Source organism: Python bivittatus, unplaced genomic scaffold, assembly GCF_059951505.1.
Source record: "Python bivittatus isolate LINGU-HERP-01145 unplaced genomic scaffold, Pbiv_v1 ctg000700_np1212, whole genome shotgun sequence".
In the NCBI taxonomy this organism is placed as follows: domain Eukaryota; kingdom Metazoa; phylum Chordata; class Lepidosauria; order Squamata; family Pythonidae; genus Python; species Python bivittatus.
Genome location: NW_028277098.1, coordinates 19,673,943 through 19,745,634, shown reverse-complemented (window position 1 = coordinate 19,745,634; position 71,692 = coordinate 19,673,943). Strand labels below are relative to the sequence as shown.

Genomic DNA, 71,692 nt, shown 5'->3' with positions numbered 1-71,692 from the left:
CCAGATTGTGCAAAGGGTCTGTCTGAGGCAGTGCAACCCCATTCAGTACCAAAGTTGGCATAACTCTAGCACCAAAAGGCCCCAGAACCCACAGCCACTCAGTCTTGCCAGGGTTCAGTTGAAGCCTGTTGTTCCCCATCCAGACCCTCACAGCCTCCAGGCACCGGGATAAGACATTCACAGCATTGCTTAATTCACTAGGGACAGAGATGTATAATTGGGTACCATCAGCATACTGATGATACCTCACCCCATGGCAACGGATGAGCTCACCCAGCGGCCTCATGTAGATGTTAAATAGGAGGGAGGAGAGCACCAAACCCTGAGGCACCTCACATAACAGGGGCTGAGGGTGGGATCTCTCCTCCCCAACCACCACTGACTGGAATCAGCCCTGGAGGAAGGAGGTGAACCAGCATAATACAGTGCCGCCCACCCCCAATCCTCTGAGCTGATCCAGAAGGATACCATGGTCGATGGTATTGAAAGCTGCTGAGAGGTCAAGTAGGGCAAGGATGGATGCACAACCCCCATCCCGCCTTCGCCAGAGATCATCCAAAAGCGTGACCAATGCAGTTTCCGTCCCATACCCAGGCCTGAATCCTGACTGAAAGGGATCCAGATAATCCACTTCATCCAAGATCCTCTGAAGCTGTTGCGCAACTACTTTCTCAATCACCTTCCCCAAAAAGGGGAGGTTAGATACTGGATGAAAATTGTCCAGTATAGTGGGGTCTAGCGATGGCCTCTTGAGGAGGGGGCAAGCCAAGCCTCTTTAAGAGGTGAGGGAACAACCCCCTCACTCAAAGATGCATTAACCATCACTAGAACCCACTTGCACAACACCCCCTGGGCTGCTTTCACAAGCCAGGAGGGGCATGGACCTAAAGAGCAGGTGGCTGAGCTCACAGCCCTAAGGACCCTGTCCACTTCCTCAGGTCCAGCAGGTTCAAATCTTTCCCAGATAACAGCAAGACTCCTCCCTAGGCACCTCCACTGGACCTGCAGCCTGCCTGAAATACCACCTGATAGGGAGCAACTTTGGAAAAGGGACATTGCCATCCTGTCTATACATGTGAGCTTCCAGATTAGCTATTGTAGGACAGAATGCTGGACTAAGTGGCTACTAGCTTGGCCCATCAGCTCTTTTCTAATGTTCTCATAGGCTCTTAAAAGAAAGCTTGTCAGATTGAAGTTTCAGTTTTGAATCAGTTTGGATGTAGAAACCTAAACATAACATTTGGCAGTCTTAGCCTGTTGTGCAAGATGGAAAGAGTAACTATCTTTGAGACATATCTACAAAGAGAGTAGTCTTGTGCAAAACTCAGTGAATCTTACATACTCATACTATAGGCATCCATGGGGTGAGGACAAATGACAAAGCATGTTTTGCGATGTCCCAGTGTAAACTTCATCCCTTACATACTTGTGTACAACATTACAGTGGAAGTATGAAACGGCAGAACTTCTACTGTGACATTATGACACATGTATCATCAGTTTGACAACATCAGGGGCTTGGTTTGCCCCCTCCTCAAGAGGCCATTGCTAGACCTCACTATACTGGACAATTTTCATCCAGTATCTAACCTCCCCTTTTTGGGGAAGGTGATTGAGAAAGTGGTTGTGCAACAGCTTCAGAGGACCTTGGATGAAGTGGATTATCTGGATTCCTTTCAGTCAAAATGCTTATGACTAAGATTTTGAGTTAAATGTCCACTAAGCTGGAAGAGAAGAAAAGTAGAATGTGGTGGAGGAGACCATTATGGCAGCCTTCACACACTTAGTATTTCCCATATAAAATTATGGGAATTGAAGACTAACATTTGGAAAGTACTAAATTGAAGTATGCTGCTTTATGGAACACCTGCATAATATCTCCACATATGGCAGTTACTTATCTAAAAATAAAAATATAAAGAATCCATCAAGTCAAGCTCAACTCCTGCCCTGAGGAGCACACCCATGCAACTTTTCTACAGACTAACAGAAATGGTTTCCCATCGCCTTCTTTCAGATATTTTTTTTCAATTCCCTGGGCTAGCCTACAATTTGTTAAAAGAAAAGGTCTCTTTTCTTGTATTAAACAAGACATGACCTTATGATATCTAAAATTAAATCAATTATTAAATAACAACAGCAACAAATGAATTGGATCAGGTTCACAAAACTGGAAAGGGAGAAATTTCCCTGATGAAAATCTCATTCAAGCTACAGGATGGATGTGATATTAACTGACGAAAAGGCAGAATGAAAAAGCCCTCTTCTTCAGGTGCAACACGTGATGCCTGCCTTTTGAATATTTCTGTAGCTATATCAACATTTTTTGAAATGTGCTGGAGAGCCTCTCAAAGATCTTCTGGTACAGTATATTTTGTGTTTAAAGAAGCAATACAGCCTCAAAAATAAAGATGCATATCTTGAATATCTATTATGTCTACTAAAATTCATTCATCAATCAAGTAAAGTGTTAAACTAGGTTTCCCTAGCCTGACTTTATCCAGACTGCACAGTGGCATACAGAGGTGGGAGCAAGGGGAGAGGTAAAATTGGCAAAATGGTGGATGAAGCATTGTGAATGTGTCTGTGATGTTGAGGCATGCATCAATATGGTCTGTTTCACCATCTTGCAAAATTTGACACATCCCCTGAAGATGCCACTGGGACTTCAGAGCTCAGAAAGCCTGCCTAGTATGGCTGACTGTATCAGCTGATTAAATCTTACCGCCTTACTAGATGCAGTCATCTGTCTCCTCATCGTGTGTGATATGTTATCTGATCAATAATAATGTAAATCTAGAGGCCAAATATGGAGCCATCCTTCTGCATAAGAGGATTTTAAAAAAAGAAAGCAAAGTCCAGCCTAATGAGTATAAAAATTAGAGCATTCAGCGGTACAGCTCGGCTTCTTAATCAGGAACGTTAATTTTAAGTGATGGGCTTTTATCCTAACTTGGTTTTAACTTGTTGGTTGAAGACACTCAGAAGTTGGTAACTGGTTCAGCATGGCGTTTGAACATGGCCACGGTTCCTCACGAAGTGAAACAAGTTAATGCAAATTAATGCATCTAGTCTGTTACAGCTATGTGTCAAAGATAACTCATCAACATATGAAATATACTACACACAGATGGAATCACATATCATACTAAATGCAGGTTGCTTTAATCAGGTTAGACGAAGCCACAATGACTTGGTTCACATTATACTCTCAGCCAAATGTAAACAAATCATGTTTGTATTAATGTAATGTTTGAATCCAGCTGTAATGATAGATGTGTGTTTATATTTAATGTGCACGGCTTAAAAACTGAAAAAAGCAGAGTGCTGAGACTTCAACCACCAGAAGGATGAGTTTTATTTTTATTTTTTTTCCTTCCCCACCACAGCCTGATTAAAAGAACATTCTTGAGAGAAAACCCCTCTCTGGTGCCTTGTCCCATGGAAATGGATTCTTTAGCCTAGCCCCATCCACCCTGGCGGCAGATCGTCAGTCAACTGGAGATGCCTGGCACGAAACTTCTGTATTCAGAGCACATTACCCTTGGTTGAGCTATAGCCTTTCCCTGTAAGTGCTATAAAGTATGCATGAAAACAAAATCACTAGAAACATTTAATAGATAATTTATCATCTGTTTTAAATCTTCAGAACTGAATGAAAGTGGATTGCACACTTAAATCTTTTGTCTTTTGTTTAGCTCCCCAGTTTTTTTAAAAAATGTAGATTGAGATGAAGTGTGCAAAAACAATTCCCAGGCATTCATTCATGATGCATTCAGATTATAATCACTGGCCACAAAATGTCACTTGCCTATATCCATTTATCTGTTTAATTTTAATCAGTAATCTGAATATATTTTAAAATATATGGAAAAGATGGTTCAGGGAGGAAAAGAAAGAAAGAGATTGTTCAGGTTCAGGTCCAAGAGGAAGAAGCAAGTGACAATGCACAAAATTTTATAACTATTTGACTGGATTGTTCTTTTTATGTGCATGAAGAATGATTTTCGAATGTGTGAACAATTTTAAAATATGCATTTATTTATTTGTTTTTACAGATTGCTGCACTCCAGCAAATCTCCAAGTGGTTTAAAGCAATTCCATTAAAAACAATAAAGCCAGTACATACACAACAGCAAATAAAAACCAATAGCCCTCTGAGTCCAACTGGAGGAATTATCTGTAGGTAAAAACCCCACAGAACAGCTCAGTGTTCTGACATTTCTTAAGTTTTTGCCAATAAAATATTTATTTAAGCTTCACATTCCTACCTTCAGCCACATTTTGACTCCTGATGGCTTAACGTTTTCATCAGAAATGTTTATTTCCCTATTTTGCTGATTTGGGAGCAAGCCTTTCAAGCATTTATATGTTTATAAATCCATCTATTATTATTTGCTCACAAATAATAAGTTCAACATGTTACCCTTGTCTCTGCAAATATATAGTTTTAAACTGGGAATTAAAAGAAGATTGAGGTCTACTCTGCATATTTGCAGACAATAACTTATATATTTCCATCCATCAGCCACCGGGGTTAAGCAAATCTGAGGATGAATAACTTGAAATAATTTTTAACACTCTTTGCTTCAAGCAAAACACACTGAAAGCATTATTAATAGTAGTCTGAGCCAATCTCACTCCACTTGATACTCTGTATACTATATGAGGAGTGGCACATGTGTGTGTGACTGCATACATGTAAAAGTAAGACTGAACAGAATGTAACAATAGAATCTTCACTGACATTTTGCTACTGTGAACTTTCCCACCACTTTCTCCAGTTCCCCCACAGTCTAAAAGACATATCCTCAGCATCTGAATGGAATAGCTGCTGATATATAAGAAATATTCATTGTTGTTTCTTGTTCTGATTCATAGATGAAGTTTAAGTCCACAGAAGCTGAAGTTAGAACAAAGTATGGCAACTAAACTAGTTATGTGAACCACCAGTTATGTGAAAGATCTTCACATTTCTAGGCACAAACTATAGTACTTCATCTATACAGGTAGTCCTCGAGTTACGACAGTAATTAGGAGTGGAATTTCCATCGCTAAGCAATGCAGTTGTAAAGCGCGACGTCACATGACCATATCCCCTAGTGACAGCAATCCCAGCAGTCCCTGTTGCCATTGTTAACCAAATCCCACCAGTTGTTAGCCGAGGACCCACCCCGATACAAGACATTCCTGGCTTGGTCTGTCCCAGCCCTTAGCCTCGGTAAGGTAAGGGGCTGCCTCTTCTTCAACTCTTTCCACCCGCCTATCTCCCCCAAATCACTGCCCTTTTGGCCACTTCTGCGAGCCCTGGGCTCCGTTCGCCCTGCTGGCCCTGCAGCCCCCAGCTGACCTTCGCCATCTTCTTCCTTCTGCTGCTGCTGAGGTACTCTTGGCCTTTTGTGAGGCAGCTGTTGGGCATGCCAGACCTTCTTCCTGTGGCCATGTGTGGCCTTGTCCAAATCACGTGCGGCTTTCTCTGATTCCAAATTGTGGTCATAAGTGTGGGTGAGCTGCCAAGCACCCAAAGCAAGTGCAGGAGTGCTAACTGCCAAGCACACAAACCAAACTGGATAACATCACCCTTGATTGATCCTCCATTCACACTCAAAGCAATCTCAACATGAGTTTTTCTGCTCTGCTTCCAAAATGTGGCTGTAAGTGCGGGTGGGCTGCCAAGCACCTGAATTTTGATCACATGACTGTATGGATCTGCAACAACCATAACTTCAGGGCTGCGCATAACTACCATTCATTCAGTCCTGCCGTAACTTCGAATGGTTGCTGAACAAATGGTCGTTAAGCGAGGACTACTTGTAAGACTATAAATCAGACTTCCATGATCTAGGAACTACAACTCTCACATTTTGCGCCAGGTTGGCAAGTGTTACCATAAAGGGCCTTCTTTCTTATGAATCTTGTTGGTAGCTAGAAACATAATCGAGGAAGAAATATTCTCTACATGCCTCCTCACTCAGCCATTATTGGTTTATTGTAGTTACTGGCCTTTTCCGGGGCTTTCTCCCACTAAGTCAAAGTGTTCTGCCCTGTATAAATGCTTTCACTATACAAGCCTACAGCTCTCATCTCTTTCACAGTTTGTTAAATAGAACGTGTACAGTTTCCTTTTTCAATTAAGCCCAACATAATGGTGAATGAAATGGTATATTGCTCAATATAAAAAACAGTAATTTCACCTTCATCTCATTACCATGATTTGTTTAATATATTCAAGATATGTAATGCTTTCAGCTGGGTTTCTAAATTAACTAGCACCCATGTTAGAGTTGGCAACGTTTTCAGTAATGACAGTCATAATGTGGAATTATAGCTAATTTCCATACCTTGGGTACATTATTATCAACAGTTCGTATATAGTGCTGAGCCATGCTTTGTTTTTGTTGCTGAATAAGCAATACTGGATTGGTTCACACATACGCAAAACCAAAAGCTGCAGTGGTTCATATATTGTGCTAAGCAAAACCTCAGGCATTTTAATGCTAACGTATTTAACATCCATTTTCAAAACGACACCTCGTTGGGCACTATGCAAAGATGTCAGGAGTATGTTACAGGTAGTCTTTGTGACAACTTGTAGCTCCACAAAGGAAGTGTGCACATGGCTGCTGCAACCTCTGCAGATAATGGTACTGACACATATAACCCCCATGGAAAGACACCAATTCACACACCACCATGCATTGGCATATCTCTAGGCATGACAGTACCAGCATCTCAGAAAAGTGCTTTCATTAATGCGAGTCAGCCTTAACAGACCAAAGGCAGATCTGGACTTATCACTTATCCTGTCATAGAACAAGTTGGCAACCATTTCTGGAGAACCAAACTGGATAACATCACCCTCAACTGATCCTTCATTTACGCTCAAAGCAACTTCAACGTGAATTTTTCTGCTCTGCTGCCAAATTACACCCTATGTCACCTTGAGTGCTCCTGCCCATTTGGGTTAGAACACTTCAATTTGCTGTATGCTAACCTCAGCAGTTCATTGGCTACTTGTAGAGGATTTAGAGCTAGTCTTGAGAAGGAGGAGGGAGTGACAAAACTGTTACGCAGCCCTGGGAAAACAGAATGCGTGAGAAAGAGACTCAGAACAGCCCTGTCTTGTCCTGTTGTCCTTAAAAAGGAGCAGTGAAAGTTTTGAATAGGCTTTCCAAATTCTGTTAATATTTCCTACAACAATAAAGTAGGATTCCAGGAATCCATGTGACATCTTTTTCTTGAGCTGGTCACTTTTACTTTGCATAGAAAAGGAGCACTTTTGCTTATCATACATTCTAATGTTTCTACAGATAGTCCTTGCTTAGCAACCAGAATTGGGACCATCAACTTGGTTATTAAGTGAAGTGGTTGCTAAGTGAAACCACCCTTGCGCTTATTATCTTACTTCAGCTTTCCTTTGCTTTACAGACCTGTGAAGGTCATAAATGCAAGGACTGGTCGCAAAGTTACTTTTTCATTACCATCATACAATAACTACAAACGGTTGCTAAATGAGTCAGTCACTAAAAAAGGACTACCTGTACTGTATACCTTTAGTTATCAGCACTAATGAAATAGCATAGTGGTTAAAATCCTTGCTTAGAATAGAGAAGGTTGCTGACTCAAAAAGGGCAGAAACTTTTTGTTTTGTTTTGTTTTAAATTTTTATTTTTATTTTCTTGAGTAGGTATTCTTGGAAAATAAAATGGCATGTGGCTGCTGCTCAGTGATTTGCCTTGTCTGCCCACTTGCCTGCCTAGAAAAAAAACCAAAGATAAGCTGGTGTGCTAGAAAGGCTGGACGTTGTAATGGAAGTAGCCTCACTAATTCGCCTTCTGGCAGTTGGTATTTTGCATTTAGCCACACCCACCACAGGAGATATTTTGTGAAAGCACACCCATAACAAACCCTCAATATTCCAAATGTGTCCTAAGGGTCCCCAAAAGCTTATGAATTCTTATCTGCCCCTATCACCACTTACAAGGAGCCTGACATTTGCTGACATCTAATATCAGCAATATCACTATCAGCAATTATATGTAGACCATTAAATTGCCTCAAGACCGGCATTTTACTAACATAAGACTAAGATCTTTCTTGTTTATAAAAATGTACAGTCTGACAGCTGCATCCCAGGTGGTCATGACAGAGAAAATTACTCACAGAAGTCATGTCAGCATTTCTGGAAAGAAATCTATCATACAGGAAAGACTTATAAATGATCTCCCTTGCTACAGTATGTTCTTTATAAATGCTTACAGGGGAAAAAACGAAAGAAAGAGTTGAGTATATTTAGAGCTGAAACTTTGTGGTTGAAGTGTCAGGAGCAAGTTGCCTCCCCAAAAGCAATCCAAAATAAAATAGTTCGTGTGTTAGCAGACACTAGAACACTTGTTAAAATAAAGTTTGGCAGAGTGTACATGTTTCAAGAGCTGTGTGCAGAAAGGGTGCATCTTGAATGAATTCTCAGTCATAATACCAGTCTTTTAGCGGTTCTGTCTTTTCTGTAATAAGCTGTCACATTCTTCTGTTGAAAGGTGACACGCTGTGAAGGGATCTAATGAAATAGTATTGTGAGTAGTTTTTAACATTCAAGTGCTTTCCAGTCTCTTTATTAACTCTGCTTGTTAGATAAATCTTATTTTTATTTCACGGGAGAAACAAACTGAAGATAGGGGCCGAGTTCATAGATACTGCAAAGCCACAATAAGGGTTGCTTGGGTTTGGCTTGACACAATCCATGATTCCAGAAATTGTGCATCACATCATGGCTTAACGTGATACGGAAACCCAGATAGGTTTTCCAGGAGTTATTTTATGCCATCAAACTTGATTTACTAGTAATGTTGTCCCCAGTTTATGATCCTTCAAGTTTCTTTTACAATTATTAATTATTCATTTCTTCTGTTGTTCATTTCATTTGGAAAGCAGATTGCGCTCTGATATCTACAACTGGAAACAGAGTAATTGAAGATCAGAGCAGCTCAGTGCAGGATGCATATGAATAAAGTCTTGCAAGTGTAATTAATCTACTTTATAATTTGTTCCCTTTTATGTCCATGCTACTATTGGTCTTCCCAGAAACTGTTTTCTCCTATGATCCAGCTGCAGAGAAGACAGCAAGGAATCTGACCAGATGTACAGGAAGGAGTGGGCAGCTGGACAAAGGAATAACATGGCATGCACATTTTCCTTAATGAGCATGGAACTGGGGAATAATTGTGCTTCCTAAATCAATTTTTCAACAAAGTCATCAGACATGGAGGGATTAAGAAAAAGTGGAAGGGGTCATCTGACCCAACTGCAAATTTTCTGGACAATGGTGTTTCAGTTCCGGTGCTGTGATGAAGTGCAGGTCAGATGTGTAGGCGCTTATGACCGCATCATATTCTGTGAATCAGCATATATAACTCCCACGTTAGAACAACATTTCCCACTAGATGCTATTATTATTATTATTGGTTGCACAGTCAGCCAGATGTTTAGACTGAATTTGGCATTTTTGTCCACCTATTGAGTCCTTCCCAAGGACCTACGATAGCCAGATGTTGTTTACCAATATTAAAGGTATCGTTGCAGGATGTAAGCTGTTCCAGGTAAAGCTACCTTTTGCAATTGACTAATGGTGGTTTTGTCAATGCCAATGGTGTTCAAGTGGTGCTCCAGATGTTGATGATGATAATGATGATCTTTCCTTTAAAAAGGTTGTTATAAAAAATGTCATTACGCACTGAATTGGGACCCTTATGTCTTAGTAGAATGTCTGCATGCAGGTTTTATGTTTTCTAGATTAGGATAAAAAAGAAACATTATATAATCAAAGAGTCTGTGTTGCTCTGTAATCTGAATCCTGATTAATTTAATACTTTATTCACTCATATCCCTTGTAACTCATCCACTTTTCTGTTGCAAAAACATTAGCACAATGCCACACTATTTTAAACAGTAAAACCCACATGCATCCATGGGAGAGCATGAAGACAAGTATTTCAGAAGTCTTGGCTTTCCTTCTCAAATGATGAGCTCTAGTTCAGGACAAATGCACACAAATAAAATGTATAGCAGCTGGCTAGAACTCAATATAATCTGCAGGGTCGGTCTTATCATTAGGCAGAGTAAGGCAACCACCGCGGGCAGCAGGTTTTGAAAAGGCAGCAAATTCTCACTTAATTTGTGCTTTTGGGATCTCTGCTTCATATGCTTAGTTAACTTGGCTGGCAATGGATCTTGATTTGAGTGGGTAGGTGCCATCTGTTGCTTTGCCTCAGGCAGCAACATGTCGTAGGCCAACATTGACAATCCAATCAGTCCCAAACTTACTATTTGGGGATCAGTAAAGATAGTAGATTCTAGTCAAGACTATCTGTCTTTCTTTACCAAATCCTGAGCTACCTGGTTAAAAAAGTAGTGCTGTGTACATTGGATGCATTATTCTCATCTATCAAATTGTTTCATTCATGGTGCAGAATAGAAGAAGGATTTCATGATGTTCTACATTCCATCTCTACAGGTAGTCCTCAACTTATGACCACAATAGGGACCGGAAAATTCGTTGTTAAGTGGTGTGGTCATCAAGCAAGGCATCATGTTATTGCACCCGGTTTTATGACATTTTTTGTAGTGGTCATTAAGTGAATCACCTCAGTAGTTAAGTGAAACACGTAGTCGTTAAGCAAATCACAGTCCCCCATTGATTTTGCTAGTTGGAAGCTGGCTGGGAAGGTCACAAATGGTTGTCACATGACCCTAGGACATTGCAACCATTGTAAATACATGCTGGTTGCCAAGTGTCCAAATTTTGATCATGTGACTGCTTTGTACAGCTTTTGTCCCACTCTGCTACTTAACTGTTTTTGATGTTTGCTGATATTTAATAAATAAACATCAAGCTGTATTTGCTAGCTAAACTGAGTAGCACATGTGCTTACTCTGATATGGATATAGAGATCAGACTGGGAATGTGCTAGGTGCATACTAAACTGGAAATTACCCACAGTAATTTTCTAACAGTTTAAAGGTTGCTAAACTGCAGTACAGAGGCGTTTTTCTTTCTTAATCAAAATTCAGTCACCATGTTCTAAATCAGTTGTCTGGAAAAGGTATTCTCTGTTCTCAACCAGGAATATTCCTTCATTCATTCACTCATCAATGCATATAGGCTGCTCCAATCACAACTGACTCTGTGCAGTATTCAATTCCTCCCCTCTGTAACTGTGATTAAAACAAAATACAACCAATGAATCAAAACCATAAAACCACAACATAAAATCCTGCAATCCTAGTTGCAGTCCTCCCCCCCTATTAAAACCAGGGCCATTGGTAGAAGGACAAGCATCTCATTCAACTCCCAGGTCTTGTTTGAACAGCCAAGTCTTTGTAGATTTTCTAAATGGGAAAAGAGAAAGGGCCGTTCAAAGGTCTGAGGGGATGCTGTTCCAAAGGAGGGGGGCAGCCATAAAAGGGGCATGCTTCCATGTTCCTGTAGATGGCACTTTCTGAGTGAGGGGATGTAGAGAGAGACTGCCCTACTTGACCTTATTGGACAGGCAGATATTCTTGAGGAAAGGCAGTCCTGCATACATCCAGGACCTGAATCATGCAGGACTTTGAAAGTGACAACTAGTGCCTTGAATTGCATCTAGAAGCCAACCTTAAACCGTGCAGCTCCTGAAGTAGCAGCGGCATATATAGACAGCCTCAGTTAATGCAATATTGTGATGATGGACCATATATATACAGTGTGTGTGTGTGTGTGTGTGTATTCTTTTCTAGCTATTTTCTCTTTCAAGATATAGCAAACAGCTATCAGTCTTACCAGGATTCCATGCAACCAAGTTTATCCCTTAGCTAAAACATATTCCCTATTTTTTCCAATACTATTTAGAAGCTGCTTCATTACATCCTGTCAGAATAGCAAAGCCCGACTTAGTTTAATATAAATCCCATTGCTTTCAATGTATCTGCTGTAAGTGTGACTAACGGCTTTTGGTATTGCAACCTTAATGACTCCCATGTGTAACCTGGATGGAACGGGAGCCTGTTAAAGAAATCCCATTTCAGATTTCAACACCTGCCTTCTCTTTGGCCACAACGATGGCCTGATGTTCTGTCTGGACTGTGTAGAAAGAAAAACAAAACACAACACTGTTTTACCATTTTTCCAGTCACTTGGGCTAGAAAGGAAAAATGGGAGAACTTAGGCCAACTTCACTTAGGTGGGCTTTTTTTAAAAGACAGTTCCAATTTTTCATTGTTTCATCAGCATGAAGTCCAGCTTTTCAAAATTCCAGTGAAGCGTACGTGTTTGTGTATACACAGACATATACACACTCACATATCTCCATAGGGACAAGGCACCAGTGACTGGTAAGGAGGTGGTGTCCCTATTACAGTGCACAGTAGCCAAATTTGTGTGGAGGGGTTTACCTCCAATGAAATAAAGGGTAGCACAATACCACGAGTCAGCACTACTTGGAAGAAAGTACATTTGACACAGAGCAAGAAAAGGTGGGTGGAGGTTGCCTTTCTGGTGGGCCGGGCAGAGGCTGGTATTTGCATTCCTGCCCTCAAGAAATGGTCAGTGGCCTGTACTGGCCCTTGGACAAGAAAGCTGGCTGTGCAGATCAGCCCTAGGTCTAGTTCTAAGACAATATCTCAACATTAGTTTTTTCAAGCACCATACCCTGAAGCTGTCTGGGTTGTAGAGCCTATCAGTAGTGCCATATTTTCCTTAATGCCTAGAAGTAGCGAATCTCCAACCTTTCTGAGTAGTGCCTACATCTGAAACCGTCTTATGAACACTCACAAAATGGTTGCAATGTGCTGTGACCAGTTACAAAGCACCCATTTCCTGAAAGATAAATTAGTGAGTTGGCTTCCCACCAGACCTCTGTAAACCCCTCAGGATGCATGTTCTTCTCCTTCTCCTCTTCCTTCTCCTTCTCCAATCTCTGGACCATTTTTATTATCTTAAGAGTACTTCTGAAGCCGAGAGATAGGTAGCATCTGACCAGTTTTGTCTGGATTGAGAAGATAAACTGGGGAGTGCTTGGATGGGAAAACTTCAGAGAATTCCAAGGTTGAAATGTTGAAAAAAAGCATTCTGGAAAAAGGTAAGGACAAGCCACTTCCATTTGTTTCCAAGACTGAGTTCATGAATGCACCAGGAACTGAGCTCAACTCAAAACAGCCCCTAATTTTCAGGGCAGTGGCACATGCCAAAGAGATGTCCTTACGGCATTGCTCTTGTGCCTCCTCAACCACGTTATTTTCCGACAAACTGCCACTGAAATTCTTTTCAGGGAAACTATCTGACAATGATCCATTATGTCTCATGAAAATGTCTGCAACTGCCTATAATAAATCAGTTACAACAAACTGTTATTTAGCCATCAGGAAATGTGCCATCAGTCTGATTTTAAGACCATTGTATAAAAGCCACCATTTTTTATTCCAAACCACAGACCAGCTCTTTAATTAGATTGCAGATTCTACCCCACAATTCCTGAACAGGAGCCATTCAAGCACTTGATTCAGGGTGTTAGGCAAACCCAGATAACTGTGCTGATTTAATTATGATTTAGTCAAGCAAGGGCAAGGAGGATGGAAGTAAGTTTACTAAAAGCATAGGCCTGTTACATAAAGAAAGACATGACCTGGCATAGTGGTTGGTGGATGGATTTATGTTTTTATTGAGGCCTCAACAGAGTTTATTGTTGTTTTTAAATCTATCGGGGTTTTATTTTTTCCCTGCCCAGAGTTCTTTTTAGTAGATGGGCAGCTATATAAAGGAAGGAACGGAGAAAGGGCATGATTTCTCTAACCAATACTCCTGTTTCTACCCTGCCTGGAACCAGGTTCCTAAGATCAGCTTTTTTCCCATTGATTGAATGGAAGGAAGCCGCCGAAGATCTCTTCACGGAATTAAGCAGCAACGTGAAACGGTCCTCCTCCTCCTCAAGGCACAGCAGGTCTGGTCTCCGCTCCCAAGAAAGAGACGCGATCGGGCACGTTCAATCAAAAGGCCTTGCTGCGTTTCTTATGGATACGACGCTTACAAATCAGATCAACAGATAGCATTAGCCCTTGCAACGGAACTGAAACCGATCCCCATAACTTTTTGGGAAGAACCACGTGTTCCATGAACTTTTTTTTTTTTTGCGGCGGGGAGATTTTTCATGAGTATCTCGAGATAGGAGAATAGAATTCAATTTGAGGAGGCTACCTACAAAGAGAACAGCATCTTTGTACCGATGTCGCTATTAAAAAAAGCAACTCTCAGCGAGACATTCCCTTCTACCCCACTCCACACCCGAACTTTCCGGACAGCTCCAATTCCCTCTCACTTTCATAAGAGACTGCAACTCTTTAAGGCGGAAAGCCCATTCCCAAAGGGTATTCCAGTTCTCGCGAGATTCGTAGGTCCTTTACGTTTAAGCGTTTCGGTCTACGAGATTTCCTCTGCGGGGCTTTCAGAGAGAGGCGCATGCGCAACCTCAATCTCTCCTCCTTAGGAGGGACAACATGGCGATGCCCAGTTTGGATGCAGATGGTCGGAAGCTGCGACCAGGAAAAAGCAATCGGATCCTGTTGGTGCGGCATTTGCCCTCCGTATTGACGCCCTCTGAGAAGGAAGAGCTGCTGAGGCATTTCGGGGCCTCGTCAGTGCGGGTCCTGTCGGACTACGGCAGGCTGGTAGGGAAGAACCATCCTGGTGCACGCAGGGGTGTTTATATCTCAGAGGCGTTCTCTAGTTTGCAATAAGCGGAAAGTGTAATTCACAGGGTGGCATCTCCTGGGTTGGATCTGCCTTTGGGCTCTTCTCACCCTTCTGCCTGAAGCAAATATATTTGTTTTAACTGGTGGTTTTATTGTACGCCATCCAGCGTCACGTGTGTGTGAAATGCGCGGCTGTATGAATTTGTTAAATAAATGCCGCCTATTAGTGCCAGAGATACAAGTTGGCTTGAAGCTAACAAGTAATCAAGAGAGACAAAAGCAACAAATTAGGTCGAGAGAGAGCAAGGGGGGGGGGGAACCATCCAGGTGTTCAGGTGTAGGTATGCAGCCGTAGCTGTCAGAGTGAAGTTGGGATTCTAGAGGGTTACAAATATAAATATATTCAGAGAAGGATGATGAATTCAATCAGGATTAGAGGAATTGAGGAAAGAATAGATGAACTGCACTTTGATTGCTACTCAGACATGTTGTCGTGCAGAGGATATGTTTTCTCTTTGTACAGAAGCAAACCTATGCCTGGTTTATTTTTCAGAAACATACAGCTTTTGCAACTTTTCCCAATGAAAATGCAGCTGCTCAGGTGTGTATTGGACTTTTAAACTATTTTCTCCCCTTTGGTTTTCTTTTTCATACTTGTATATCACTATGTATTTCAATAGAGCAGGGTCAGGTGACCTGGTGCGTTTCCTATATTTTGGACTCCAACTTCCATAAGCCCCAGGAAATCTGGGCAAGGGTTTATGAAAGTTGTTAGTAATATTTGTGGGGTACCAGTTGTCATTCCTGTAATGTAAAAACAGTAAATTAAATTAGACCTAAATCATTTGTATACTTATTTGAAACAATAACCACTGGGTGCTGTGACACTTCAGCTCAACCACACATAGGATTGTTTTATAAAGTAGCAAGTATTTTACATAATCAAGTGCTGCTAAAAGCAGAAAAGTTCTGGAGTGATGCTTATACATAAAAACTAATATGGAAAAATGATTGCTTGATTTGTGAACTACTTTGTAAATGGAGGCAGATGTGTGATATGCCTTCCAGATGTTACTGAATTTTAGATGCTAGCAGCCCCAGCCACCATGGCCAGCCATAGGATATTAGAAATGCTATAGATTACTTGTTATAACATTATACTATACAGGTAGTCCTCAGCTTACATCCGTTTGTTCAGTGACCATTCAAAATTGTCATGGGCTGAAAAAAATGGACTTATGACCAGTCCTTGAAGTTCTGATTGTCACAGCATCCCTGCGGTCGCATGATCGCAATCTAGGCACTCGGGTGCATGGCTCGCGATTACAACATCACAATGAGTTGCATCACATGATCGCAATTTGCGACCTTCCCTGCCAGCTTCCCACAAGCAAAATCAGTGGGGAAACCAGAAAGGAAGTTTGCAAGTTCACCTCAGTAAGTTGTTCCTGCCACTTTTCCTCCTGTGGAGCCCACCCGCAGCACCTACCTGCCCTCCCCCGGCCTTCATCAGCCCTTCCATGGCCCCCTACCAACCCACCTGTGCTCCCTAGCACTTGCCCATGGCACCTCCCCATGCTCCTTACCTGGTACTCCCACCTCTTCCCAATTAACCCCACATCCTGGGGTCACGACAGCAACAGGGACTGTCAGGATTGCCATTGCTAAGCCTTGTGGTCACGTGATGTCACGCTTTACAACTACTTTGCTTAATGTCAGCAATCCCAGTCCCAATTGCTGTTGTAACCCAAGGACTACCTGTATTCCATATTTTTCTGATTTAAGAGCGTGCAGTAGCACTACGGTGGTGTATTATTATTTTTCTTCTAGCTTTATTCAGATGTGGCCAAAAGCATTAGCGCCCTTCCACTTTTTCTCAAAGAATCCCAATTTGCCATGGAATAAGTTGAAACTGGCACAAGTAAATGGCATCTACCAATCTTTATTCAAGATTGTAGTTACTGCCTCAAAAGGGTGTGCTATAAAATATTAGTTTTAGGGGTACCAATAATTATGTCCGTGCCAATTTCATTTGTTTCATTATTTATAAGAATATGTTAAGTCATACATCAAAAGTGAAGTGTCTGTTCTGTCCATCTGTTCTATGGAATAAAGAATGACGAATGCCATTTATTTGTGTCAGTTTCAACATATTTCACAGAAAATTGGGATTCTTTGGGGAAAAATGGAGGAGTACCATTCTTTTCCCTACAGTGTTTTTCTCTACTGTGTGCCATTCTAGGCAAATTAGAAGAGGGAAAAAATGAAAAGCTTGAAAAACTATTGATCCTTGTTTTGACATAATATTTAGATGTTCATTTGGGCTATTGTTGTATTCTATTGAAGGCTTTATCAAAATTACATCAGCTGAATCTTCTAGGCCACACTCTTGTAGTTGAATATGCAAAGGACCAAGATAGTGGTCATGCAGTTAGCCAGCCTTCTGAAAAGGACAAAAGGTATGTGGACATTTCAAATTCAGTAGATTTATAACATCTTGAGAACTAAATACTACACATACATATACATATACATGCACGTGCACACACACACACACACACAGACATGCACTTTTTGTGATAAATACAGAAGGATCTATATTGTTTATCCAAATTGTTTGTGCATTACTAAGAGAATTAATAATATAAATAGTAGCACAGGTAAGATTATTCTTTTTCAGTTAGTGTTTTTATCGCAGGTCTTACAGTCTTGACGATGCCTGTCAACATTTAAAGACAACTTACTGATAAATTTAAATATTTGAGCATAACAAATTTAAATGGTGACTCATATCTGTGAGCCAACATCAACTAATAATTTCATAGAAATAGCATAATCTATTATTGCTGTAGAAATAGCATAATCTATTATTGCTGTATATGTATTATTCCAACATTGTCTTCTGTCTGATGTGTTTCTTTCCAGAAAAATTTTAATTCAGGCAGACTGGAATAACATGAGTGAACAATTTAGAAACCTTGCTTGTTGAATTAATGCATTGTTGAGTAACTTCAGCCTACCACATAATGTTTTAATGTATTAGTTGTTTATTGCTGTTATTATTTAGTCTTGAAGAACCTGTCAAAGAAGAGAAGACCCAAAAAGATCTAAGCTGTCTCAGAATTGAAAGTGGAATTGCTCCAAGCCATGGGTTAGTACCTGGTTCTGATCGAATGTTAAGATTACATACTCTCAAATAACTTGCATGCAGGTAAACACACTTGAAATCAGTAAATTATGCTTATTATTAGCTTCTCAGATGGACCACTTTCCCTTCTACCCTTAGAACTGTAATGTTTTCCAGAATTACCCTACCTTAATATTTGCAAGGGATGGGGTTTTTTTTCCTTCTTTGGATAAACCTTTATTAGATATAAAACCTGGAAAGCAACAGAATACTTGCTTCCTGAAAAGATCACTGTATCCCTTTGACTTCCATCAGTTGCTTTGGTTTTCTAATGCCCCCAGATTTATTTCTGCAAAGATGTGATGAAATATGAAGATTCTTGTATTTTTCCAATACCTTTCCTGCTTGGTATTGCCATTTTACATGGGACAAGGTCTGAATTGCTACTGTGTATGTACATCAGCACTTGCATGTGCCAAATGAAATATTTTTACTTTGAACAGTACGTGACCATGTTTTAGCTTCTGAAATTGCCCTTTGTTTCAGAAGTAGCTTCCATATGGCATAAGTGGTTACTGTTCAAGAAAGACAAACACAGTGTTCCCAAGACTAACACTACAACTGACATGTTTTTTTAAGTATGACAGTAGGCTATTGGCTATGGATTTTATCAGGCTTAGATAGAAAATAGATAAAACAGAGAGATACAGCATTAATGAAGCAGATAAATATATAAATCTAAAGATTTATAAATCCAAAGGCCAGGCTTAACTTTCTCACAGTGTCTTTATATCTTTAAACCCTGAATGCTTAATCATGCTAGCTAGCTAGCTAGCTATTTATTTATTTATTTATTTATTTATATTCATTCTTATTAATTTAAAAATCTGATTGTTTTCTCCTACAGGTTAACGTTCCCTATAAATTCTTGCCTCAAATATTTGTATCCCCCACCTTCTAGTACAATCTTAGCCAACATAGCAAATGCTTTGGCAAGTGTTCCTAAATTCTATGTACAGGTAAGTGTATATATGGAGACAGAGAGAGAGAGAGAGCGCGCACGCACGCACGCGCGCTGCTTTCATTTGAATATAATATTCAGCCTTTAACAGTATTGTCTATGTTTATTGGTGTGTGTGGCAAAAATATTATTTCAGGTATTAACTGCTTAACTGTTAGTCACTGATGAATTATTACTTTAAGGGACAAATTCACTTGGTGAGAAAAACCCAAGTTAATGTGTATGTTCAGTATTTGATAGAATTGATACACTTATTTTCCTTAGGAACAAATAGAGATCACTGTATTCCTTCTAAACCTTTTCTGTCCCTGGTCCTCCAAAAGGAAGGTTTGACCCTTGGCTGTAATATGGTTGTCCACATTAATATAATATTAATATAATATGGTTATTAGAATTCCTTTTTGAACCTAAAGGAACCTTTCTTAGGATGCTTCTGATCTGCAGCTTTTATCTCTGTTTCTATTTATTGATGTTTACTAATTTATTAATGAGAAACACCTCTTTTTTTCAGTACAGACTTGTAACTTCCACATTTATTCAAAAGGAAGATGACCCTGAATTTAAAATGAGCCCTTCCAAAAAGGAAGAGTAGTCTCCCTTCCTCCTCCCCATAAATATAGACAAAAAGTGTTCTGTAGCACCCAGCTTCTCTCTCTTGTCAACCTAAGGTTACCAAGGCCAACTGAATCCAATCCTGGAAAGTCCCCTCTCCCTAAAAATCTAAGCATGATTATGAAGCCAAGAAAAGAAATAACTGCACAGGGAAGGAAAGACCCCTTTTTAGGCATTACAAAAAAGATTAGAATTCAGTAAGAAGCAACCCTTTTCACACATAATCTGCAAAGGCATTAAAGTTCATATTGCCTTTTAGTATGGTTGCGTTTTAATATGGAAGTAATGGTTTATCAACTTTCAGGCATCAATATAAGTAAACTTTGAGCAATAATGTCTTGTTTTCCAAGATCTTTGTTATAAAATCTGTCCTTTAGACAATTATTATTATATATCTTTAAAATTCCTCTTTTGACTATTTTAAAATTGCCAATTTCTCATCCTTATTTTTAGAAGTTTGGAAGCATCCTAAGCAGATTTTCCTGTCTGCTCAAACCATTCCTTTGCTTCATTTTGCACCATTCTTTTTGGAATGATGATAATTGGAACTTACTCTCTTCTCCCTGCATTGTTGCATTGCATCGTATCGTATCGTATCGTATCAACACATCATTGTGCTTTAAAATATGCTTCTATAAATCTGTCTTTGAAAGGTGCTTAAATGAGTTTTACCAGATTGGGATAACTTAATTTCACATGTAGAATCTTCCCCTACGATTTTTCCCTGATTCCAGAACTTGCTCCTCAAATGCAAATTTCTACTTAGCTGTATGGAATGTGAAACAGTTGTACAAATTTGTCATGTATATTACTGAATGTGGAATGCTTGAAATATTATGGCAAGGCATTGTTCTAAAGATTATTGGCATAATTATGTGAAGCTCTTGGAATATTTTTAAGAAATGCTATTTGAATATTATGCTACTATTCTGTTTCAGGTTTTGCATCTTATGAACAAAATGAATCTTCCACCTCCTTTTGGACCAATTACTGCTCGGCCACCCATGGTAAGAAACTTTACTGTTTAGAATACTGTGAACAAAAGCAATTGTGCATATACAGTATAATTTTAATTTACATTTTCTTCCTGAGGTCAGAAACCAGCATACTGCTTGCTTTCATGTAAGCAGTTGTATGAGGATAATGGTGATTTTAACTTTTTCCTAAAAAAGAGAATATTATGAAAACCTATTTCAGTAGATAGTGGTAAAAGATTTGCAACAGTCCCTAAAATGGGAAAAAGCATCTCCCCCAGCTATGTTCCAGCTTAGGTCAAATTTGCAGCACACTGCTGAGGTTTCTTCCCCTTTTTTAGTCTTTATTTTTGTTGCTTTTCCCCATGGTGGAGCAGTATGTGGCATACTCAGCCCACTGTGGAGCATCTCATGGACAACTGGAGCAATTTTGATAGCCTTCAAATATTAAGTTATATATTGTTAACATGAATAATCCAAAATAAATGAGACTTCAAGAATATGAAATTGCACTTTGTATTTCCTATTCCAACTTCTCATTGCAGTCAAATAGTAGAAAAGAACACTGGGTCCATAGAAGAATTTTTTGCCTAGTCCTCCTTCAGTCTTCACTCTTGCTTACTGTTGACCTCCACTTTAGGAATATATTGCAAATGTGATGCAGAAACTTTGGTCTTTGTCTTTATGATTGCATGTGAGATAGTGTGTGATAGGGAATATGAATCAAGAGATCATAGATATGGTATGAGCATGTATGTTTATGTATATATGTGTGTGTGTAAGAATTCTTGCATTTAAACTATTACCTGACAGATTATTTAAATAATGAGAAATCCTATGTGTCATTCCTTGTTTAGTATGAAGAGTATATTCCTTTGCCACCTCCCATTCCTCCTTTGCCTCCTGAGGAGCCTCCGTTGCCTGAAGATGATGACAGCCAAGACTCAAATAAAGATGAGTCTGAATATGAAAGTGCCGATGAAGAAGAAAAAGAAAGGTGGGTAATAAGACTGCAGCAAAGCACTAGCTTTTGGGTGTTCTGTTCTAGTTTCTGTTAGCCTAAAGATAGTAAAATCTTGAGATTATACTATTTAGTGGAAATGTCAGCAGCATACGTCCAGACAGAAGTAATTGCAGTGAAATCAGCTTGTTTCAAGAGGTTCAGTGTTGGCCTTCCGCTCTGGTGAACTTAAGTAATATAATTTAGGCATTCTTGGCATCCCTTCCAGGGCATGACAATATAGAAACCCTGACCTGCTATTTAGATACCAACTGTAGAGAGATTGATAGATATGTTATAATTGGGAAGGCTTAGTTAATTATCCAGACTTCATAACTACTGAGGTATTTTATTTCTTTTGGACTCTGCACTGAATTGAATCATTGTATAATTCACAGAAGAGATTGCAGGTGAAAAAGGATATGTCCCATACTTAAGTTTTATCAGAATAATTTTGGTAGATTTTCTGCTATCTTGGGCTTCCAGCATGGGAGACACAAACCTGAATTAAAGCTATAAATAACCATTTTAGTTTCTGTGCAAGTTGTCTATTACAGTAGATGGTTCTTTTAGAAAAACATTAACATTTTACAAGAATCAGCCCCTCACTCTTCCTCCTCAAGAATGTTAATATCTAAGAAGACATTAGAAAAATTCCTTTTTCTATACAGATATAAAAGTTACTATGTGTTCAATATTCAGATTTACAAAACTGATGGAATTGGCAACACTTCAGCCAAAACGACAGATACCAACAAAGCAGCGTCATGCAAGAAAAAGAAGAAAGATAAAGGACTTATTAAATGTTTCCCTAGTTGCTCCGCACAGGTATTGACACAATAGTTGATGCGTAATATTGCCAATTAATTGTAAACCTGGTTGTACCCTTGTGGATGTCTTGAATGAAAGAATATATGACTTGATGACCTTCACACAGCACACTAAGCCGCTTCTGCCTGCCCATATTATAGTTAGTGTTTGGGGGACATACTGTGCCTTGTATTTCTATGGGATATTTTCTTCTAGGACACCTACATCAAGTGATTAAGAAAGCTGCTTTCTTTTGTCGAATGTCTGCCTGGACACATTATTCTGCAGCCCATAATTGGCCTCAAAGTCTAAGGCAAACTGTGGGTATGTGCATCATGAAGTTGAAATCCATCATAGCATACAGTTTATGTGATGTGGATCATAAGGAATGTACATTATTTTCAATTTCCTAGGTTTTGACTCAGTGGAAATTGAAAATATCACCTTAAGCTGGCTTTTAAACAAATATTGAATATAATTTTTTTTAATAATGGCAATAATTTATAGTGTGAATAAACTTCAACATGAGGCTATAGCTTACAGTTTTGTAGAAAACATTTGGAGATGAACTTAGCATACTCTTGGCTTTTGTCAGAACAGGCATACTTTAACTGGAATAGCTCCTGAAAAACAATGAATTGAGATTTTACTTCTCTTCCAGTTAAACTTCTGTCTGGCCTGTAGATGCACAGGGGAACTGTGACCAATTTAAATTAGTTGCCTAGTCCACCTGTTTCTCCCTGGTTTATTTTCCATGACCACCAGCTCCAAGCACTATAGGTATAGAAGAATTTATTTCAGCCTCCTGATTGGCTGAGTGGGCAAATATTCAACTGGAAAAGCTTTACTATAGGAGTGTGTAGAGATGGCAGCTCCATCTCTTCTAAGGAGCAACTTCATTTATAGGTTTTGGAAAGCCTGATTATAATAACAAATATCTGTCTATGGCAGGTCAAAGTCATCTGTACTTTCTAAAGAAATCTTATGAAATAACGGGGGAAATCCTATACTGTTCCCTACAGTGATGCTTTCTGAATCAGATCTTCATGCATCTTGTTAGCCAATTTCCCTAGGTGCAAACTGTTGATGTAGCCTTACTTCTGAGTACTTGCTAAAAACAACATAATGACATTTGACAGAGGCAATTGCAAAATTCTTCACTTGGGAAATCCAAATCCTGTTTCTTGTGAAAAAGATCTTTGAAAAATTATTGATTACAAATTGAGTCTGAGTCAGCAGATCATGTAACTGCAAAAATGGCAAATGCAGTTTTGGCTTGGATCTACAGAAGTATAATTTTAAAATCATGGAAAGTAATAGTTCCACTTCATTGTGTCATTATCAGATCCCACCTCAAGTAGTGTATCCAGTTCTGGGAAATACACTTAAGGATTTAAATAAACTGATAAAGTTTCAGAGAAGGGCAGTGATCAGGAACTAAAACTACAGGAAGTCCTCATTTAGCGACCACAATTGGGACCAGCAACTCAGTCGTTAAGCAAAGAGATTGTTAAGTGAAACTGACTGCTTAAGAACTTACTTCAGCTTTCCTTTGCTTTACAGACCTGTGAAGGTCATAAATGCGAGGATTGGTTGTAAAGTTACTTTTTCATTAGTGTCATAACAACAGTTGCTAAACGACACAGTCACTAAACAAGGACAACCTGTAATTCCTATGAAAAGAGATTGAAGAAATTGGACATTTTCTGCCTTGAGAAGATATTGTGGGGATGGGGTATGATAACACCCTTCAAATATCTGGAGGGATATCACATTGAAGAAGATCCAGATTTGCCCTAGAGTTCAGGACATGGCATAACAGATTTAAATTAAAGGAAAATGGTTTCCACTTTGTTGGTCTGTTGGATGGATTTATAGTCTGCCTTTCAGATAGGAGCTCTGAAGTTAGAGTAATTCAACAATGGAACCAATTACTCCAGAGATGAAGCAAGGGAGAGGACACTCTCCATCACTGCATATTTTCGAGCAGCATCTAGACAGCCACTTTAATTTGGATTCCTGCCTTAGCAGGGGATCGGATGTCATGCCCTAAGTGCCATCTTCCAGTTTTATGGTTCTGGGATAAAATATGTTGATAAGCAAAGTTGTCTCAATATTATGCACGATGAATAAAACTTGAAGATGATTTTTGAAGTAAGATCTGCACTAATGCTAAATAATTATAGCCTACTTTTTCAAGTTACATTGTTCCAAATAATCTGTAGTGCACAAAGCTAGTTCAAGAAAGGAATGGCTGTTGAAAGATACTAGATTACTTAATTGTCTGCTATTGTATAAAAGATCAAAGTGCTTTCAAAGAAATGTAAAATGGTTGAGAAATGTGGGGAAATATCATTTTGAAAAAAAAATTAAAATGAACTTCATGTTGTGTTTTAAACAGTAATTTGCACCCAGCACTGACACCTTCAGATGTGTTTGAGCAGCCACAAACTGTAGGTATCAAGAAGATTGAATTTAACATTTCTGCAGATACGCCTACTATTCTTCAGAAAAGCCTAGAAAAGGAGCACAATGATGGTATGAAATTAGTATCTGCTTATAGAGAACTTACAGTTTAGATTCCTTATAATGTGCAGTAGTACGTGAGGAATGAGTCAGGAAATTGCTAATCTATGTGATCTTTCTTTGATGAACTAGCTAATTGTGCTTAGATAAGCTACTCTCTTTAACCGTCATCTGTATTTAGTAAAAAATAATACCAATAGTGATTGCTAAAGTTTTGCAAGATATTGCTTTAAACATTCTAAAATGTGATGTAAGCATTAAGCATACAGGTGGTCCTCATGTACTGACCATTTGTTCAGTGACCATTTGAAGTTACAATGGCACGGAATAAGGAGACTTATGACCAGTTCTCAACGTTGCGGCTGTTGCAGTGTCCCCACAGTCCTGTGACTGCAATTCAGGTGCCTGGCAACTGGTGCGCATTTATGATGGTCACAGTGTGGTCCTGTGGTCATGTGATCACCATTTGTGACCTTCACAGCCAGCTTCTGACAAGCAAAGTCAATGGGGAAGCTGGCAGAAGGTCACAAGTCGTGGTCACATGACTTGGCACTTACCTGCAGGTGATTCGCTTAACGTCCACAGCCGGAACTGATGAGCTGCCATCGTAAGTCAGGTGCAGTCACATAATTTTTCACTTTACAACTGTGTTGCTTAGCAACAGAGTTGCTGGTCCCAATTGTGGTTGGTAAGTGAGGACTACCTGTACTTATGTAGAGCTGGCAGCAAATGGTCTGAATTGAAATTCTTTGTTCAGTCATTACCATAGTATTTTCAGACATTATGACTGAATTTTTGTTTCTAGCAGTTTCTATTTCTGTTGATGATGGCATCAATCCAGAACAATTTTAATTATTTTGAATTTGGTTGAACTCAGTGAGCTTAAGCATCTTAAATTTACCTTAGGCTGATGTTGTTGTTAAGTTGTTCATTCAGCTCTTTGTGACTGGATCAAATACCATTGAAACATTTTGTACCTTTTTTTTTAAAAAAAAATAGACTCTTACTCAGCAGCTGATGAAATAGCTAATGCAGGATTTGGAAAAATTTTCCCTGCTCCCAGTTCTAATCATAAAGAGGATACAGAGGATGAAGAGGATGAAATTCCTTCAGAATTTGTTTCTAAAAGAGAGCTAGAAAAAGGCAGAATTTCAAAAAAAGGTAACTTTATAATTTAAACATTTTTGTAGCATGCAGTGGGGATACTGAATTTGATTGTATACTCCCCATGTGATGTTAACTTTTTAATTTTGATCTATCATTATAGTCTTATAATCAGTTTTAAGTATTTAAACAAGGAAGTTATCCTAAAATGCAAATTGCAAGTAATATTCTGATTTTGTTTTTTGGTGTGTTCCAGAAATGGAAACACTTTCTGTCTTCAAAAATTATGAACCTGGAGATCCAAACTGCCGAATTTATGTGAAGAATTTATCTAAACAAGTTCAGGAAAAGGTAACTGGAAATGGAGCAGAATGTTTTGGCTCTTTGATTATGGTTACTAACTTTTCCTGATATGCTTTTATTTGAATCCCAGGATTTGAAATTTATTTTTGGAAGATATGTTGACTTTTCATCAGAAACTGAACGAATAATGTAAGTGCCTGGATAAGTCAAATAATAATATTATTATTAGATTTTTTTATCCTGCCTTTTTTATATATACCTCAAGGTGGTGAACATGCCTAATACTCCTGCCTCCTATTTTCTCCATAACAACAACCCTGTGAGGTGGGTTGGGCTGAGAGAAAATGACTCAACCAAAGTCACCCAGCCAGCTTTCATGCCTTAAGGGAGGCCTTGAACTCACAGTCTCCTGGTTTCTGGGCCACCACCTTAACCACCAAACTGAACTATGTATATTTCCATCAGAAGACTTTTTTTACTTCCCCTCTAGCAGCTTAAGAATATAGAATGGATAATGGATGGGAAAAGAAACCGTGGAAGTGAGAAAGTAGAGAGGTTTGGAGACAAATGTTATTAAAATAAGTTGTGGTGACAGAGAAGCAAAAAAACCCCAAGTCATTTAGATATGGGCATCTTGAGTAAAAGAAATATGGCAGATCAAATATAGTATTTTTAAGATGATATCTATATCTATTTTCTTAAAATATTCTATATAGATTCTATATACAATTTATAAACGTTGATAGATCATAAAATATGGGGCTTATATAGTAGATAGGTTTTAAAAATTCTAATGGGAATTAGTTACAGACAGATGCTGGAAATTGGGGGTGCTAGCGTAAAAGCAATGCTGGCAGATACATTTTAACTACCATGTATCAAAATAAGCTAAGGAAGCATCAAATAACTGTTTCCCTTACTCCAAAAATATCTCCAAGCCTTGTAAGAACCTGGTTTAAACTAGCAATTTTTGTATAGAATATTATCTTCTTACAAAAAGTTGCTGGGTTGGGCTTTCTAAGAGATAGTGGGATAAATGACATATGATCTGAAACAGTTATTAAATTGTAGGAATGGTTCATTGTGTTTACTTTTTTCAAGTAAAAAATTGCTTTCTCTTGACATATGCTAGGTTTGATATACGCTTAATGAAAGAAGGCCGCATGAAAGGACAAGCTTTTATTGGCCTTCCTAATGAAAAAGCAGCTGCAAAAGCTTTGAAAGAAGCAAATGGATATGTCTTATTTGATAAGCCAATGGTGGTTGTATCCTTTATTTAAAAAGTTCTGTTTCGTTTTGGTTAACTGTGAGACCTGAAAATCCTCCTTTTAGCGATGTATAATATTTGAACATGCGTAAGTTTCTTAAATTATCCTCAGCTAAGACTCAAATTTCAATTCAAATACTATTTTCTGAATGTGCTATTGGGCTTTAATCAGTTCATTATCCTGCGGAAGTATCTCTTTGAACTTCAAGTGTGAACATCATGCCTTACCTGTTGTGCCTATTCAAAATCTGATTTTTGTGGTTCGGTACAATGTGTGAACATAGCCATTATGGTTTCTAACCATGATATATGACTTAGCATTTAAATCCAGGCAGTTATTTCTTGTTTAAGGAAAAACCATGGCTTAATGCAATGTGTAAACTTAGACTCTACCTCAAAACAATTGGGAATGAGTTTTTTTCTCTAGAATTTTAAGTTGTAATACAGATCTCTGTGTCTAGTATGGATTTCTAGTTTGCCAGGTTTTCAGATCAGTGATTGACATGTAATAGTTCTGTGAAGAGTTTAAAGAACATTTGGTTATCTCCAGTATACCTCGTAGGAAAGGGAGAAAAAAAATCCATATTCTATGTTCCTTTTTTATAACTCCCAAATAATTAGTCCTGAAATAAATTGAAGGCTTTCTAATTGAATGAGCAGCTCCCTAATTACTCAACTTATTGGGACCATTTGTGACTGTTTTGTTACCTTCATCATTACTTCACAATGAGGTAAAGGAATAATGCAACAGTTAAAAATAAAATGTGGCAGAATCAGAATGTATTTGGATTATTTGTTAATGAAATGATTATTTTTAATTAACACTTCATGGGCTTGATGTCAGCATTATAACATATTTTAGTTTGGTTGTCTTTATTATCTGAACATTTTCTGTGCTTATTAATTATTGTCTGTGCTTATTAATTGTTTTTACTAGGACTTGCAATTAGGTTTTTGTTCCTTAATAAATTCCCAGCAATTTGCTCGATCAGCAAGACCAAAACCAGATTCCAAAGAGGAGAAGAGAAAAGATAAGGGGAAGAAAACCTGAAAGTAAGTTACATTCTCACAACCCATTTTGTCTGTGAAAACATTTTCATAAAAATTGCATGTGTCATCTGTGATAAGCCTGTATTTGGAACACAGGGATTCATTTGGTAAATAATAGCTTATAAGTTTAATTCCTGTTCTGTTTTTTTTTTTTTAATTTCACAGAGAAAAGTACAGTTTAGGAAGAAAGCTGATTGGATTGTTTTTCATTGCTAAATTTAATTTTCTATGTTTATGAGTAGCTTTTTTTATACAAAGGAACATTGTGAATGTTATCTGCTGAGTAGCTGTGTACAAAACTCATTGTTCCAGGGATGGACGGGAAGTGAGTCTACACTGGGAAAATACATGAATGTTGGATTGGTACATTGGAAGATAAATGAAATGTTCTTGTGAATATTGGAGTATTCTGTCCTAGGAAGTGAGTTTTGCATATGCCTGCTGTAGAGTGTGAAATGGTACATCTAGACACAATTTATCCAAAGTGATACTTAGGACAAGATATTAAGTTTTATTTAAAGAGTACTGACTTCTGGTGGATCAGCACATTTTTTCTATCTACTGGGTGTTCGTTTGTTTCAAAACATTTACACTGTTTTTTTAAAAAATGAAATATTTCAGAAATGAAAATCAGCCTTGAATGGATCCATTTGTAATGCGTCATTTTGACTAGTTTTCCTGAACTGTGAAATATCTAGCTCTGCGTTCAGTTATGTGCTAGAGGAATTACTTTGGAATTTTGTCACAGAAAGGTTAATCTGGCTTTTCATCACTAGGCAAAGACCTTTAACTTCTTTTTAATTGTTTAAAAGCTTAAATGGTTTGGTGTTTTACCATTTATATTGTTTACATATGCAACAATCCTGAGATCTTAGTTACTGAAGATATAATCTGTAGATATCCAATCACATCAAATGGCACAGCTAGCCACATCGAATGCAACATTAAAATGCATCAGACCATCCAGATGCAAATCAGCAAGTGGGGGGCTGTCTGTTTAGCTTATCAATCCTCTTGGATTAGAACACTTGTCATTCTTGATTCTTAAATTTAAGATTTATTGAACCTCAGGGACAGCAGTTTTTTCAGGCACTGGATACTGTCACATGATTTTGTATTACGATGTGGATACCTAAATGTAAAGAATAACCATTTTAAAAATGATCAAAATCTCATGAGATTCCAACACTCACCTGAAATCTTTCATGTTTTTAGTATTCTTCCCTAAAATTTCAGCCATTTCTGTTTTAATATCTTTATTTAATGCTGGGGTTTCACAGATACCAAGTAGTGATGTCAGATCTGTCTAATTGTTCAAGAGTTTTTTTCCAATTAGCTTGACTAGAGTGTCGTCATCCTTAAAATAGCTAGTAACATTTAAAGTGTGTATAGTATGTCTTAGCTAATTAAGAATTCTGATAACAACAATTTAATTTTTTTTTACTTTTGTTTAAAAATTTTAGGATAGATTATTATTATGGATACCAAAGTGATGCTCAGAAAGGAGTTTCAGATTTTTCTTTTCAACTAGGTTGGGGTGGAAAACTCCTTTAAGTCCACTGTGTGTCAGAAGTACATGGGGCCAAATCTAAAAGTTTTCTTCCTGATAAACCCATTTGTAAGCACACACGATCATCAATTTTCACATACTACTTGTTCTTTCAAGTGGTTAAGGTATTCACCTGGCACCAGTGAGACCCACCTTTGAAGTCCATCCTCAGCCATAGAAGTTCACAGGTGTGACATTGGATCAGTCACTCTTTCTTATTCCCAAATTGATTGTAGGTGTGAGCAAAAGTTGTAGGAGGGAAATGCTTTGTATGCCACTTTCAGCATACCTGAAGGTGAGATAGGAAACTAACAATAAAATACTCTGTGTTCCACTTGCTGCTGCTCAACTCTTTTTCAAGTTAAAGAGAAGAGTTCAGAATACAAGGATTAAACCAGCATTCTCCAGCCTCCCTACTGCCAAACTATTTAGGTAACAGCTGAGCAGTGATGAAGTAAGCTGCTTCAACAACCTGATCAACTCTATAAGTCTGCAGAAAAAGCAGAGTATTTTGTCCTTTAGTTCCATTTCAAAAAGACACATGCTAATCCAACACTGCAGGAAAAAAGCCAAGCTTGAGGACTCAAGCTATTTACAAATAATTCATAAATTAGGACAGTGCCCATAAGCACCACATCACACACACCTTCCATTAATTGTCTCTTGTATGGTGTGTATATACGTGTGTGTGTTCCATTCTCATGAGATCATCAAGTCTCAAGAGATTTAAGTAATCTTCCATTTATATTTAACTATTTTTTTGCAGCTGTTGAGATTGGTGCTTGCTGCCAACCTCACCTTCAATAGGAAAGAATATATCCTGATGGTCTGTTTAGAGGTGTTCTTAAAACTTCCAAGGTTCCCCACAATATCAGAGGCAACTCTCTGTTCTCTTTCTTAGCTCCAAACCTCTCTTCTTTTCCAAGGCTGAGTATTAAATCAAGGAGAATTCTTGTCTCTGTTCATACTTCCCATCCTATTCCAGCAGATTTCAGTACTAAAAAAATCCTTATAGGTAACATTAATGAATGGATTTCTTTATGGTCCCTGCGTGTGGTGCTATGCTGATAGTGTCTGTAGTGAATTCAGAAGGTCTACATTTACTGTAGAATCAAGGGAAATGTATATTATGAAAATGGCTCTTTTTTTTCTAATTTTATTTCTGTGTTCATGCTAAGCAAGTACAGGGTAGTTAACAAATGTTCTGAAATGAGTGGCTTCCTGCTGTGTAATTTCACTGAATACATTTTGAACAAATATATTTAATTTAGCTGTGTAAGCAGCATTCAAATTGGATCATAGTTACATGTTCTAGATGTGTGTTGAGTAGCTTCTGCCAGAGATTGTCACTTTAGAAAACAGCACAAAAAGTGAGAGGGAGAGAGACTTAACAAAACTCTGATGTATTGCCATTTTCAAAAACTATGTCAGCTGACATAGTATCAATAAAATAGTGTAAAATATTTGTTGTGGATTTCAGGTGTTGTGCCCATTCCTTTAGGTTATATTTGGTTACAAATTTTTAAATAATGACCACTATTTCAAAATTGGCAGTCTAAATGAAAAAGCAACAGAGAATAAAAGGATTAAACCACATTCTGCTGTTCTTCTTTAGAAACATTCCTGCGTAAATACTGCAGTAATACTGTGTCATGAAAAGTGTATCCTTTCTTGTTGTATCCTTTTTGTGTATCTTTTTATTCTGGAAAAACCTTATTTTCTAGCATTGAAGTAGACCAAAAAGTAATAATACAGGCTGAAATAGTAAGCCATTCCCCTTTTATTTAACAGGGCACCCATAGAAGTTTCTAACCTTTAAATGTGCCTTTTAAAATCCCAGTTCTAGCGGCCGGGCCTTCAGTAAGTGTAACTGCTCTGCTTACGTCGGTAGAGTTTAAATGCTGTACTGTATACTAACTGATGGCCTGGATTCAAGTATACACTGAAATTACATTACAGAATACTGTCTTCCAATATCATGGGGTCCAGGGAGAAAAATGAAGTCCTTGTCTATAGTTATGTACTCGTTATGATCTACGGCTCAACTTTTACTAGCATGTACGGCCAATCTCGCTTATGATTTTGTTCTATTCTGTATGTAACATAGTAATGCATAATAGCCGTTCCAGACAATTCTAGAATTGGATTCAGAACTGGCCTTCAGCAAACAGAAGGGCTCCTTCCTTGTAATCCAGAGGACACTTGTACTAGAGAAAGGAAGGAGACCATTTTAGCCACTTCTCCTAGACTACTTCTTTCCCTTTTTGGAGAGCCCCCCCCCCCGCAATTTTCAGGAGCAGATTTGCAAGGGGGAGGATAAATCAGCAAACCATTACCTCCTTTCCTCCAGTGGGAGCATCCTGTTCAGCAGAATTTCACCAACAGAAGTATGGATTCAAGTCTTAGCTTGGCTTTTTTTTTTTTTTTATTGAAGTCTTTTCTGTTGATTAATGTATGGGTGTTTAATGCATCTTTAAATTATTCCAGGTGCGTTTTTGAGTTCCATGTCTTTCAAGTGTGTTCGAGCTCTGGGAAGAAGATGCATGGTCAGCAGAACTGTTGAATAGTACGTAAAAGTACATAAAATACCATACAGCATTCTGGTAATTTTAGGTGCATATGTCTTTTTAAACAACAGAACATTTCCAGTGGTTCACATAGCACCTGTGGAAAATGCGTCCTTTAAAGCTCTAATAAAATATTTCCTTTTGCATTGTTACTAATGGTTTCACTAAAAGACATTTTTGACTGGCATCAAACTAGAAAATGGTAATGCAGGAACAAAATAACAGATGTTTCTCCTTGCATGCAATTTCACTCATTCCAACACATATATATGAAAATTTTCTTACAGATACACACTAGGATGAATTAGACAGATGAAGCAGACTTTAAAAATCTGGATTCAATAGTGATCTAAAGAGGAGGGTTTTAGATTTTTTAGGTATGGTAAAGGATAATTTGGGCAAACTAGCCTTTTAGAAAAGGATTGTTCTGCTTGACTCAGAATAGGATTGGAAGCTAGTACTAAAATTAAAGAGAAGTTGAGCAACTTTTAAATTGAACCTTATTCGACAGTTTATCTAGAGCTGAGGATGATCCATTGAATGGTACCATATTTATAAACAGTGCTTATATGGGCAACAGGTATATAGTAAAAACTTGTGTGTGTGTGTAGCAGTCAGAAGATACAGTATGATAAAGTACAACCAAAACTATAGCAGTGCTAATAAAATCAGAAAAAGTATAGAATAATGAATATATGAGTGACATTTGTAGAAACTAAAAGTATAGCCATGAAATGTTAACATAGAACCAGCTCAGTCTTTAATATATTAAATCTAGCCATATAGACCAACTATTGCTCCATCTTCTCAATTTTAGTGGAATATGTTGTTTCAATATGATATTTATATAATATACTTAAATTCTTAATATTCTATTATTTAATGCCTTAGTGTATTAAATGTAGATAAAAGAGAAGAAAAAAAGTGGATATTCTATCAATATTAATTATACTTTTGAATGTTACAAGAATTATAATTATTTGACTTTTCTTCAAAATTAAATACACCTATATAGTAAAATCTAATAAGCAGAAGAACCAAAGGAGGAAAATACATATTTTGGACATATAGAGAGGTATACCATCTATAGGTGTTTCTGTGATAACACCGGGAGAGTGTAAGCCAAGAGTGGAGTACTTAGTTTAAAAAAAAACAAGAAAAAAGGTATTCAGTCTTTCTTGTAAATTTGGGTGGACATGTGGACAGGATTGATCGTATTCCTTATAGAGCAAATCAGAGAAAAACTGCAAGATATATACTAGCATCTTCTCACAGACTACCTCCCTCAAAAACTCTTTAGAAGTGACTCCTGATTCCAATTTTTGAACGGTCACCCACTTGTCCAACAGAACAAGAACTTTTTATTAAAAGAGTCCATAATGTGAGGGTATGAATAGAGGATTGTCCATTACAATAATTCATCCTCTTTTGGAATTAATCAATGACTGGATATCCAAAGAGGCACATGGTCCTTGTCTTTGAAACTTCTTAGAAAGGGTGTTTTATTGACTTGGGGAGTGGAGACAAGGAAGAGCTAAAGTGAGGCTATGCCCTGTTCCATAATTCTCTTTTGTGGTAAATGAGGGTGTTGCTGCTGGAAGTTCTATTCCCCCACTTTGCTCCCTTTCCTTGCATTGTAGGAGTGTCCGTCTTATGCCTTCCTCCTGTTACCATGGATCAAAAGGAAGAGGATATTATGAATTGAGGCTTGCCACAGCATCAATTCTGTTGGAATCTTTACCCTATAAGTTATTAAACATGATTATGCATTCCAGCAACCTCCTTGGGACTCAAATCCAGTTCCCTGGATGACCCTGATAGGTCACAGATCCTATGGTCTGGTCTGGGGGTGAGGAATCTGGCTTTCAAGGACTTAAAGAGATTAGCAAAAATCTGGTAAGTGGATGGGAGGTAGGAGCTCCAGGGTGGGCTGGCTGTTCCTATCTGCAGTTCTCCTGAGCTTCCAGCAATGGATGGAAATGAAGAGAGTTATTCCAGCAAAACAAGATGTAATCAAGATTAGTAACAGCAACAAAAGGGTCAGAAGGAGATTAAAAAGGGGAAATGGCTGGCTTTGGCCTAATCAAGAGTTGCAAAAGGTTGATGGCCCTAAAAGGATTTTCCAGACTCCTTTTGATTACCAAAAGAGGTTTCAGGGAACAATAAATGAATCATTGACAAATTTATGCCTATGGCTCTGATTAAGGAAAACAGTGGTCTAAGATGAATTCAAGCTCCGATAAAAAAAAAAAGATTATTTTTGCTACCCAGCAATCAGCAGTGCAAATTGGAAGAGTTAAGTGGGGACTGTCTGTGCAATCTTAGTTTGGATAGGTCTTTCTTGGGTCCTTTTAATATATTTATTTCCTGTTGCTACTAGAATAGCTATACACAGGGTATCATGGAAGGAACTGTTGAAGACAGGCACTCTGCTTTTCTTCCAATTGGGTCTTTTTCCTAACTTGGCATACCTGCCAGACTCGTCCTAGTACATAAGTTTATTGGTTTTGACTGAAAAGATTTGTTCCCTGCAATAATGGTTTTGACTTCTTGGCTTCATTGTAGTATTACATTTGTCCTATCCTTGAGGGAAATAGAGGTACAATTGAGGATGGGTGGGGATTGCATAACAAGGATGTCTGGAAGAGATATCCAGAATGGGAGGACTCCTGATGGGCACATCTGCCATTTCTTTATTGATGCCCATGCTGGAATAGCTCTTGTTCCCTAGTACACTGGTCCAAAGTGGGAATTAGTGATACATTTCTTTTGTCAGTGGCCTTGGTATCCAGGGGAAGAGGGGCATTCTGGCTGTTGGTTCCCTCTATCCTCTGCCACTTGGAGGGCACCATGTTGGGAGAAGATCGCGGTACAGTCTCAATGCAAGTTAGAACACATTGAAAGTTCTACTTCATAATCCTTTTTCATCTGTCAAAAAATAACATCCAGCACAATACAAAGGAAAAGACAATGGAGATTTAAAACAAGCCAAGCCGTGCAATTCTCATGTTTCAGCTTTTGATATCACAAAGTTAGCAGTTGGAAGATTGGCAAGAAGATAAAGAAATATGACTGCAATCCTTGAGAGAGAGACCCTAAATCTTAAGCTTGCCTGTTAAATTATCTCAAGTGCTGGTATCCAACAATCACTCCAGCCCAGCTCTGATAATACTTGCAGCTTCTATGCATGTGGTTAGAGGGATCTCCAAAAATCTGTCTTGATCACCTGGGTAAAAGCTACAGATTTACTGGGAGCAGCTACAAATTCACAATGCTAATGTAAAGCATGAGCCATAGGTTGGGAATTTGGGAGTCATTGTCTCAAAACATCTGAAGGACACTAGAATGGGAAATGTTGCAGTCACTCAGACATGAAAAAGATCAGATAAAAGGCTACAGAACCAGAATTCCTTGCACTGCAATAATTTTCAAAAATTGTTATACTATGATTTTTGAAGCTGCTGTTGACATCTCCAAGGTTATTTTTTTTAATGAGAAAGGCCCTGGTCACACTGGGATCTGCTTCATTTCTGCACCATGCAGTTTTGGTTATAGACTGCATTTTGGCTGTCAGAGGATGTTTTTGTTGCTTGGCTCCTGAGGCTAATTAAAACTTCTAATTAATATTTTTTTAATCAGGATAGTTTTCTTTTTATGGATATTAAAGTGGCAGTTGGAAGAGAATTTAAAACTGATCTTCCTCTAGCATGGAACATATTTTGTTTTGTTCAGATTTTTGTACGGTTTTCTGCCAGCTCAAGGACTTGTGGATAGCACTTTAACTTGGCTCTGAGGAAAGGCCTAAAGATAGTTCAATGCAAGCCAGTAAAGGGAGGCATGCTGGAATTAAAAAGAAAACAAGAAAACAAACACCAAGTTAATTTTATATATACATCAGCAGGGGTTCAGATGGTGGTCGCTTGTCAGGAATCAGTTTTTGCATCGGAGTGGTGTTCCTTAGGAATGGGGTTAAAAATCAAACTCTCAAGTTAGCAGAAACCTCTGGCATTATACAAATTGTATAGGACATGTCTACTTGCCCCTCTCAGAAAGAATGAGCTCCAGGAAGTCCAGAAAATGTTAACCTAAGTTGCCCAACTCATCCCTCCTGCGCACACCCGATTTGCTTTTCAGTTTCTACTTGCTTGTTCCATTTCCTCTTTAGGACTTCTATTCAGTGAACAAGCTTGCAAAATCCATGATTTTTTTTTATGCTTCAATAACGTTTAATACCAGCACATGCTTCTTTTGTAGTCTTGTAATGCCTACTGATAAACAGGTTTGTGGGCTGGTGGGTTGAGATGAGTCAAAATATTTGCTTTTACAATACTTACAAGGAGGCTAAGAGCGGGAGGCGGCGGGTAGAGCCCGCTTGCCGCGGAAGCAGAAATTATTAATCGAATCGAGGGGAACGTGCGTTGTTAGCTGCTTTGTGGACACGAGAGGGCAGCAGCCAAATGTTTATGCTCTCTAAGGTTTCGAAAGGGCCGTAGGTGGAGAAGGGGGCATTTTAGCCGTAGACGTCCGGCGCAGGAAAGGGACGCCATTCTTTCCCCTTTCACGGATTGGTGCAACCGCCCTGGCCTTGAGGGGCAGCCGGAGAGCAACCGAGGAGCACAAAGGGCGGATTAAGCAGCTAAGCCGTACGTAGGCGCTTCACGATGCATTCCGCTGTCTTTTCCGCAAAGACCAACCAGGGCTTTTTTGTTGGAGGCGGGGAAGTTTCAATAAAACACTTAAAAAAAAAAATGCCGTTATTTTGGGAGCGGTTGGCAGTGCAGTAATTGAAGTAACAGTGAGAGCTAAGGTAATGTTCTGCCAAGGCACGCAGTGAGTGGCCGGTTTCTCTGGCTGCAGAGCCAACACAGCGGCAGTCCTGAAAGCGAATAGCGGGCGCAATGCTCCCCAGCTTTCCTAAACCCTCCTCCCAAGTCAGCACGCTTTAGACCGGTGCCCAGTTTTCGAAACGCTGCAAAAAGTCCGGATGACGGCTAGATGGCAACAAAGCTAGGGATTGTCCGGAATTTGGCAGTCCGGAAACGGTAGCGCGAGTTTTTCTTGCAGATTTCAGCAGAGTTGGTGGCCCTCCGCCCTGTGATGGTCCAGGCAGCCCTACGTTTGCTTCTCTATCCACTTCCGGGCAAGAGAACCCGACGCGGTTACTCATTTTTAAGGCCCAAGATAAAGGTAATGTTGAAGGTGTGGTGCGTCTCCCATGTCTACGTGTTTTCTTTTCTGGGATTGGGAGTCGCACGTTGGCCTCAGCCATTGTTTCTTAAAGGGTGATCTAGGACCCCTGGAGGCCCCCCAAGACTCTCTCAGGGGTCTACAAAATCAAAATTATTTGCCAGCCTATGTTGAAAAATTACAATATTAAAATCCCATCAAACGGTTGTGAGGAAACTGTAGTGGCAGCAAATGTGTCAGTTTTCATTTTTAATACAGTAAATATTGATCAGTATAACCCATACAAACAGAAGCTCTTGGGGATCCTTCATAATTTTTAAAAGTAGGGAAGGGTCCTGAGAGAAAAAAAGTTTAAGAAACAGTGCCCTAAGCCATAACGTGGTTTGTTTGCATTTGGCTTAGTTTATTTTTATGAATCCAGTCATTGGAATTTTTTAAGATTACTGTAATTTCTATGAAGTACTAACCTAGAAAATTTAGAAATGGAGCGGGAATAGAGTTTTATTCTCCAGAATTTTCTCATGTAAAACTGGTATTGAGAAATTGTAATATAAATTTCTAAATATTTACTTCCCTGGTTGCCTCTGGGGAATGAAAACCACTTCCATGTAAGCAGCCAAGAAAGCTTTGATGAGCAATTTTCTTATTTTGATTTTGATCATTTTTAAAATTTTATATCTTATATTGTTGTATCTTTATGCAGTTCCTAACCCACATATTCATTATTCAAAACAAGCCGTAACCCCTCTAGCAACTCAACAAGCATATTTTGCACTAGCTACAGCTTCTGGACTAACCTGAAAAGAAGTTTTGCATAGAGCACATTGCAATAATCCAGTCTTGAGGTTTAATCCAGTTCAACTTGTGATGGACAGCTATGGCTCTAGAAAAACTCTCAGATTACAAACCTGTTCCTTCAGAAGGAGTGCAACTCCAATCAGAATACAGGTAGTCCTTGTTTAATGACTGCCCTGTTTAGTGACCATTCAAAGTTACAACAGCACTGAAAAAGTAACTTTATGTCTGGTCCTCACATTTACAACCATTGCAGCGTCCCCACAGTCATATGATCACCATTTGCGTGCTTCACAGCCAGCTTCTGACAAGCTGAGTCAATGGAGAAGCCAGCAGTAGAATTGCAAGTCATGGTCATGTGATGTCTCACTTAATGATAGTGTCACTTAGTGACAGAGTTGCCAGTCCCAACTGTGGCCATTAAGCGAGGATTTCCTGTAAATGATCTCCGTAATCCTTGGATAAGAGGACTACTTATCCTTAATAATTCTGTCTTGTCAGAATTTAGCTTGTACTTGTTAACACTCATTCAACCTACTGGTCCAGGACCCACACAGTCTTTGCTCATTCTGATTATACAGAGGACTAGAGGTCAGTATCATAAGCATACGGATGTCCTCTCACCCAACCCGCTTAGTGGCCACTCTCAGTGGCTTCATAACATATATTAAGTAGTACTGGGGATAGAATGGAGTCCTGTGGATCCTCATTGCTTAACTGGCCCAGGACCAAGAGGCAAGGACAGAGAAGATGATAATGCTCTTGTGGGCCAGTACTTTTCTTGGACTTATCTGCAAGGCTGCCTTAATGTGATATGTGTTGCAAATGCCCTGAAATGTTTACTGTTCACAAAATATGTTCCTTCTCTGCTTAATTCAGCAAGCAGCTTTCAACTTCCCATGGGAAAGTATAAAAAGCAACTTAATCTTGTAGGGAAAACAATTCTGAACTAAGTTGATTCAGATTTACAGAGGACAGAGCTCATTGAGCAGTTTGTAGGCTGCTGTTCTGCCACTGTTTGACTGGATTTACTGCAGTTCCAAAACTTGATTTCCTCACTGAAAATGGGTCTGTGTCACATTTATTCTTTCCAAGTAGCTCTGCTTCCAGTTATGACCATAAAATACAGTGATAGCAGATGGTAACTCTATCTGGCAACTTGGACAATACAGTATAAAGTAGAGTACTTTGCAGTGAAACAGATTCTTAAGGAACAGATCAGATCAACTTTGCCAGTCAGAATATTTTGCTATTCTGGGCTTTTTTTCCTGAAGCAACAGTAGTATTTTATTTTTTTTAAGTATCAGCATGAGACTGATCAGTGCACTCATACAGCTATGGGATAAAGAAGTACAGAAAAGAAAATTCTGTGCAAGTATCTGTGGCTGAATAGGAAACATCTGCAAAAGCAAGTCCTCTGTATGTTCCTCTCATTTCTGATTAAAAAGCCAAAACTATATGTAGTTTTTTCCTAAAAAATTAAAGTTATGTGGAACAGACCTGGATCCTTCTTCCCAATATTAGATCTTTGGACGTGTTTGCTTGCTAGCTCCATATGTTTTAGAACGTCATAGTCTTCCTTCCATTCCCTCAGATTGGCTGATGCTTAGACATGGCTTCAGAGCTTATATGCCAGTCTAAATGCAATATTTAAATCCTATCTTCTATAAGAACTGAAAACAAATGGATGAGCCTCAGTGTATCTGTGCAGTTCATGGGAGGACTTTACATGTACAAACCGCCTTTTTCAACTTTTAACAGATGTGTAAAAATTAGGTTTCTACAATGAATGCTGGAGTACAATGATCTTGGGCTCCTTAAGGGGCATGACTTAGCTGAATTTGGTGAAAACATCACAAGCCATTTTCTTTAATGTATTTTCAACCTTTAAAAAAAATATAAAATCAGTATATTAAACCTTGGTGGTTCTGGAGTTTGAAGGGTTGAAGACCATTCAGTGATACTTAGTAGTAGGTTCTATATTACATGACATAGAAAAGATTTCTTCCAATCATGTTGTGGCAGTGAAGCTATGGGGACAGGTGAATGTACTGCAAGTGCGGGTCTCAATGGCTTGCCCAAGCAAGAATGTAAAATTGAAGTTGTTATATAGCTATCCCCTTAAAATCTCAGGGATGAAGCCTATTCCCTTTTATACAAATGATACAATCTGCTTCTTGAGGCTTCAGTCCTTTCTGCTTAAACAGTTGCTTCAAAACAAATACTTTAGAATAAAAAGAGAATAACAGTGACAGGAATAAAGCTCAGATTTCTTTTGTGTATTGTACTTGAGCTGGCAAATTCCATTTCAGGCTCCAGCCTCCTCAGTCTACCTCCTTTGCTTGTTAGGTTGCAGAGAGTCTGGTCTTACCAAGTCAGCAATGTCTGTTCAAAGAGAGGTTCATAGAAGATGTTGCACCATTTGTTAAACAGTCTGGATTCAGTCACCCTGCTTCCACCCCTTCTGCTCAGCTGTCCACCTATCTACACACAGTCCAGCTCACAAACAACACCAGAAAACCTGGTGCCCAACCCTAGCTCTTACCCAGGGTATAACTTTCCACACCCCCACCCATACTCCAATTCTGAAGACATAAGGAGCCATTGCTGATGGAATCCAAAATTATTGCTGTTCCAAATTACATTTTCATAAATCCAAACAGCAGGGCCCAACTGGAGGTTATTTACAGACAGTCCTCTACTTACAAACTTTGGAGTTACAAACTTTTACCAATATGAACTCCAACCTAGAAGGTCCCAGAAGGCAGGAAAAGTCAAGAAAGGGTTAGTTTATGGCATGCTGCATACGTACACATGGCAGCACCATTGCACATTAGGAGGCATTTATTTACAGGTCTTTTTGGCCACCTATTTCATATAATGATTCTAGGAGGTTCACAACAATCCATAAAAAGAATAAAAACAGAAGTATCCTTTCTCCAGGCACCAGACCGAACAACCTCCCAGACATACAATAGAAAAGCAGCCAGTTGGGTCTGCTAAACAGTGAACAGGCTTTGATCCAAACATTGGGCTTCAGTTATTTTTATCCACTGTCAGCCCTTTGAGATAGTCCAGACAAGAAGCACAACAATGAATACTAGCTCTACCTTTATTGTAAGGTTACATTAACAGAATCTTGCAAGTTGGAAAATCCCTTCCAACCTTTACATTCTATGAATCAATTACTTAATTTCCTTTTAAATAGCATTCCTTTTCATCCTTCCAGAATGTCTCACTTGATGCTAAAGCTGAACTTCATACTCTCCTTTTGGACCTCTTAGAAACATCTGGGTGGCCATTCGTTTTAATTAAAATTAATTTATATGTTGCTTTTTTTTTCTTTTTTCTTTCTTTTGCTCTGAGCCCCGTTTTAGCATTGTCCTCCTACTGAATATGGCCCTTGTCCTATAAAAGGATTATTTACATCCTTGATCTCTAGGGGTTTTGCTTAGGAGAGGTTTTACAAGTTCAAATTCCAGGAACCTGCTCAAGCAGATAGCATGGTGCTGGTGGGGCATTGATTAGCAGAGCAGAGGACATGCTTTTAGAACTCTGGGAAAATAGGATTCTAGAATCTTGAAAAGAGCATCCAGGAATAGAGAATAATACAGTCAAGCACTCACTGTGTATAGAGGTTAATAAAAATGCCAAGGGAGGACTAAAAAAGGTTCTTTTCTCTTGGGGATATTCTATTGACACCAGAGCTTAAGCTAGGCTTCTTAGGTACATAATTAAATCTAATGAGTTATCTTGGGGAAACCTTGTTGAATCATTTGCCCACAGAGATATTTATTATGGGAGGCCTCTCAGAAATAAGATCATTTCCTAGTTTTTACATTTCTTGGAGTTGGCACTTTGCAGATTTCCTCGACATTATAAGTTATCCATCTTATTGAACTTTGCACGTGTGATGCTTGGTGAATTTGAGTACCCAATTTTGTGAAGATTGTGATCACATTTAGCTGAAATGAGACCCCTGGAAAGCTGGATGGCTCTTTTCGGATTGGTAGAAAAGTAAATATGGTTTCTATTTTGGTCATTCACACTTCTTGCAAAGCTTCCTGAGTGATCTCAGCTACTTGCTTTTCAGAAAAAGCCCAACAATGAAATATATACTAAAAAGAAAATAGCATTCCTTTGTGCATGCCCTGTTAAAATAGAAGAGAAAGAATATTGAAAAACTTTAGGAGAAAAAAATGATTGGAAGCACTCTACCACCTTTCTCAGCTTGAAAATATTCAGCTAGGCTTCGTATTGCCAGCAGAGACCAAATGATGGCAGTTTCCTGGTTGTGGAGCTGCACTATTCCTTCTGTTTTCAAAGCAGATACAAAAGAAAGCAAGCAGTTGTTACCCCTGTTCTTGCATTATGTCAAATATGGTGGCCGCCATCTGCCTGTCCAGGTGAGTCTTGCTTTTTCTCTGCTGTGCTGTGCAGATAATCCTTTTTCTTTCTTGCATCCCTTTCAATTTTCAGCATCTCCCTCTTCTAAATTCTTTCCCTTCCATCCCTCTTCCTCCCCGGGCATAATTACAATCTTGGCAGCTCCCTCACTCTATCAGCCCATCCCTTGATGGTTCCTGCAGCCAGCTTGAATTGCAATCTGCAGCAATAAAAGATGCAGCATCTACTTTCTTCCAGGACCTTCGGCACCTGTTGCATTGTAATTTTCAGTGTCAGCTCCTCCAGTTTTCTTGGAACAAAAAAACCTCCCCTGTCTCCTTCTCTAAAGTTTTTCTCTGACTTTTCCAACCATTAATTCAGTATCCTTCTCAGAAGTTGCATTTCATCATTTCATTACATACTTTCCACACTGCAGAAGCAATGACATCTTTTGCTCTTTTAATAAACTAGGAAGGGTTCTAACTTTTGTTATGTGTTTGTAGGTCTACAGAGTCGAGGCTCCAGATCTGCAAGCATTCAGTGGAATAATGTTTGCCCAGCCCCACTGACATGTGAGAAATGTGAGAGGAAGCTTACCTTGCTTTCTACTGTACATATGGATAAGCTTTATTTTGTGCTGGACACATAAATTATTCTCTCTACTTCACCCAAAATGGACTTGCATGCCACGTACAGTACATGAGTATCTTTGTTGCATACTAGACACTACATTAAACACACTTGATCTCCTGGGAATGCCTGCTGTTCTAATGGCTATCTGTTAGCTGTGTGTTTAAACATCTATATATTACTAAAACTTTCATGTCTGTAACCTTCAACTGGGTGAAATGGTGCATCATAGGGCAACAAGTTTTGAACCAAAATACCTCAAATGGGCTAACTTACAAAATGTGTCCAAAATCCAGGACCCATTACACCCATGGGATTGAAATTTGGGGAATTTGTGGCTGCTTCAGCATTGCTGTGCCGCCACGGTCAGCCCATGTCATGTGATTGTCATGGGGGTATCCACAACCTCTTTCCTGCCTCTATCTGTCCCCTGCACCCAATTGGCTGGCAGCGAGGCCCAACGAGCGAGCCATGATTGGCTGCTTTGGAAACGAGGCAGAAATTAGAAATCTCTTAAAGGTGGGCATTGAGGGAAGGACAAAGGAGTGACTTGGATGCCTGCCGGCAAGGTAGGGCTGGCTGGGGGGTGCCAACAGTCGACGGGCCTTGGGGACATGCCAGAATGAGGAGCGGGGGTGCAGTTTTCCTTGCGGTCCGCGGCTCCCTTTGTTCCACCTCTCCCCAGCAAAGTGGCAGGTAGTTCTGCGGGTCAGCCGAGGAGGAGGAGGCTTCACCAGGGTTCTCGTGAGGGGAGGGCAAATGGTACAAACCTATATTATATGTGGGGAGGGAGGGAAGAAGGAAAAGGGAGGGAGGGGGAGAGAAAGAGAGGAAGATTTCTGACACTCCCTGCCAGCTTCCCACAAGCAAATTTAATGGGGAAGCCAGCAGCAAATAGTAAGTCCCACTGCTTTTTTGCCCTTGGTCATTCTGTTTCTCTGTTTAGTTAAGGAAATATCTCTGAAACGATGATCTAACAGGTCACAGGTTGTCTAGTTCTCTACTAAAAATGCTGTTTTTTTAAAGGCATTGAATATCATAGGTAGATAGGATTTAAAAAAAACAACAGTGGGATGTATAACTTATTGGATAAAGTAAGGTATTTAAGCTGGGGTGTGTGTGTGTCCCTGGGTAAATTACACTGGAGCAGAGTTGGAAGGTTTGTTATATTATTGTTATTATTTGTTGTTATTATGGCTATGTGATCACTATCAAATGAAACATGAATGGAGTGGGAGCTTTAAGCTTGTGTGATGTAGAATGAGTGGCTTCTTTGGATTTCAAATGTTGTTAAATATTTATTAATGTTAAGCGTCCATTCATTGCTGTTATCTAAACCCAGCCTAAAAATGCATCCTCAGGCCAGTTTGATCTACAACATATAACACTTTTAAAGCAAGGGACTAGGGACAATGAGAGTCTGATTGCCCCTATCAACCTTTGCTGGATTGTTCTACCTGTGTTTCCCAGCTATCCTGTCCAAAATGCTAGCCCAGATGTGGGAGCTTGCAGAAGTATTGCAGTACAACTCCCAACTTGGATGACAATGCTCAAAATAGCCAAAGCTGACCATTTAAACCTCACTCTATAAATAACACCCATTAGGTGTCTTTGGACTACAGTTTCCATCAGCTTCCTCAGCAAATATATCTTGTTAGCTGGGAGTAATGGGGATTCTATAGCCTCATTATGAAATAGGCCATTTAATGACTCCCATTTATTCCAGAAGAGCAGCCATTCTGGGGTAGCTATACCTTCCCATTGTACCTGTTTCAAAATCCTCCCTGTCAGACTTCTTATTACCAAGATTCAAATGGCCCCCATCCTACTGGTGTTTTGAAGAGCCTTAAAGACATGGCTCTTCACCCGGGCCTTTGGCAAGCATGACTGAATCCCCTTTTCTTCTTTTTCTTTGTTCCCATCTTTGCTCTTTTTTGTTTAATATTGTTTACTTTTTAAAAATGTATTTTTTTTAACAATTTATAAACCACCCAGAGTTGCTGGGAGTCAGGTGGCATATAAATTTAATTAGTAAATTCATAAATTTCCAAATATGTCTTTGTCTTCGGTGCCTCCATCTCAGCATTTCAAATGTCTTTAAAACCCAAATTATTCTTGATGGTCCTCTGGCTGAGCTCATGAAACTCACTAAGGTCTAAACTCCAGTAAGGAAAACTGAATAGATGCTTTCAGATAACACTGTAAGGCCAAAGAAGTAAATCACTTTATGGCTTAATGTGACAACCTGCTTAAGAGAATACGCTAAGTACTTGGCTGGGTTTTCACAACACTCTGAAGCATAAATCCCCATTCCCGTTTTAGGATACTCTGTCATGTTGTGCAAACACAGCCTTGGTGTTTGCCTCAAATGCTCTGTGATTAGACATCATCATCACTAGCATTATCCACATGTATACATACATATCTGTTTTGTGTGAGAAATAGGTATGTGTGGAACTGGGGTATGTGTGAGAGAACAGGGTTATTTGAGTTAGTCTGTTCTACAAATGTGTTGCCTTTTGCTCTGCCTTTTGATTCTTGCTTCCCCACAATTGTTGGCGAAATAACCTGTTTCCCAAGCCTTTTATAGCTATATTTACCCAGAATTAAATCCCATTGGTTTCCATGGAATGTCCTTGTAAGTAAATATTATTATTCATTTTGGGGAGGAAAGGCTGCTGCTGATTCTCTCCTTTTTTCCACGGTAGCAAAACAAAACAAAAATACATGTATCTTGTGTAGACTTTGCTGTAGCATCTCTGCCCTGTCTCAGCATTCCAGGTTTCCTAGAGTTCACAAAATAGCTTCAATGCTAAACCTTGGTTGCTATATTTTCATGACATCTGTGGCCAAAGAAACACATCATAACAACAATATAACATAAAAGCTTGAACATTGATTCGAACAATATTCTAGCATAATGGCTGGGTTTCACAATTGGTAAAAAAAGTATTTGTCCCCTTAGTTCAATCAGTTCAGTAAAAGGGATGAATAAGAACAGCTGGGCAAACCCTTCATTAAAAAAGTCCTATGGGATTTTTATTCTCCTTAACCCAGTGAAGTTCTCACCACACAGATTCTGTGCCCAGCTCAAAAGACATTTCAAACGCTTCTGTAAAAAGGCACTGAACCCTATCATTCTGGAAAAGGGCATAAAGCCATTTCTAAAGTTCTGGGGGCCTACCAATCCATAGTTGTCAATTTAAAATGGAGATGATTTGCCACAATAACATATGTTGTCTTAAAACGGAGATGTTTTGGGACAGGACAGAAGTCTTATCAAACTTGCTCTAAGAGTACAGCATAGAATTGTCTAGGAAATCACAAAGAACCCCAGACAACATCCAGGGATCTTGAACACCTCTCTCACTTTGGTGTTAGTGTTCTTGTTAGTGTTCACCATCAAAAAAAATGAATTGCATACAAATGGGATTCATGGGAAAATATCAAAGCCAGCTGCATGCAGGTGCAAATTTGGTAAATACATAAACTGCTCCCTAATGTTCATCTCAGGTTTGCCAAACAACAAATTCTGGAGGAATGTTCTTTAGACAGATGAGTCAACACTGGCAGTTTTCAAGCTACATGGGGGTTGTTAGGTCTGACAGAAACCAAACACTGCATTCCACATAGTAAAAATGTTGTAGCAACTGTCAAACATGGAGGTGGTAGCATCATGGCTCTGGATGTTCTTCCATCCTTTAAGAAGGCATGAATTTTGTTTTGTATCAGAATTCTACAGGAGAATATCAGGCTATCTCTCTGTAAGCTGAAGCTAAAATGCAGGTGGGTCATACAGCAAGACAATGACCCTAAACATTCCAGGAAAACTATAAGGGAATAGATGAAGAACAAATTAAATTGCTTTGGAATGGCCATTGAAATGTTATGGCAGAATCTGCACAAGCATTTCATGTTAGAAGCCTTCAGATGTTACTGAGTTGAAGCAGTTCAACATTGAGGAATAGGTCAGAATTCCTACACAATGATGTGAGAGACTCATCACCAATTACAAGAAGTATTTCGCTGCAATTATTACAGCTAAAGTTGGTGCGACTAATTATACTCTTTCACATTGACCCACATTTCATATGGAGTTACTTATTTGGTGTTATTTGCTCATCGAGACTCTGGTTATATAGCATTAAGATCCACATAAGCTCTGATAATGCTTAGTGGCAAAGATATGCAAAATTTCAGAAAATCTGAATTTGTTGGTTTTATAGAACTATACAAAGCTAACTACTTCAGCAAATAAGGTTAAAAATGCTTGCATTTTACTATGGATTTTTCAAAATTGTGTTGTTTTCAACTTACATAAGCATATACCTAATGTTCATGAGACTTGTCACATGTAGTATGCATAGTGAGTTCAAGAAGTGTACCAAGTGTGATGATTTATTTTCATTTGATTGAACTGGAGCAGCTTATAAAATAAGCAGTTCCTTTGTCCCTTTTTGTGTGACATAAGTCTCAATATAATTTTGTTTTGGTCATGTACGCTTTTTGCAAAAAAATCAACAACATGATCTCAGCTACCTGCTTTTAAAAAAAAAAAATCCCATGTGAACAGATAAATTGCTTTTGCAGGCAAATGCTCCATAGTTAAAAGCAAATTTTAACCTGGATTGATTAGACATGGCACTTGTCCCAGTTCCTTTTCTAAATGTGGGTTTGGGAATACTTTTGGTAGAAGAACCTGTCCTCTGGAATAGCACTTTTGTTTTCTAAAACTTTGAGCAGGCCATGGTTGTGCTGGGAATCTTCAGCTCCCAATTTCTGGTGATTTCTTTTGTGTTTCCATTGTTTAGGGCAAAAATGAAACAAAATACTTTTTAAACATATAGCATGAATATGTATATGCATGGGGCATATATTCTTTCTTAGGAAATTTTTAACAGATTACAGAATCAGGTATAACTTTAAACTCCTTTATTACATAATAGTTTTAGACATAGCACTCTGACAATTCTTTATTTTGTCTCCTTTTTTACTTCTAAGTCTGTCTTCTGCCTGTCTGCTGCAATATCTTCTGGGTCTCTATAAAACATACCTGTTTTCAGGAATTTGATGTCAGAAATTTCTGTAACCAAATAGCAGCTTTAAAAATTTGCTTATAGATAAGATCTCAATAAACTTCTTGAGGCTTTCCGTAAATGTGTTTTGGGTGGTACAGAAAATGTAAGAGGAACTCTACCTCTTACGTGCAGTATGGAATATACTTTGAACTGTTTCAACTTGACTATCAGGGATGGTGTAGTGAATCCTGCAGTGTGCAGAGGTTTGGACTTAATGACCTATTAAATACCTTCCTACTCTATGATTCTGTGACTTGGCTATAGTTATCCAGCTATGCTGCCTTGAAATTACAGGATTTTGGAAGGGACCTGGCTGAACATCCCCCACACTCACCCCTGGTTTTCCAAATATACGTGACCAGCCTAGAAGCAAAGTCTGCTGCATTTTTCTTACTCTGAAATAAGATAACTATACTGTAAGTCTCTTCCTTTTATTGCTTCCTTCCCCCACCCCCCACGGTTTTCCAAATCTATCTATTTATGCCCACCATTTCCACAAATGTTTGAGTTTATAACTCCAAACCTTTACTTTGTGGTTTTCATAGAGCCTTTTTCTGTTTCTTATTTGGCAAGTATTAAATTCCCTTTTTCTATAATCTTTATATTATGATTATTAGAAATATACCACTCCATATGTTACAAGGTTGGCATACAGACCAAACTATTTAGAATAACGTAATGTATGATTTGAATTGTTTCTCTCAACTTGCTTTAAGTTAAGCATCAGTACATAAATTAAAACAAAGTTATCTGTTCCTAGCTGTGTCTTGACACATGTGAGTCCATAGGTGTGTTTGATCAAAGAGTTGCACTAACACTCTGCATTGGTCAGAATTTGAATAAATGTCAGAAACCTGACTCTCTGCCCTTTCCTGATCAACAGGACTACAGTACTTCTAGCGATGGATGCCTAACAGACACGCCCCCCCAAATTAAATTTGACTATGTCCATGAATGACCTGATTCTGATAAAATGTATTTTCATCCGGCCTGTAGTTGGGACCATGGTATAAACAGAGACTTGTTATTTTTCTCTTAACTTCAATTGTTGACCCTGGTAAACAAACAAAAGTGGCGTCTTCTACCTTGTGAATACTTAATTCTTGTAGGATGGTGGTGGTGGTGGTGATGATGATGATGATGAAGAATATCCAGCTTTAAACATGATGTTGACAATAAGGCAGAATTTAAAGTGTATAATTGGTAAAGGTGCTATGCTCTCCAACAGGAATGCAAAAGGCTACTGAGGAAGATACCATCACGTGCTAAAGAGAACATGAGGAACCTTGTGCTGCTGTTTCTCTTGGCAGCCTTTGGACTTTGCTGGACCCAGTACAAGTCTAGTCCCAAACCTGTAAGGACCTCTATTGTCCATCTTTTTGAATGGCGCTGGGTCGACATTGCTCTTGAATGCGAGCGGTACTTAGCCCAACATGGATTTGCAGGTGTTCAGGTGAGTATGTCTGTCTCTTTAGTTATGGCTAAATAACCACTGATAGAGTCTGGGCTCTGATATATACAGAGCTAGTCATGAAGAGCCTCGCACACATACAGGTAGTCCTCGACCTATGACCATTCGTTCAGCGACCATTCAAAGTTACTATGGTGCTGAACGAATGGTGGTTACAAGCAGCCCTCAGAGTTCCGGCCATCCCAGCACCCCTGTGGTCATGTGATCTTACGGTTCATACTTAATGACTGGTTGCAGTGCCCCTCGATCACATTATCACCATTTGCAGCCTTCCCTGCTGGCTTCCCCATAAAGTCCCTCAGCTCCTCTGGCTTGTGCTACTCACTCATGCACCTGACCCTCACTGCACCCTTGTGCGCTCTCCCTGCGCTGCACCCACACTGCACCCTCTCTGACCCACGTCACACCTCTTGCGCACCTCCTGGCACCCTCATGCACCCTCCCCAACCTGTGCTGTGCCCTCATGCATCCTCCCCAACCCTCCGCACACCTTCCCCATGCTGCACTCTTGCGCTTTCACTGTCCCACGCCACACTCTCCTCGCTGCAACTCCATATACCCTCACCAACCTGCACTGCACACCCTCATGCACTCTCCAACCCATGCTGCAGCCTTCCACACTCTCCTTGACCTGTGCCACTCCTCCACACACTCTCCACAACCTGCACCACACCTTAATGCACTCTCTCTGACCCATGCCACACCTCCACACACTTCCTTGACCTGTCCCACACCCTCATCCACTCCTGACCCACGCCACACCTCCACACACCTTACCTGACCCATGCTGCACCCTCACGCACCCTCCCCGATGCAGGATTTGCATTGTATTTAGAAGTTTGCCAATAAAATTTGGATTTTGTGATTTCCAGGTAAACATAAAGTAAGAAACATATATTTATGGTGGAAATAAGAGAATTCAAGGTTTAATTCCTCACTCAGATGTGAAGCTCAGTGGCTGATTCTAAATCAGTCATGCTCTTTTAGCCCAACATAGAAATGCTATATGCTTTCGTGGTGGAAGAATGAGTTGAACAATATAATTTTTATTTGATCTTACTATGTAAGCAACATTGTGGCAAAATAACACATTGCAAAGGTTACTGAAACCTTCCACCTTAAGTCTGGGAAATCCTGTCCTATCCAAACATTGTCTGTTTCTCAGATGCTGTTGAAAACAGGGAGCAGTGATGCTGATCCCTGGGAAGGGTTTGGTTGAAGCATCCTCCTCTCCAATGAACCTTACAGGGATAGTCACTATGTGTGAGAGAAAGCAGGAAACAAATAGGGTGTGATTGCCTATGTGTAACGCCATCCCCTCCACTTGTGCAAATTGTTCTGTGGAGTCATGTGAGTCTTTTCCTCAGAAAGGTTGGTGACTGCTAGAGAGGGAAGAAGGCAGGAAGATAATCTGCTTTCCTGTCTCTTCTGTTGGCTTTTTCTGGTCCAACATCATATTTAGGATTACTTGTTAACCTCAATGATAATGCTTAATAATGTTACAAAATTGTACTGTATAGTGAAGAGTTCCATAGATTTCAAGTTTAAACCTTTTGAAGATCAAATCTCTCAATTCTGAATTCAAAACAGATATTTCAATCCTCTTTCCAATTTCTATAGAAGTAGTTTTATCCTGAAACAGCTTGCTTCGTATTAGGGCTGCTTCAAGCTCAAACGGAGTTCTTTCAGGGTTAAAACAGTTCCAGTGAAGTTGAACCAGCCAATTTCAAGCTCGAAGCAGTTCAAACCTGAAATGCTTTGTATACCTATAATTGTACATTGTTACAGTTAACTTTCATATTCATCCTGATACTCTTGTTTAAACTATGAATTGGTTGGGACCAATAAGATTAATAAAATCTGATAGTCAGGATCTGTAATATTTATTCTCTACCTACTCATTCTCTTTCTGAATATCTAGGTTTCTCCTCCAAATGAAAACCTTGTAATTATGAATCCCTGGAGACCATGGTGGGAGAGATACCAGCCAGTTAGTTACAAATTATGTTCACGTTCTGGAAATGAAAGTGAGTTCAGAGATATGGTGACTAGATGCAACAATGTTGGAGTAAGTGGCTTTCACTACTTTAGTGCTAGTTGAGGGGAGCAGGAGATGTCAGGTCAAGGGCTACCCTGGTATATAAGTGGAAGTTGGTATTTTTTTAACGGTGTCTTATGAGATATTTGTCCAGTTTTCTAGATTCAAAGTTCTTATTAGCTAGAATTAATTCTATATAATAACACATCCTAGTTCCTCAAATTTCCTTGGAAAAAAACCTAAATAAATAGAATCACTTTGCCATAAAATAATTTTTATAATTATATAAGAACTATTTTCCACAGCCTGGATCAGTCTGAAAGTTGTAGGAGGGCATAATCTAAAAAGGGACCCATTGGCCAAATCAGTTTCCAAGGTTGCTTGTCACCAAAATGTCTTCATCAGTTGCACCATTTATATGAACCATGTGTGTTTTCAATCCTCGTTTTATTAGCATTCCATATTATATAATAATGTTCTCAGACTTTGCTGGGTTAGCATTTTTATGTCTAGCATCAGTTTTATCCAAATATCATTTTGACCTATATTAACTTTGTGGCCAATTTAATTCTAAAACCAAAAATTACTCCTAAATTGCTCTAGACAGGTAGTGGAACAACTCTGCATTCTGTTGAGTAAAAACAATCATGTCGTTCTGCATGCTGTCCTGAAAAAAATGGAGATTTGATTCATACATTGGCATAGGGCTCTTTCACCAGCCACGTGGAAGTGTTTTCTTTCTATCCTTGAGATAGAAGGAAAATAATGTTCTAAAAAATGCTGTCCTAGCAGTGGGGAAGAGATAAGCTGGCAGATAGAGGAGAAGAATGTGGCGGGGAAGGCCAGGGGAGCTAAGATTTGTATAGTGGGGAGTGGCTGCAGCTATGCAGTGCCTGTTAAGTTACTTTGTTAAGCAAATGCTGGCCAAGTCAATGGGAAGAGGGGCAGCTGTAGCTTTCCAGATCACCTCTCTTCTCAGTGAGCAGTTGAGGTGAAACACGTGAACATTACTTAAAAAAATTATGTAGCTCCCCCCCGAAATGTGCAACATATGCAACAATTTATTCAATAAAACCAGAGATTAAGAACAAAATTGTTGGTCACTTCTCCCACTGTTGGTATGCCAAGCATGCGGGAAAGTTATCCATGGGAATCTTGATCTAGTGGAAGACCTGCCTCTGGTCTTCCATGAGGTTGATGTTCTCCTGATCAAACTACAAGAACAGAAAAGAAGCCGAAAGCTGTGCAAGAGAGGGGTCCAGCCTCTATGGCAGCCACAACAGAAATGGCCATACAGGCATGGAGCTCAGCAGCTGGATGTGAGAGGATGGTCCTGCAACAAACCAGTTAGAATCCAGCAAGTTGCTGGTCTTTGAAGACTCTTCCTGATGAGATCAAGAATATCTGCACAGGAGGTCTTTTGCTGTGGTATCTGGGAAAACACTTTCCTGCTGGAATATTGGAGCTAGCTTCAGCCTCCCTTAGCAATAGGTTGGCAACAAGATGGAGGCTTTGATGTGAGGATATGACCTCAGCCACTGTTAAGTAGGATGCCTTTGAGGTGTAGAGAGGAAGTTTGTGGATGTGCCCATAATGGGGTAGGAGCTGCATACTTGTAGTTTTATGATCTGCTGATCTAGTAATGTGGAGGAACTATATAAGCATAAGAAATGATGTTTCCTTTTGATGTAAATGCTACCTAGCTACTGAAAGAATGGAAATGAAGACAAAGAAAGAGATTTATTATTTTCCCTTCCTATTTATTTCATTTATGTATGCATTTTTGGAGTGGTATTAATCCAAATTGGGAAAAATATCTTCTGTAGCAATATGATAACATTTGAAGTGGGACAGAGTTTGCAAAATTTGGGAATTGTATTCAAAAATCTTCCTCTGAATCTGAATCTTCCAAGTACTGATTGTAAATAGTTTTATAGAAAAAATTGTAAACCAAGGGATGATCCACCTAATTCCTTATTCAAAAGCAAAACAAAATAAAAAAGAACAACCCTTGTTTAATATTTTATTAACACTAGCCCAGATGCCCCAGAAGAATGTGCAAGATTCTGAACTCTCAGACATTTCTTCTATAGAACAACCAGGGATGACAGAAAAAAATGAATGTTTCAGAAGTTTAATCCTGCGGCCAGCAATTTAGACTAAATGTGAAGATGGGGATTGCAAATTGAATGAATGAGTCATTGATAGGTGTTGCAAGAATCACATTATATCTAAACATCATGGGTCAAAATAGCAAAGGCTAACACTCCTTTTTCCCCATTTCTGAGAACATGAATATCCAAAGACCTCATATTTGTCTCTTGCCTTGGGCAAAATTCATGATCCTAGCTTCAGCAGAAAGCTTATGTTAGCAACACCAGACCGTATGCATTTTCTCCTTTCCTGTGTATATAACCTTTTGTGTGCTGATGGCAGATTATCAATGGCTGAAGAATGTCTTAGATGGAAGAGTGTGAGGAAGAACAGAAAAGAATACATTAGAGAAGAGGATTGTGTCCTAAGTAAAATGCAACTCTTTTTATATTTTGGACAAGCTTTTCTTTATTAAGGCTTGGTAATTTTCAAAAGCAAGTATTTCAGTTAAGGAGATACTGTGAGTGTTGTAAGTATAAGGAAAGATCTTGTGTTAAAAGAAGAACAAGGTATGGCTGAGATCAAGTAACATAAATGTATATATATATTTCACTTGTATCTTCAACAGGTCCATATTTTTGTGGATGCTGTATTCAACCATATGCTCAATTCAGCAGCCGGATCTGGCAATCGTGGTATTTGTAACAGCTATTTCAATGCAGAACTCCATGATTTTCCTGCTGTCCCATATTTGAAATTTGATTTTAATGACCCAATATGTAAAACACCCAGTGGGGATATTGAAAACTACAGTGATCCTATTCAGGTAGACTTTCCCATATTGATATTTTCTGTTGTGGTATATGTTTTATTATTGCAACTGGTGGCTTGTCATCATTTTTCCCTTTTTGAAGCAAAACCTTAATTGCTCTTGCAGATGAAAATGCCAAACCGAGAACAGGTTTTGAGTATTATTACTGTATCTGTATCTGCTGGAGGAGAGAGAGCGCACTTACGGCAATTGTGCTTGTAGTGTGCAAACATTTAGATAAATCTGTTGGCCACTTCATAGTAGAATGCATAAATGCAAATTCTGTGACATGCAACAGTGACTTTGCAAAACTCCTGTACCTCTTTAGACAAATGTGGATGTTGAACGAGAGATACCAATATGGGGTTAGGATTTTTTTAAAAATCGAAGGAGAATTTTGAATGTCTGATACCATCTAACATAACTGGTCTTGTGCATGTGTCTGCACTTCTTGTTGTGATCAGAGTGATTGTGTGAATAAAAAGAATTCTGAAGCTGTGTATATTCAATAAACAGATTCAAAGGATACAGTGTTAATGAGGCATATCTATCTAGGTCTTAGACTTGCATTAATATATTGCAAATCAAAATTGTACTTAATAAAGATAGGAGTCAGGAAAATCAGGTGACTTTTATTCTAGTAGAGGGCTGTGTTGTAAATGCTTGAAAACAAGGGGGACAAGTTCCATTGGACACTTTGAGATTCTCAGCTCTCATTTTGTGGCATCCCAGAATATCCTTGGAGTGGTTGAGGTTCGAGCCATAGATCCATCTTAGGGAGAGTGGCTTAAGGGGCAGTGAGGGCTTTAATTCTTTCAACCCTTCAACATTTTCCCAAATCAGATTGATTTTTCTGGTTTTGTATGGTTGTAGTGATCATTCTCCCCATATGTATAGGTTCGTTACTGTCGACTTTATGGACTCCTTGACCTTTCCCAGTGGAAAGATGATGTGCGTTCAAAAATAATTGACTTCCTGAACCACCTGATTGATCTTGGCATTGCAGGGTTCCGAATTGATGCTGCCAAGCACATAAGGCCTGAGGACATAAATGTTATTTTAAGCAAGCTAAATAATCTCAATACCCAGTGGTTCACCAAAGGTTCACGACCTTTCATCTATCAAGAGGTAAATAATAATAAAAGGAAAATTCCTAGTATTTGTCCATTGTTTTTAAATGTTCATGTGCTTCACATGTGCTATCTTGCTGCATCCTTACAATTTTGTGGACTGGGAGACCTAGGAGGAGTAATTTGCCAAAGGTGTGATGCAATCCTATCTATCTATCTATCTATCTATCTATGAAATTTATATCCTGCTGCAATCAGGACTCTTGGCGGCTCATAAAATAAGGATATATGGCAACACTATATGTGCCTGCTCAATATTAAGCTTAATTTCAGGGGATATCAGATTGCGGCACTGATGACCCTAAGATCCAATATACGTTTGGTCTGTTCTAGAAAAGCAATTCTTTACAGATCAAGTCTAAGGCATTAGCTAAATGACTAGAAGATTGAATGTGCTTGTTGGCATTTTTGTAAACTCTAGGACCTGGATGTGCAAGCCTTTCCAAGTTTAGAGTTTTAAAAACTAATTGATTTGAGCAGAAATGTAAGTTAGCTAAGACAATGAAGACCTGGAGGTTTATTAAGTTAAACCCTGAGGTATTTACATTATTTACACAAAGGTAGAACTTCAAAAGGGCAAGAGCTAGAACTCAGAGGAAACCAGTTCTTGAATTTATAGCCTTTTTTTTTCTTGTCATGATGGCAATGAGTTGGAAGTAATAGAACAATGTGTGATTAAGTAAATATAAGTTACATATGTCTTATTTCAGAGTGCTAGCTCTTTCTTTGAAAACCTACTAATGATGGCTTTCCAGCAGCCTGCCTAAAAGTGCAGATGTTAGTCTAGTCTTGTTGAGGAGAGTTCTCCACAGTCAGGATGCAGCAGAAGCATCTTGATGGTTCCTATCCATCTTCCTTTCTTGGTGGTGAGACATTTCAGGAGGACCACCAATCCATGCCTGAAACTATGAACAAGTTTGTATGGGAAGAGGTGCAACTGCAGCTAGTACAGTTGGTGCAAGATGGGCCTAAGATGCCCCCAAAATTACATGCCAGAAACTAATTTGGTGACTAAATGTTTGCAGTTTCTAAACCATTTTCAAGAATGGGTCAATACAGAGTATAATAGGAAGTGATCACCATGTCAGATCTGCTGTCTCCAGGAATCCTTTCTCTTATTTTTTTTTTTTTCTCTCTCCCTTGGCTTTTTCCAGGTAATTGATTTGGGTGGTGAAGCTGTCCAAAGCTCTGAATATTTCAGAAATGGCCGAGTGACTGAATTTAAATATGGCACGCAGCTTGGGGCTGTTCTTCGAAAATGGAATGGACAAAAGATGGCAAATTTGAAGTAATTATTTTTTGACACTATCTAGGACCAGGGGTCCAAGTGCAGGAGAAGGGTGCAGGTACTTCTGTGCCTGCAAAGAGAATCCTGGTGCTACAGATGGCTTCTTCCACCCAGCATGAGACAAAGCCTTGTCGTTTGCAGCCAGCATGGATTTTGGGTGCAAAGTTTGGCAACTGTGCTTCTCAAATTGGAAGGACTGGATCATGTCCTTCTTTTCAGCTTAATGACTAAAATGGCCTACTTTGAAATATCTTATAAATACATTCTTATTTCTTCCTGATTTAGGAACTGGGGAGAGAGCTGGCATATGATGCCATCTAATAAAGCCTTCATCTTTGTAGATAATCACGACAACCAAAGGGGACATGGAAGTGGTGGGGCCTCCATTCTCACTTTTTGGAACCCTAGGTAACCCGACCCCTATTTTTAAAAAAAGTTTATAAAAGCTGTTATGTGTTTACAGATCGAATCTCAAACCCAGTTGATGTAGATTCCATCCCATCAGAAGTTTAAAAAGTTGACTATCTCACCACCAGTAATTTACAAATTAATACCATACAGAGGTCCGGTAGTTTATCTAGCTGTAGTCATTTCTGCCCCAAAGCTGAGTTAAGCGATTCTGAGAAGAGAAGCCAATTAAAAAGATGTTTTTTAGATCCCCTTGGAAGCAACTTAAGGAAAGTTGGGGTACAATGAGAAATATATGAGATTGCCCCATTATTTTTCAGTATGACAAGACACATAATTTAGAGGGGAGGTAGTACTCACATACTGTATATGTGCTTTCTATTAGAGGCGTAACCATACTTTATTTTCATTAAATCTGGTTTTTATTGCATGTTTGCATGAAACACTTTTATATTCTATAGTCAAGATTTAAAAGAAAACATTGCATAGCTTCAGGAATTGAATGAGTTGAATTTCTTCTTTGATTTTGAAATTGGTGGTCACAATTGGTTGTTTTCTCATGTCCAAGTGGAATTGGTGCAGATATCAGTGTCAAATTGGAAATCACCATTTAAGATTAGATATGAAAGATTTTCTCCATGTTGGCAGTGTCAAGAACCCTGTTTAAAATGCATAGTTTCCGTAGCTTGGATGGCCACTGATGCATTTGCTCTTTGAGTTTTGATTCTGTGTTCCATCTTGTTGCTAAATCATAATGCATCCAACTTATTTTTAAAAAATCTTCCCATAAAAGCAGTCCCTTGTATTAATGTCATTAAAAACTTTTAATACATACTTTCTCTCGTGTATCCTTTTCTATTAACAAGCTCAAGAAATTATTGTTTACCTGCTGCGGCCCTGGTGAGATGATAGTAAAGATGGCGGTGATGATGATCACATCTGCCAAGTGTAGTCTGAATTTTCTTTTTCTGCACCTCCTTAAATGGAAAGTTGGCATGCTACAAAACAAAGCTTGAGCTTCCATCATCATCTTTATAAAAATACCTCTGGGATCTACATAAGCAATTTTTAGACAGTAAACATTGTGGGTTGCTACAGCCAAATGCTTTATTGGTCATTTTCTATGTTTGAATACACACTTACACCAGAACTCTTCTTTTATCCATTTAATAGACTCTATAAGATGGCAGTTGGGTTTATGCTTGCTCATCCCTATGGTTTCACACGAATCATGTCTAGCTACTGGTGGCCAAGAGATATCCAGAATGGAACGGTAACTTTCTGTTGCTTCACAAAAAGATATTTAGAATGTGTTCATTTTATTTGTAAGCCACTGTATCTTATCTCATCATTTTGAAAACAGACTGAAATAGTTGTTTCTCTGTGTCTGTTAATGTTAGCTTTACAGCAGCATTTTAATCATTGTATTTTATACTTTTGTCCATTTATTTTGTTTGCATTCATCCTTAAACAGCTGGGAGGATGTTTGTTGATGAGCAACCATTTGGATTTTATCATATAAAGAATAAGAATTGCATCATTTTACTTTAAAAATATTTGCACGCACACAGAAACACTCATATTTTGTAGGAAAAATTAACCTTTGCAGGTATTTCAGCTTGCTGACATTTGCAATGCCAGTTTAGATTTTTTTTTTTTTAAGTTTCACTGGTTCTCAAATTCTTGTACAAATGATAGTAAGAATCTGGTTGACTTTTCACAGTCTATGACTGCTGTTCCTAGAAATGTTTAAAAGCCAGATGTTATGAAGGAATGCAGATTTTATTTAGCATGTTTTTATCTTGCTTCTTATGGCTTAGTAATCACATACTATGCCATTTTTTAAAAAGGACTTGAATGATTGGGTTGGACCGCCAAGCAATAGTGATGGATCCATTAAACCTGTGATAATTCATGCAGATGGAACTTGTGGCAATGGCTGGATCTGTGAGCACCGTTGGGATGAAATTCGGTAAGTGCTTTCAGTGCTACCTTATATAGAGCCTTCTCGAGAGTAAATTTGTTCCTCTATATATCTAGGGTTCAAATGACCAAGTATTTTTCATAGGTAGGCAGATAGATTTTAATGATGCCTCTCTCAACTCAGTGCTGTGCAGATTTTATTGGATTATAATTCCCATAATCTCCAGACACCACAGCCAATAGGAGTTTTATCTAAAAGTTACTGTAGAGAGTAAGAAAGATGACCTTGACAAAGATATGCAAGATCGGTTGCCAGGGCGACCAAGGGTAAAACATATTGAAGTCCACAACAGAGAGATAATATTTGGAAATAGCTCAGGCAGGGACCTCCCTAAGTCACTGAATTATATGTTGTACCTCCTCTTACACAATCAGACTTGCAAGATTGATGTCAACCCCACAAGGTAGACCAGACCTGGAAATCAACTCCACATGGAAGCTAAAACTACTTTTATTGAGATTGACTATAATAACAGAATCTTGCAAGTCTGATTGTACTGTACCTCTTCCTCCTTCTTATACTTCACTGAATTAGAGAGGTGCCTGAGCCGAATACTATCTGTGGATTTAAAATATTTTTACCCCTGGTTGCCCTAGCAACTGATCTTGCATATCTCTATCAAGGATATCTTCCTTAACTTTCTACAGTTACCAGGTTGTGGAAGGAAGTGTATATTCCTCACACTGATCCATTTGTTCCATTCCAGAAACATGGTGATATTCCGAAACGTTGTCTTTGGGGAGCCAATTACAAAGTGGTGGGACAATAATAACAATCAGGTGGCGTTTGGACGGGCTGGCAAAGGATTCGTTGTGTTTAATAATGATAACAGGTATGTGTATTTAAGGATTGAAAGAGGCTTGGATTTCTGTGCAGTATATAGTAGGTCAAAATAATTTAGGCTGCATCTTTGGATCAAAGCTAGTTTACTGTTAAGTACAACCAATTTGCTGCTTTTCTGTTGTATGATTGGTCATATTGAAAGGGAGGTGCATATCTATCAAAACTGAATGCCACTATCAGTCATTCATACTTAACAGCTATCTGTAGCACTGGGTTTACTGATATTTCTTCTCTTGAGATTTTATAGGTCTGACTGGGCAAATGCGATGTAGCTTTTCAGCTTACCATGCTGAGTTTTTAAGGAAGCTTCTGTGACTCTCCAATCACTGTATAACAAAAAATATTGTACAGATCACAGATAGGAGTTGGGCAATTTTGGGGTTTAAATTGTATGGGTTCTTCTTCTTGAGGTGATGAGTCCATCTCAGGGTTCAGGAGTATTTGTTTCCCAAGGTTTTGGGGATTGGCAATGAGAAAGATCATCCTACTCTACACAGGTGTCCCACCAAGGACAAGGCAAAACAAAGTATGATCTAAGTGTAACTAAAATAAATATTTGCTTAATTCCACATTACATGTTCAACCATTACATGGGAATATAAAGTTCTGTGTAGCGTGCACCTAAGAGAAAGAGGTGTATACTACTATCCAACTCTCCCTCATCAATCTTCTGGTAAAACCACCAGCACTACACTTTGTTTAGTTTTCTTCAAGGCCAAGCAAGTCATTACATGCTGTCATCTGCCGTGGCATCAGAATTGTTTATATCTACCTACTCTGTTGCTAAATCAAGCTCCAAAACTAAACAAACTACTTAGTATTTAAAATCTTTTCAGCTGTTTGTCTCTTTATGCTAAGGGAAAAGCTATGTATTTATCCATATCCCATGGACTGTAGAGCTCTGAACTTGATTCATATTGTCCTTCATACTAAAAAAAAATATTTGTAGATATAAATTAGCACTGGTGGAAAGTTTCAAGGAAGTTGTTCCATTCACTGTAATATCATGGGTGCTAGAAGAAAGTGTGTGTATTTCAGTTCTATGCACATATTATTGCTAGAAATGAAATTGCAGAATTTGCAATTCTGACAATGTTGACAGTGTATTTGTGATACCTTGGCACTGCTTCTCATCTGTCTTTGCCTTTAAAAAGCTTGATATTGCTGATAGGAAGGTGGGGGGGGTGAAACTTGTGGTCCCCAAGATGTTGTGTAAGTATTAGAGTTGTGTAGAGCTTCAGTGGGATGATTTGATCAGAAGATTATTTCAGTGAATTATCCCACCAAAGCAGAGCTATAAAGAGACAGACCAATATTTTTATTAAAGATTATAATTAGATTAATAAAATCCAATGCAAATTAAAAGAAAGAATAGAAAGAAAGAGTAGAAGGTGCAGAAAAGAAAGAAAAAAATAGAAATAGTAAAGAAAGAAAAGTAAGAATATAGTAAAGAAAAAAAAGAAATATGTATAGACATGACTTCCCACTTTCATCACAAGAAATATAAACAACTGTAGTAACTTACCACCTCCTCTTAAAATACAATAAATGATCTCTTCTTCCCATATCCCATCTCTTATCTATAAACAAATCCATAAAACATCATCATTTCAGTCCTGGTATCAGCAAAAGTCCATTAAGGGTTACCAGAAATAGCAACATATCTATTCTAACCTTGATCAGATAAATCTACAGTGGAACCTCGGTTTATGAACTTAATTCATTCCGTGACTCTGGTCGCACCCCGAATTGGTCGCAACCTGAAGGAAATTTCCCCATAAGGTTCAATGTAATTACCGTTAATCCATTCTGGCGTGGAGGACAGGGAGGTGGCTATTGCTTGGAGGGAGAGTCCCCCTCCCTACGACCACGTGTCAGGGGCGGAAAATGGCCGCGGACCACGTGTCAGGGGTGGAAAAATGGCCGCGGACCACGTGTTGGAGGCAGAAAATGGCCGTGGACCACATGTCGGGCGGAAAAATGGCCACGGACCACGTGTCGGGTGGAAAAATGGCCGCGGACCACGTGTCGGAGGCAGAAAATGGCTGCGGACCACGTGTTGGGCGGAAAAATGGCCGCGGACCACGTGTCAGGGGCGGAAAAATGGACGCGGACCATGTCACGGGAGGGAAAATGGCCACGTATCCTGTTCGTACCCCGAGGCGGAGTTCGCAAACCGAGGTAAATTTTTGCGGCCGGAGCTGGTCGTAACCCGAAAACTTCGTTAACAGAGGCGTTTGTATCCTGAGGTACCACTGTATATTCCTTTCTTTTACTTCTAACAATCTTAATCTTTAGTCCATTCAAATAATGTCGGAGAACTTGATTTTTTTTTTCATTCTTTCTTTGTCCTTTCTCACGAGAGTCTTTAGAACTTTAACAAGCCTCTTTTGTAAATCCAATATAGGAAAATTATCTTGGTTTATTGTTTGTATATCCCTTTTAATTATTAAAACATCAGCTGGTTTCTTTTGTATGTCCAGTGTAGCATCTTTTTCCATGTCATTCTTGTAGCCTGTCATTTGTAAATCCACTTTCAACTCAGCCTCAATCTTATCAGGTAAAACCTGTTCCTTTTCCATAACATTTTTTAGACACAATCTCTCCATAGAGACAGATGTCTCTGTTCACACTATTAATATTAACTTCTGAGTCCATTTTACAAAAATATCCTTCAATAAGTCCAATGTTAGAATATTTTGCTCCATTCTGTAATTGTAAGTCGAGTTTATCCTCCTTTAATTGTAATCTTTAGTTCCCTCTAGTGTCCAATTTGTAATTTTTTTTTTTAACAATTCAAAACAAAAGCATTTTCCCACAGGAAGGATTCTTTATAAATAATTCCAAAATCTTATTTCAAATTTATCTGGACTGTTAGTCCATTTGTAACTTTCTAAAATCAAAGTTTCAATCACTCTTTTTCTGTTTATTCCAAAAAAAATTTTTTCAAGTTCTTAAACTTGTAGTTGAAGCTTTCTTCCGCTAGGGATTGAAGGGAAACTCACCTGGTGCTGTAAAACTTTCAATCCAAAGGTTCCTAATAACTGAAAAGCAGTTAACAAGCAATTTCCAAAAGTGATTAGAAAAGGAAGTATGTGAACTTAGTGTCCTTTCAAAGGTGCCAACTGTGGTTTGAGCAAAATGGCTATTTCCTTGTCTCCCAGACCTCTAAGCATGCCAGAGGCCGAGGAGCAGCTGTCTGGAGCACTTGTGGGCAATCTCAAGTCCTCTCCTTCTCCAGAGAGGTTCAAAGAGCTGGTCTACTCACCAGCTCTTTGTTCTTCACTGTGGTTGTCAGCGCCACTTTTCATGGAGCTGTCTTCAGTCCACCATTTTTTCCTCTGGAAGCTGGTTATTTACAGACTTCCTACTCTTGTGTATCCACTCAAAAAAGGCATCTATACCTATCCTGATTTTGCTATAGATTAATTCTGCTTTTTCAGGCCAAGTTATGAAACCACATAAGTCACTAAAGATGAAGCAAGAAGATCCCTCCCTATTATAATTTGGGAAGGAGCTGAAAACATTCTTATTCACTCAGACTGGTTAATTATGTTTTTGTATTTTAGTGTTTTATATTTCTTGATTTAATATGTTACTGTTTTTTATTATACATTTTATAAGACATCCATAGCAAAGGGTGGCATATGCATTTTCTGAATATAAATAAAATAAGAAAATTTTCTTTTATTGTACAGGAACTTGTCGGTAATCCTTCCAACTGGCCTTCCTGCTGGAATTTATTGTGATGTCATTTCAGGACAAAAGGAAGGCAAGGCTTGCACAGGAATTCAAATCCACGTTGCTGCTAACAGCATGGCTCATTTTCAGATTAATTACCAAGCAAAGCATCCATTCATTGCAATTCATGTTGAAGCCAAATTGTAATACTTACTGATTACCATTTCTCTTATTTAGTTCGCTTTTGTTTTCTGTGTATTATAAAGCTGATTTTTTTTTTAAAAAAAAGATTATTTATTTATTGCATCTATAGACTGATTCCATCATAGCTCATGACGGCATACAATTTAAGACAATTTAAAACAATGCAATACAAAACAATACCAAAAAAAAAAAAACTGTCTGGAATAAATTAATACAAACTTTAACAGCCCAGTCATGTATAGGGCACAAGGGATCCCACAAGGGATCCATGGCCACCCCGTTCTAACCTAAGGCCTGGGGGAAGAGCCAGGTTTTAAGGGTTGTTTAAAAATGTCACAGTGAAGTCCATGTGAATATCTGGGGGAGGTATCATTCCAAAGGGCAAGCAACAGAGAAGGCCTGCTTCCTGGTTCTCACCAGGTGGCATTGCCAGTTTGTATGGGATCGGTAGAAACTACAGAAGATAGATGGTCCCTCAAGTAATTAGGCCCTATGCCATGAAGGGCTTTATAAATGATAACCAATACCTTGAATTGCACCCTGAAGCTTACTGGTATCTGGTACAGTTCACAGGAGAGATGTTCTTTGGGCATATTGTGGCATGCCCATAACTGTCTGTACCACTGTGCACTGGCCAGCTGCAGCTTCTGAAGTGGTCTTCAAAGGTGGCCATATGTACAGTGCATTGCAATTGTCCAAATGCAAGACAACCAAAGCCTGAGGGGCTGTCTGAAGGGCCTCCCAGTCCAAGTATGGGCACAACTGGCAACTAGATGAATTATGCAAGGAAGACCTTCAAAAAAGATGCCCCCCCCCCCGAAAAAAGTGCCAGTGCTGAAGGGAGAAGCATAACACTCTTCAGAATTAAAGCTGGAACGCCTCCAAACCTTGGTGGTCCAAATACTCCAAGGCACTAGTCTTGCTGGGATTGAGCTTCAGCTTGTTCCTCCCCATCCAGACCCACATAGCCATCAGTCACTGAGATAAGACCTTGACAGCATCACTTGGCCAGCCCAGGGTTGAGATTTACAACTGAGTATCAGTGTACTGATGATACCTGACTCCAAACTGATGGATGACCTCACCCAGCTGTCTCATGCAGATGCTAAAAGGGAGGGGCAACAGCATCAAGCCCTGAGGCACCCCACAAGTCAGGGGACTCTGACTTAATCTCTTCCCTCTGCCAACACTGATTGGACAAAACCACAGAGAATGGAGAACTACAACACCATGTTTCCCATGCCTAATCACTCTGTGGCCTAGAAGGATACTATGTTCTATGGTGCTGATAGTTGCTGAGAGATTGAGGAAAACCAGGATAGTTGCAGTAGCCCATCCTGGCTGCCTCACATATCATCAGCAAGCATAATCTATGCTACTTGCATGCTGTGTCCTGCTCTGAAACCTGTCTGGAAGGGATCTAGATAGTTTATTCAAAAATAAATGCCATTATAGCTCAATCTACTTGTTACTATTGTTAATGAACTCCAGATGCCTTGTCCGTACAGAAGAGCCCTGTAGGGTCATTCCAATATTGGACCCCAATTCTTGTCGGCTGGGTGTTCTTGAAAAACCCAAAAGCAAGATATGAAGAAGGTAGCTATGCCCCATTTTTTGTCTCCCAACAAGCAATTTTCATGAGCGTAACCTCTGAACAGGGTGCTTAAATTTACTTCTTGTAACTTAGAACCTTTGGACTTTAAAATAGCCTTGATTGACATTTGTGGAAACTATTTTGAAGCTTTGGAGGACTGACAAAAAATCTTAACCTCCTATCAGCTCCTGATAAGAATTTTCCTCACTCCTCCAGGGTATTAAAGCGGCTTCCACTAATCAATGGGTATCAAGGGAAAAGGATGAAAAAAAGAAAAATGATTATCTCCTATAGCTTTTTCTCTTTTCCAGATAATAGCATCTCTTGCCCAAACCAAGTTTTGTATCACAAATTTTAGAAAATCATTTTAAAAAGTGAAATACAAATCCTACATGTAGCAAAACACCTTTATATGTGGAAATCTCCAACCTCACTTTGGCTACAGGACTGATGACAGATGAGCGAGAGGAAGAGCCAAAGGCAGAGCAAATAACAAAGGCCATCTCTGCTGCTTTACTATGGGCCCAGCGCTTCATGCAAGATCTCCCCAGTGCAGAATAACTCAGGTCTACGGAACTCAAAGATCCACAGAATTCAGGAGAGGTGGTTGAGCTCAAGATAAACTATCAGCTCCCTACCTTTGTGTAGAAGGAGGCAGCTGCTTCAGTTTTTTAATGTCATGGAAAAGTAGCAAGATTTTATTCTTACTATATTCTATGTTTATTGGGAGAAGAGGAGAGCTATATGAGTTTTGTTGGCTCAGATGGCATACTTTGGTCTTGGCTGGTATTTATTTTTTGCCATTCAATTTCAAGCAGCCAAATGTATTGGACTATTCCCATGAGCTTCGTGCTAGGTTACGCTTATGTATTATTTCTTGATAATTGGGGGAGAGAGTCTTATAAAGAACAGATCTGTGCTGGAGGCCACTGCGGTTTGTTTGACTTGCAGATCTCCTTGAAGCAGATAGTACATTATCTAAGTTATTTAGCAGAAAACACAGATGTGATCAATCACACTGAATCTTATCCTGGTTTATGCATTCAAAGTTGTTTCCCAGAGAATTTAGTTCCTTATCTTCACCTGTTTCCCTTGTTTAAACCATCAAATGGTGTGACCTTTGATTAAAGGAAATTTGCTAAATGTAGCCAACTGTGTATCATGACTGATATGTACTTTGAGCTGTACCAGAAATATAAATACTGAAAACTACAACTGGGAGCAGAGAAAGATCCATTGCCCATAGCAACATGTGGATTTTAATTCTCCTTGCTGCTCTGGAGCTTTGTTGGGCTCAATATAGCCCAAATACATTGCCTGGAAGGACGTCTATTGTTCACCTCTTTGAATGGCGTTGGAACGACATTGCTCTTGAATGTGAACGTTACTTAGCGCCTAATGGATTTGGTGGAGTTCAGGTAAGCAGACTTTCATGAGAACATCTGGGAAAGATGTCTATGTCTTTGGCACAACTTCTCTAATTCCAAGAAAATAGTAATTGAATTCAGTTGAAATTGAAAATAACCAATGTTAACAATAGTGAAGGGCTGGGGAGATTTTTTTTTTTTTCATGGTATAATAAATATAAGACTAAATTACCTTTCAAGCATGCAAACTCAACTTCCAGGACTTCCCAGTCAGTATGGCAATTGCTGAGAATTCTGGGAGTTGAAGTTCTCACACCTGAAGAACAGCTTAGTTTGGGAAGGACTGGCCTAAATGGATGAACCTTCTATAAAGAGATGTGACAGTGAAAGGGTTGCATTGGCCTATTTCTAATGTAGAGCAAACTCACGTACTGGTACACTGAGTGAATCTGTATGAAGTCTGACACCTACCTGTAAGTGTTCCAATCAAATCTGGCATCAAATTTGCAATTCAATTTATTTTCAAGCATTCGACTGGTTGCTGAAACTTGGTTAAATGAAGGCAAATAAATAATGAGAGGGATACTGGTAGAAGAGTTGTTGCATCAACAGACACCCGGATTGCAGATTTACTCAACACTTATTTTCAATGTGACAACCTGAGCACCTCAACTGCCATTTAATTAACTACTTCATCAATCATAAGGAGCTTCTGGCACAGCAGAAAGAAAACAAAATCATTTTGCTATGTTCTTTAATGACTATATTATGTATAATGGACATTGCAGAAATGAAAACACTGCAGAGGATTAAAGCTGAGGAGCATTTATTGAGGATCATTTTGCTAATGGTAATGCATCATCAGATGCAGATAGTTATGTCTTTCCATCCAATGATGAACATGTTCCCACATTCATCCCAAGAAGTAGGAAAATAATGGGATTTATTATTACCCATCATGTAATACAACAACCTAGACCAGCATTTTTTACATTTTTCAAAACAATGTATCGCAAATAACTTATTTTAACGAGGAATACCTAATTTATCATGCTATCTAATATATAATCACTAGAGTTCTATATATACAGAGAGGGTTCTATACCATAAAGTGAATGTTCCTCCAGTACCTTGTTAAGAATATATATAAAATGAAAGCATGGCAACTTTTCTAGCTTGGCTGTAGCTGGCATACCAATATGCTTAATGTACAATGCATCATGCTTACTTTATTAACCCAGTACAAGTTGCTGTTTGCATTGAAAATAAGGCAGTCAGTCTCACTTCATATCCAAAATTTATTGCGACCCAGTAGAAATCAATGATTTGTCAAATGAACAAGCAAGCCTATTGCTCAGTTATGATAGAATAATATTCTGAGCATCAAATGGATTACATGTTCATGTTGTAGAGTAATAGGGGTGAATTCAGAGTGTAACTCACTCCTGCAGTGAATTCATCTTCTAGCCAGTTCTCCCAGTTTTCTCCTAATAAATGTTTTCTTTTGAAAGGATGGGGAAATTGACTGCATGAGGGACATGCTCATGAAGCCAGAAGAGATTTTACAGGCCTTTGCTTAATTGAAACAGAACTCAGAGGATTTGTAGTCACTCTAAGGTTTTGATTCAAATGTGAATCTGAAGAATTCAAGAAATCCCATGAACTTGAGCAGGAAAAAGTAAGGGAAAGCTGTGGGCTGTCTGCACACTGGGCTTTTCCAAACTGTCTTTTAAAAGGATTCCTTAAGATAACTTGGAAAAAAACCCAAGGGCTTTCAAATCAAGGTAAGGGTTGTACCATAGAAAATCTCCCTATGTTGTCTTTTTCCCATGGAATGGGAAAAATGTAAAAAAGCATTTTCAGCCTGCCACTAAATTACTGAAATGATGCTCTATCTTGTTTGATTATATTATTTAATTCACAGATCTCTCCTCCAAATGAAAACCTTGTCGTTACAACACCATGGAGACCATGGTGGGAAAGATACCAACCCATCAGCTACCAGCTATGTTCACGATCTGGAAATGAGAGTGAATTTAAAGACATGGTGATCAGATGTAACAATGTTGGAGTAAGTGATCTGAGATTCTGTTTAGGACTTTCAGTTCAAATTAACTGTGCTTCCATACCAGTGATATGCATTCTTAAATTATAGCTTGCGTTCTCTCAAACTAGTGATGGGCCCACCTCCCTTTACCCAATTCAGAATAGAACCATTTTAGTTGGATTAATATAGAAAATGGTCTTTAACATCCTAAACTCATCCAATTTAAGATTAGCCCCTTACAAATCATCACATTCCAGAAAATATCAATTCTAGAGTCTCCCTAATGCTGAGAGGCTACCTGATATCCCCTTTTCTTTGAATTGCCAAAATGAGGACAAAAGTTATTGGGTGGATTTCAGGTATTATTGCTATATGATATAGTCGTCTATGATTCCATAAGCACACAAAGAAGCATCCAAGCCTGCAAAAAGGATAGTTCATGTGATTGCCTGTGCCTAGAAAGGTCAGGAATCATGAAAATTACATTTGTCACAGTTACATTTGTCAAACACCAGACACTACAGCCCGTGTTGACTTATCAATGCTGGGAATCAGGAGAACTGTGTTTTGCATCATTCCTAGTCAGCCAGGACCTTGATCTACAAGCTGGGTCTAAATAATAAAGGTGTAGTAATAGGAGCTATTTTGGGAACACAAACCAGCCACCATCCTTCCCTGAGTTTGGAACGGAGGAAGGATCGATAAGGCACATTCAAAAAGCACAGCATGGGAAAGCAAAGCTCATCTTGACTATGAAATCATCTACTGTTTTTGTAAATTGTTTCATTGCTGCTGTTTTATGTCTGCCCTACAGAGAAAGGTGAAATGTAAATTAGGACTGGAGCAGATTCTGGAGGGATGGACTGATGATAGCCCTCACAAACACAACGGGTTTTATCTGATACTCTTTGGCTGTGATACTGCCAGTGCACAAAGCTCAGAACTGTACTTTGGCAAATCAGTCTGGGGAAGTATTTCATCACTGGGAATGGGGCACCTGCCAGGAATGTGATTTCCATGCCTTTAACTGAGCCCGGTGCACAGATGGTATCATTAACAGGGCAGTTGGGTAGCTTTCAAAGGTAGTAATGGAAGCTCAAGGGAGAAAGTGTTTCTAAGGTATGTTGAATATGAGCAGTTAAAAACATTGCAGCATCTTGAATTGTGCCGGTAAGAGAGTGGGAATATGCAATTATAATACCTTGCAATTGCATAGCAACACACTCCAAGTATTCACACATATAGTCTTTACTCAATGATCTTTACGATCAATTAGCTATTAATATCCCCCTGTTGTGGAAGGCAGACTGCCTTGAGAAAATGATTATCCAGTTAAGGCCAAATTGTGGATGTATGGATGGATTCATGTTTGATTTGGAGGCTTCCTGATCTATAGCTTATCAGTATTCTTACCTATTCTTCTGAAGCTACACTTCTAATTCCATTGGGACAGAAAGTAACATTGGTCTTTCACAAGCCACAGAATATCTGCCTTGTCCATGATTAAAGAAAAAGATGAATGTCATGTGCATATGACATTGCCACAGAACAGGTTATGATGTCACAGGGTGATGTCATCATGACACCATTGTGGAACAGGCATGGATTATTTATTTCTTTATTTCTTTATTTCTTTATTATTAAACTTGTATGCCGCTCATCTCTCAACAGGTGACTCTGGCCAGCTCACAATAACAAAAAAGGAAAAAAACACCAATCCCTCCAACAATGGCTAAAAACCATAAATAATTAAAATAGAAACATGCATTAAAAATGTCCTAAACCCCCCCCTATAAATTTTAGCCCTAAACCTTCAAGATGCTGGGGGGGGCCAAACCCATCACCCCACCAGCCATCTCCACAGATGCAAGCCCCCATCTGGCCCCCAGGCCTTCTGGCAGAGCCAGGATTTAACCCCTTTTCTGAAGGCCATGAGGGAGGGGGCACACCGGACCTCGGGAGGCAGGATGTTCCATAGGGTGGGAGCCACAGCAGAAAAGGCCCTCTGCCTAGACCCCACCAATCGAA

At 38.9% G+C, this 71,692-nt stretch overlaps 3 protein-coding genes across 12 annotated transcripts in view; all 3 read left to right on the top strand.

The window, feature by feature from the left end:
- The first annotated feature begins 14,488 nt into the window (after positions 1-14,488).
- On the top strand, positions 14,489-32,780 carry RNPC3 (RNA binding region (RNP1, RRM) containing 3). Of its 3 annotated transcripts, XR_015798343.1 has the most exons (16): positions 14,489-14,694; positions 15,272-15,319; positions 17,065-17,177; positions 17,786-17,869; positions 18,753-18,864; positions 20,417-20,485; positions 21,310-21,449; positions 22,155-22,280; positions 24,664-24,800; positions 25,788-25,949; positions 26,149-26,243; positions 26,326-26,384; positions 27,328-27,460; positions 28,439-28,515; positions 31,677-32,448; positions 32,549-32,780. XR_015798343.1 is itself a non-coding variant. In XM_007424770.4 (15 exons), exons 1-14 carry the CDS (start codon positions 14,524-14,526, stop codon positions 28,511-28,513), a joined length of 1,524 nt encoding a protein of 507 aa, XP_007424832.2. In that variant the 5' UTR covers positions 14,489-14,523; the 3' UTR covers positions 28,514-28,515; positions 32,549-32,780. The 3 variants fall into 3 exon arrangements, 2 of the variants coding, with proteins under 2 accessions (XP_007424832.2, XP_007424833.2); XM_007424770.4 differs by lacking the exon at positions 31,677-32,448; XM_007424771.3 differs by having other exon boundaries at positions 31,677-32,780.
- LOC103058130 (pancreatic alpha-amylase-like) lies at positions 32,399-65,435 on the top strand. 8 transcript variants are annotated; one of them, XM_088153271.1, is made up of 13 exons: positions 37,114-37,271; positions 37,693-37,815; positions 49,933-50,157; positions 52,097-52,243; positions 54,936-55,133; positions 56,016-56,246; positions 57,403-57,536; positions 57,822-57,944; positions 59,118-59,217; positions 59,795-59,916; positions 60,635-60,760; positions 63,286-63,331; positions 64,470-64,666. In XM_088153271.1, exons 2-13 carry the CDS (start codon positions 37,726-37,728, stop codon positions 64,518-64,520), a joined length of 1,593 nt encoding a protein of 530 aa, XP_088009397.1. In that variant the 5' UTR covers positions 37,114-37,271; positions 37,693-37,725; the 3' UTR covers positions 64,521-64,666. The 8 variants fall into 8 exon arrangements, with proteins under 8 accessions (XP_007424828.1, XP_025020252.1, XP_088009397.1 ...); XM_007424766.4 differs by lacking the exons at positions 37,114-37,271; positions 37,693-37,815; positions 63,286-63,331 and adding exons at positions 32,399-32,448; positions 32,549-32,627 and having other exon boundaries at positions 64,470-65,380; XM_025164484.2 differs by lacking the exons at positions 37,114-37,271; positions 63,286-63,331 and adding an exon at positions 32,508-32,627 and having other exon boundaries at positions 64,470-65,380.
- Positions 65,436-67,359: 1,924 nt separating this feature from the next.
- Positions 67,360-71,692, top strand: part of LOC103059250 (pancreatic alpha-amylase-like) — a 15,925-nt gene continuing 11,592 nt past the window's right edge. Inside the window, exons 1-2 of the mRNA XM_007424772.4 lie at positions 67,360-67,668; positions 69,542-69,688. Of these exons, the coding sequence (XP_007424834.1) occupies positions 67,501-67,668; positions 69,542-69,688 (315 nt within the window). The 5' untranslated portion in view covers positions 67,360-67,500. The remainder of the gene's footprint in view (positions 67,669-69,541; positions 69,689-71,692) is intronic.

Coding starts and splice junctions, on each gene's coding strand:
- RNPC3 (XM_007424770.4), top strand. CDS start 14,524: ATGGCGATGCCCAGTTTGGATGCAGATGGTCGGAAGCTGCGACCAGGA. Junction 25,950..26,148: donor AGGCAGAATTTCAAAAAAAG/GTAACTTTATAA, acceptor GGTGTGTTCCAG/AAATGGAAACACTTTCTGTC. Junction 27,461..28,438: donor TTGATAAGCCAATGGTGGTT/GTATCCTTTATT, acceptor ATAAATTCCCAG/CAATTTGCTCGATCAGCAAG.
- LOC103058130 (XM_025164484.2), top strand. CDS start 37,726: ATGGTCCAGGCAGCCCTACGTTTGCTTCTCTATCCACTTCCGGGCAAG. Junction 56,247..57,402: donor GACCTTTCATCTATCAAGAG/GTAAATAATAAT, acceptor GGCTTTTTCCAG/GTAATTGATTTGGGTGGTGA. Junction 60,761..64,469: donor GTGTTTAATAATGATAACAG/GTATGTGTATTT, acceptor TTTATTGTACAG/GAACTTGTCGGTAATCCTTC.